The 60,948-nt window shown below is 43.8% G+C and overlaps 1 non-coding gene and 1 pseudogene across 1 annotated transcript; one reads left to right on the top strand and one right to left on the bottom strand.

Moving 5' to 3' along the window:
- Nucleotides 1-696: 696 nt before the first annotated feature.
- On the bottom strand, nt 697-771 carry Trnas-uga. The gene has a single exon. It is a non-coding gene; the product is annotated as a tRNA-Ser (tRNA).
- Nucleotides 772-8,414: 7,643 nt separating this feature from the next.
- On the top strand, nt 8,415-8,532 carry LOC124557413 (annotated as a pseudogene).
- The last annotated feature ends 52,416 nt before the right edge of the window (nt 8,533-60,948 follow it).

The raw sequence follows: 60,948 nt of genomic DNA, 5'->3' as shown, positions 1-60,948 counted from the left end.
ATGTAGAATCTTAATACAGTTCATTTTATGCAAAATCATTTAAGAATTTTCACATGAAAAAATGAGAAGGATAACTTTTCAGGACGTCCTCGTAGATTTAAGAAAGACTGCCTAAGAATCACCACAAAATTTTTATTATGTTTATGATAAAACGTAACTGTAGCCAGGCTTCTTACGGATCAGAATAGCAGCCGAACGCAGGAAGTAGCAGCTAGCGAGCACCTGCTAGTGTAACAGGCGGCTGCAGCAAGCGATCGATAGACGCCACCTCTCCACTGCTCCTGCTGCCCTGGGCGGCAGCGCAGGTGACGTCACACACAAAACGTCGCTTCCAGCGGTCTGAGTGGTCACATTGTATACAGTGAGTGACTGATATGGGGGCTTAACTGTGAGGCCGAAGTACCAGTATACGCTGATGAGCTGAAACATTATGACCACTGTCCACCGCGAGGTTGTACGCTGCCTGGTGGCGCTGAGGCACGTGATAGGGTAGGAGACGTATGTGGGCGGAGCAGAGACGAATGGCGCACATGCGGAAATCCGCCGACTTAAGTAAGCGTCTTTGAAGAGAGCCAGATTGTTATTTCCCAGTACCTTGGAGTGAGCAGCTCTAAAACGCCGAAGCTGGTCGGCTGTTTGCGTGCTACTGTCGTGAGCGTTAATGGAAAGTCAAACTTCCTGCCAGATTAAAACTGTGTGCCGGACCGAGACTCGAACTCGGGACCTTTGCCTTTCACGGGCAAGTGCTCTACCAACTGAGCTACCCAAGCACAACTCACGCCCCATCCTCACAGCTTTACTTCTGCCAGTACCTCGTCTCCTACCTTCCAGACTTAACAGAAGCTCTCCTGCGAACCTGCAGAACTAGCGCTCCTGAAAGAAAGGATATTGCGGAGACATGGCTTAGCCACAGCCTGGGGAATGTTTCCAGAATGAGATTTGCACTGTGCAGCGGAGTGTGCGCTGATATGAAACTTCCTGGCAGATTAAAACTGTGTGCCGGACCGAGAGGCAAAGGTCCCGAGTTCGAGTCTCGATCCGGCACACAGTTTTAATCTGGCAGGAAGTTTCACATCAGCGCACACTCCGCTGCAGAGTGAAAATCTCATTCTGTTAATGGAAAGTGTTTGAAGAATGCTGAAACCACGAATAGGCGACGGAACATAGGGATCCGAGGCTTGCCCGCTCTCTAAAGCAGGATAGGCGTTGATCTGTGGCAGATCTGACGACAGAGTACAGTGCTGGCGCAGGTACAATTGTTTTGGAGTACCCCGTTCAGCGTGAATTGTTGAACATAGTGTTCCGCTGCAGAGAACCCTTACGTGTTCCCATGTTGACCCAATGACATCGTCAATTATGATAACAGAGTTCCTAGATAACAGAACGCAGCATGTCATTCTCAATGGAGAGAAGTCTTCCGAAGTAAGAGTGATTTCAGGTGTGCCCCAGGGGAGTGTCGTGGGACCGTTACTTTCACAATATATATAAATGACCTTGTGGATAACATCGGAAGTTCACTAAGGCATTTTGCGGATGATGCTGTAGTATATCGAGAGGTTGTAACAATGGAAAATTGTACAGAAATGCAGGAGGATCTGCAACGAATTGACGCATGGTGCAGGGAATGGCAATTGAATCTCAATGTAGACAAGTGTAATGTGCTGCGAATACATAGAAAGAAAGATACTTTATCGTTTAGCTACAATATAGCAGGCCAGGAACTGGAAGCAGTTAATTCGATAAATTATCTAGGAGTAAGCATTAGGATTGATTTAAAATGGAATGACCATTTAAAATTAATCGTCGGTAAAGCGGACGCCAGACTGAGATTCATTGGAAGAATCCTGAGGAAATACAACCCGAAAACAAAGGAAGTAGGTTTCAGTACGCTTGTTCGCCCACTGCTTGAATACTGCTCACTGGTGTGGGATCCGTACCAGATAGGGTTGATAGAAGAGATAGAGAAGATCCAACGGAGAGTAGCGCGCTTCGTTACAGGATCATTTAGTAATCGCGAAAGCGTTACGGAGATGATAGATAAACTCCAGTTTAAAACTCTGCAAGAGGGACGCTCAGTTGCTCGGTACGGGCTTTTGTTGAAGTTTCGAGAACATACCTTCACCGAGGAGTCAAGCAGTATATTGCTCCCTCCAACGTATCTCTCGCTAAGAGACCATGAGGATAAAATGAGAGAGATTAGAGCTCACACAGAGGCATACCGACAATCTTTCTTTCCACCAACAATACGAGACTGGAATAGAAGGGAGAACCGATAGAGGTACTCAAAGTACCCTCCGCTACACACCGTCAGGTGGCTTGCGGAGTATAGATGTAGATGTAGATGTAGAACAGTGGGCACTGGATCACCGAGATTGGACCACGGATCAGTGGTATCATGCCGCCTGGTTGGATTAGTCCTGTTTATTTTGTTAAACCAGGTCGATGGTCGTGTCCAGATACGCCGATATCGAGGCGAACGGTTGCTCGAAACATGCAGAGCGCTACGGACGCAGACTGGTGGGAGCAGTATTATGTTATCGGGTAACATTCATCTGGGCTTCCATGGGACCTGCGGTAGTAATGGAAGGCACCATGACAGCTGTGGACTACGCGAACATTAGTAGGGGCTGCATCTAACATCGCATGCTTGATATCTTCCCCAAAAGCTGTGGTATCTTTCAGCAGGTTAACTGTCCGTGTCAGAAGGGCGGAATCATGCTGCAATGGTTTGAGGAGCATGATAGTGAACTCACGTTGATGTTTTGGTCATCAAATTCGGCTTATCTGACTCCGATGAAACCCAACTGGGACACTATCGGGTGCAAACTTCGCGCCCACAAACCAACTGGCCGAAAATTACGGGAAGTGTGTGACCTGTGCGTCGGCATCTGTTGCCACAAACCACTGGAAACGTATCAAGTACTTATCGTACCCATAGTGCTTAGAATCACTGCTGAATTGCGTTCCAGAGGTGGACCAACACGCTTTTAAGTAGGTTGGCATAATCTTCTGGCTCATCAGTGTGTGAATGAGAGAGTACTTCTTTATGTCCGTGAAACACTATACCTGCTACTTTATCAAGACTGTAAAATGTAAGACCGGCCGGTGTGGCCGAGCGGTTCTAGGCGCTTCAGTCCGGAACCGCGCTGCTGCTACGGTTGCAGGTTCGAATTCTGCCTCGGGCATGGATGTGTGTGATGTTCTTAGGTTAGTTAGGTTTAAGTAGTTCTAAGTCTAGGGAACTGATGACCTCAGATGTTAAGTACCATAGTGCTTAGAGCCATTTGAACAATTTTTTTGTAAAATGGAAACAGATTTGCTACGTGCATGAGTGTGATTTTTACGTACGTAGCCCGATGACGTAATTCTTCTGCACAGTATATTTACCTTCCTCGCGAATAAATGGCTCAATAAGTGTTTAATGGCTTGATTCAAATGTTTTTGAAACAATGGATATCATCATATCTTCTCAATTAAATGGAACGCAGACTGTAAAGTTAGGAAATATTCCTTTCTTCTTCACGCACCCCTTTCGGCAATTGCTATGCTCAACTTTGTAGCCACAACTATACATCATTTTAATTAGTTATGTGTTAATTGCACCTGGAGCATTTTCTTACACAGCACTTTATTAATCAGTTTTAAATCATAAAAAGAAGAATTAGTCTATTCAGTATACAATCAAACGAACCCTCTGGGGCTATATGTGCCCTAGTTGTATAAAACTGCTTAAGTTCAACTAATGAAGGTATTACGAATTGGTTTCACTCAGAAGAATGAATGGCTAGATCAGTCACCTAAAACACTAAAGAGTTGTCTTGGTAGAAGAACGAATGAATGCATGGTTCAACCGACAGAAAATCTGCAGATTGATTCCAATTGAAAAGAAATGATGAATAATTCAGTCAGTGTGCAAAACCACAATGGGTTATGCTGACTGTTTTCATTCGGTTGCTCCCACAGGCAGGTTTCACTCAAGTGCCCTGAATTAATTGTTTGCATTCGCATTCGATTGTTCTCATCACTACTTTGATCCTGTGGGGCTTAAAAACTTTCGACACCTTCTGTGCGACCGTTCCGTAATATGGCACCTCAATTTTTTTCTTCACTTTGTTCCTTCCTTCATCTACAATTATTCTCACGTAGAAATTTGTTAATTACGTTTGTATTGTAACCATTATTGACTGCTGTCGTCTCAGTGTCATTCAATTCCGTCTCTTTATCCTGCTTACTCATTTGCACTGTGTCCTTAGCTCTGAAAAGCAGCGTCATTATAAGCCACTGGATGGCATGATTGATTAGGAATGACATCAGTCGTTGTCAGTTTTCTATTATCCATAAATGTATGTTTATTACCCTGCATTTTCATGTTCAAATCGAGAAATTGTAAACTGCCACCAGTTTCATGCTCAACTGGGAGCTCAGTTTTCCCGTGGCAATAGTTAAATCTTTTAGAAGTTTCTTTTATACAATTTTTAGTACAACCAATAAGCAAAAGCGTGTCGTCTACGTTTATAATAAATTATTTTTCTCAATTAGGTGTCGTCAAATTTACAGCTTTCATCTTCTACGTCATTAATAAAAATTAAAACTATAATATAAACAGTCTAGACTGCATAAAATATTTTATCTTAAAAAACGGTAGCCGGTTACGATCACTGTCTGATCATCCTCAGACCGTTACATACTCTGTAAATGGAGTAACATGGAAGTTATTAGAGGACACATAAAGGTAAACACAACAGTAAAAAATTATATAACTGCAGTATAAGAAAAGAAGAGCTACCCTTGCTGACTGCTGGACCGGGTGGCGTGGAGCTCAAACTGCTCTACGCCTGTGTGAGGAGCAACTGCTACAAGGCACGCAGCTGCCGTCGCATAAATAGCGAGCGCTCCACCCACTGTCTCCAGTATTACGTCGATAATAGCGAATGGCTGTCAAATACGAATAAAATCAGTAAAAATACAATTATCCTACGAAATAGGACAACCACAGTCATGTAAATATAAAAATAGGCTTGCATAAAATATAACAAAAGAACATATAAAAGAAGACTGATAAAGAAATAAACCATTAACATGCGAACACGACCCAAAGTGCCCTCTATGGTTATTTGCAGGTGACATATGTTGTACAAAGATTACTTGCAAGGATGACACTAGTAACCATTGTAACGGTATGAACTTCGATATGTTCCGATTTCCAGTCAAAGATACAGTAGCGTGGCTGCCAATTTTGGACTAGGAACGTAATCATAATTATGTGCAAAAGAGGTAGCATCTACATTCGATACCTTCGGAACAGTACCAATGATGTAAAAAATATAACGGAAGTACCAAAAACAATGAAGCAATACACCACTGGCATTAAAATTACACACAAGCTGCCCTCTATGAAGACTTGTTGTGTTCAAATGTGTGTGAAATCTTATGGGACTTAACTGCTAAGATCATCAGTCCCTAAGCTTACACACTACTTAACCTAAATTATCCTAAGGATAAACACACACACACATGCCCGAGGGAGGTCTCGAACCTCCGCCGGGACCGGCCGCACAGTCCATGACTGCAGCGCCCTAAACCGCTCGGCTAATCCCGCGCGGCTATGAAGACTTGCATTTAACATCTGTTGATAAAATACGGCATAAAACCAGGCCACCAGAAACCATAGTAAGAGTATGAAGATCGATGCGTTCCGATTTCAAGTCAAACATTCAAATGCATAGCTTGCAATTCTCGGTTCGGAAAGTAATCATAATTATAAACAGAAGAGGTAATGAGAACATTTAATACAACAGCACTTCATTGGCATTGCTCCTATTTTACTGTTGTGATTATCTGCAGGAGCTGGTAATAGCTAGCTGAAGGCTGTTTATTGAACTGTTAGCGATTGAACACATTCCAGATTAGTGATCGGATCTCGGGATTTTCCCTAAAAGTAGTTAGACTGCTACAGGGCTTTTAGTTGCTGACTTTGGAGAAGTGAGAAGTTTAACCCTGTCCCGCGCCTGGAAGCGATATTGACAACCCGTTTTTTAAATTATTTGAGAATGTAGCAGAACACAGAAATAAATGTTTTCGATTAATTCCGCGGGGCAGTACGTCGTGTGATTTGTCTCGTGTGCGGCACGTTGCCAGGAGTTACGGGGATTCAGGCCGCAGCCGCAACGAGTGTGTTTTCTCGCGACGCCACGGAAGCTCCGAATCAAGGAAGGAAAATTCAGGCACTCATTTATTTTTTCCTAGACTTTTACGTTTACGCATTAAGCTTCACTCTGTGAACGAAGTGCGCTGGGCGTTCAATAAGCAATGTAACGCACTTTTTCTGAAAACAGGTTGTTTCAGTACAACACATTATTCCCCTCTCTTTTGGCTACAAAATATTTTTCAATATGATCTCCGATCATTGTGACGGCATTTCTAGGAAGGCCTTTATTTCCGCAGGTCGACGTCGGAGCCAACGTCTTCTGCATCAGTAACCTTCCCCTCACCCAATTACTGCTTCCCACGCAGTGCATCATTCATTGGGCCAAACAGATGGAAGGTGCGAGATTGGGGCTGTAGGGTGTGTGAGGAAGAACAGTCCAATGAAGTTTTGTGAGTTTCTCTCGGGCACGCAGACTTCAATGAGGCCTTTCGTTGTAATGAAGAAGGAGAAGTTCGTTTACACTTTTATGGCGAGGAACGCGGTGAAGTCTTCGCGGGAGCCACGGCCGTGTTTGGCACGCCGCATTGCGGGAGATCGGACGGGTTTGCGCGACCTTGTTGCAATGATGACAGACTCCTCGCTCAACAGCTCTCCGTGCTTTTTTTCAATGCCATGTCTCCGAAGACGTTCTGCAAGTTCCTATGAATATCTGCTATGCTCTGGTTTTCCGCCAAAAGACACAGAATGACAGCTCTCTGCTTGGAATGCACCTTCGTTATAGACGCCATTTAGAAGATTAAGTATAGTGCCGCCGCCTTTCGAAACTTCATGAAACCATACGGGCTGAAGCGGAAATATGCCACGGTGTTCCACAACAAATTCCGTATTTCTCAACCGAAATAGGCAGAGAAAACATATTTGTTGAATTATTTAAAGAACGTTCTTGGTAAAATGTTGCTTCGTTAGTCTTGGAACGGTACTCATTTGGTATTTTAGTATAAGGGGCGATCAAAACGTTTCCGTTTCAGAGCGTTGCTGCAGACTAAACTCAACGTAGCGCAAATCTGATGTAGGTATATACGCACCGACACACTGACGAGGGATTACAGTGGAGTTTGTGTCTTTCCGACCTGCGGGCGGTAAATGCGGGAATGTGAACTACGGCGACGCTATTACCAAATGGGTCCAAACGGCATTAACGTGTTGATATTCTTTTCTTTGCTACCGAAGGGCAAACAGCAGAGAACGAAGACTGTGTATGGGCCAGCATGTCTGTCGAAAACTACAGTTGTTGAATGATGCATCAAGTTCCGTGCCAGTCGTGATTCGCCACAAGGCGCCGGTCGCTCCGGGAGGCCTGTCGTAGTTACACCAATTGGAGTGGGAGGCCCACGGGCACTCATCCTACAGTCTCGATCTCTCCCCATGCGATTATCACGCCCTCGGTTCCTTAAAACAGGCCTTGAACGGTCGAAGATTCCTATCGGACGAGGATATGCAGCATGCAGTTACGGATTTCTTCGTGCAGCAAGAAGCGATGTTCTACCAAACGTGTATGTTCAACCTGGTGCGTCGGTGGAATGATTGCCCCAATGCTCACGGAGATTTTGGTTGATTGGCATACCAATTCTGGACTGTACGGCATTCGAACGGAAACATTTTTATCGCCCCTTATAGTACGGCTTAATGTAATTTATGTACACTCTCATACGGGCTGAACGAACGAGAGATGAATCACGCAGCTCCTCGTAACTCTCTGTGTCTTCTCCTAATCCAACTTTTTAAGAGTGTAAGGCAGAGTCGGGCGCACGTACGACGTGCATTTAGGTGCAGAGATGCGGTTGACGCGTGTGGGAACGCGAGTTCCCGGGTCCTGGGTGCTGGGCGCTGGCGCAAGCTAATGTGTTTAAACGCCGGCGGCGACGGCTGTCGGCTGGAAAACACACCGTCTCCCCACACCTCACCTCCTACGTTTCCGATGTAACTTTCCTCTCCGACCCGTTGCTGGTCTTCCGACTACACTTTTCAGTTCTCGCTGTCTGCTGACATTGTGGACATTCTTCTCCAATCCATTTCTATTTTATGCCATCTTGTTTTGGTTGCAGAATCTGACCTAAGCGCATATTCGCACTCGGTTGCCGAGTTCGGCAGAAAATACGTCACGTACCACAAAAGTTTCCCTTCTCGTACTCCATTCGAAAACACAGGGGAGGGTGTAACGGCTGTCAGTAAGCTACAGTGTAAACAGAAAGGTCTCTCATTTTGAGGCAACGGCCTTGCCGCAGTGGGTACACCGGTTCCCGTCAGATCACCGAAGTTAAGCACTGTCGGGCGTGGCAGGCACTTGGGTGGGTGACCATCTGAGCCGTCATGCGCTGTTGCCATTTTTCGGGGTGCACTCAGCCTCATGATGCCAATTGAGGAGCTACTCGACCGGATAGTAGCGGCTCCGGTCAAAGAAAATCATCGCAACGACTGGGAGAGAGGTGTGCTGACCTCACGCCCCTCCTACCCGCATCCTCAGCTGAGGTCGGATGGTCCCGATGAGCCACTTGTGGTCTGAAGACGGAGTGCTTTCTCTCATTTCACGGCCATCATATCGTTGAATGTGTACGGCAGAAATTAATACGCTGTGCAGTCATATTAATGTCTGTCGGTAGCCTATATAAGCACTTTTTGCAGCGCGGATCGCTGCGAGACGTGTGGGAAGAGAGTCAGTAACGCACTGGAAGCTACCGACAAGGATGTCGAGTCATGCCGGCACCAGTGCTGTGGTCAGCTGCGCTAGGTTCTCGGCTGAAGATCCACGGCATACATCCCGATCGAGATGGTCCCACAGATTCTGGATTGGGTTTAAATCCTGGGAGTTTGGAGGCCAGGGGAGTACGGCGAACTCATCCTGGTGCTTTTGGAACCACACACGTACACTACGAGGTGTGTGACAAGTTGCATTGTCCTGCTGGTAGATGCCACTGTGCTGAAGAAAAACAAACTGCATGTAAGGGTGGACATGGCACTTGTGTAGGTCCATTGTGCCCTCCAGAACGACGAGATCACTCAGGGAATGTCACAGAAACATTCCCCAGATCAAAACGCTCTTTCCTCCCACCTGAACCCTTCCGACGATTGTTGCAGAGTGTTCGCTTCCAGACGTTTCACACCATATACGCCAATGGCCATCTGTCCGGTGCAGCATAAATCGTGATCCCTATGAAAACGCCACTTGTCTTTATTCAGTGGACGTCCATTTGCCTCATTAGCGTGCAAAATCCAGTCCTCGTCGCCAATAAACAGCAGTCAGCATGGATGCATAAACCAGACACCAGTTGCGGAGGTCCATACACAGCAACGTTCGCTGAACGGTCGTTGAGGAGATACTGTTGGTAGCCCCTTGGTTCATCTGGTCGGTCACTTGCTTTGCAGTTGCACGTCTACTCAACCGTACGTATCTCGGCAGTCCTCGTTCACACCCGTCACAGCCGGCCGCGGTGGTCGAGCGATTCTAGGCGCTTCATTCCGGAAGCGCGCGACTGCTACGGTCGCAGGTTCGAGTCCTGCCTCGGGCATGGATGTGTGTGATGTCCTTAGGTTAGTTAGGTTTAAGTAGTTCTAAGTTATAGGAGATTGATGACCTCAGATGTTAAGTCCCATAGTGCTCAGAGCCATTTGAACCATTTTTCACCCCTGTCACAGATGGTGATTTTGGATAGGGCTGTTTTTCATGCGCGGTGTACTTTAAGCACAGCGACAGGCGAACTGTTTACAAACTCCACCGTTTCGGAAATGCTTCCACCCTACGTCTGAAAACCAATGATTATGCGCTCTCATTATGAAACACTGGATGAATATAGTCAGAGTAATTTGCGCTCTATTTAAAGCAAAAGCCAGTTGTTCAAGTACAATAATATACTTTTGCAGGTACATTCGACGGTATAAGCGGACACTGTCTGAAAACTATGTAGCGAATAGAGTCGTTAATAAAGAAGTAATGAATTAAAACCTCATGTCTAATGCTGAAATTCTATTGCAGATACAAAGTAAGTGTAGGAAGAGTTAACTTTTTTCTTTTCATTATTTCGTGGTAGATGTCAGCGAGAAAATGCGTCGTAAAGGTTTGAAATTATATGTAAAGTTTGTTGGAAGTCGCTAATGCTCTCTTTCGCCAATACTGGATGTAAAAATTCCGGGTATTTGCGCACCGTCGCCTCAAGACAAAAACACAATTTTTAGCTGTAACATTTGTCTCGCTGTGTAAAAATTTTAACATAAGATAATACCTTTTAATCAGTAGGTAAGGACAGCATATTAAATCTTTAAATCGGGACCATTTTAGTTCCCCTGGAAGCCGTTAGGCAGGGAACCTGCAACTGGTATTGGGTTCGGATTCCCGGATAGTCGCTTAGTAATACAGACTGTGTCAGCTTTATTATGTGTTATGGTGTGTCTTCTATGAGCAAATAGGCCCCGAATGAGCTGCACTAGCTTGCACTCAAATCAATAATTTAATCGTATTCTGACATCCACAAAACAACAAGAGACATGACGAGAATGAGTGCACAAAAGGTGCAATAGTGCTACGGGTAGAAGATGCACCGGAAACCGTCCATGGATGTGGCTGGTATTTACTATGCATGATGTTCTTCTTCTGGTGAGATACATATCGTTAACATGGAGTGTAACGCCACAAAATCTCGTCTTACAGGCCGTCTAGAGTATCTTGAGGTAACCCACTGTTTGATAAGCGCTCTGTGGAGGTTGCGGCTGGTGGTGTTGCAGCTGTAACACGCTGCTGTCCATGCAAGTGCAACATCTCAAAGGATAGCAAGTAGCGAAATAATGTTTTTTGTTGGTATAAAGTATAGTAGGAAAAACACATGATTAATTTTGTAGTTTACTTGGGGTAGGGCCTATATACTGGATGAGAAATTTACTACACGGAGCTGTTATTTCCGGTAGCAACAATGACTCTAACCCAGCTGGACATCAGGCCGTATTGGACTTGAATGACTGATACGGGTAAATCATATTTTGCCGCTGCAACGCTATATCGGAGTTCACCAACCGTAGTATGGGAAACGTATTGCCCAGGGAAACTCTCGAACACCCTCTGTAACGAGGTAGGTCAATACAGTACTTGCAACTTCTTGAAGCGTAACGTTACAAAAACCTCAAAGATATGGCGCAGCTACCAACTTTAATATGTCATAAAAGTAACCACTATTGTCCAAATTATTGGCCTTGTGTACCAGGGGTGATCGTGTACTGTACCCAAAGGCCAGGTGTTGGACCTGTATGACGATGATCAATGAAATTTGGTAACGTTCGTCCTCCGCGAAGCCTCTACACATTCCACAGCCGCAGTGTTGCGCACAGAAGCAGGACTCGTCCGAATAGACAACGTGCTGCCACTATTGTGTGTAGTCCTGCACTGTTGTCGGAACAACTCTCTCAGCTGCAGTGTCGAGGGATGCTAAGCAATGATCGTCGTGCTGGCACCCTGTGGTACTCTAGACGTCGTCTCGCTGTCCGTGTGACTACTTATCTTGCTGCAAGGAGACCATTACGTGACTCAACGTACCTGCCGTGGCTGTACGTTCCTTCACGGTCGTGCGAACAGTATAACTGTCTTCTCGTGCACTAATCACGTGGAGCCGATGATAGACTGCACTGTGATGTGTTGATGTGTATGGCTCTCGTAAGTTCAAATGGCTCTGAGCACTATGGGACTTAACATCTGAGGTCATCAGCCCCCTAGAACTCAGAACTACTTAAACCTAACTAACCTAAGGACATCACACACATCCATGCCCGAGGCAGGATTCAATCCTGCGACCGTAGCGGTCGCGCGGTTCCAGACTGAAGCGCCTAGAGCTCTCGTAAGCCCATCGATTTCATTTTCACATGATAGTCTTGGGATCCGGACAACTGTGAACAGCAATAACGCAGAACGATAAATTTCAGTGTCGACAGGCCACGATCTTGCTGCTGTTGTATTCTGAAGCATGCCTAACAGACGTTTCTGGTACTTATATAAGGCATAACACATTCTTCTCACAAACAACTCACACGCAAATAGAATATTGCACAGTCGCGTTGAACTCATATCAAATCGGTCTAGCAGGTCTACTAAATGTTTGCAAAAGGCGGAATGAATAGTAACAGGTTTTTTTGAACCACGGGAGGATGAAATGGAAATACTGAAAAACGTGATCTCGCAAACGCTTGAGGACAGACACCAACTATCCCACGCAAACCTTCATACGAAGTTCCAAGAACCAGTATTAAGTGCTGAATCTAGCAATATATAACAGTCCCCTATATATCGCTCTGCAGGGACCGCGAACACAAACCTAGACTAATTACGGAGCCCAAAGCAGTCATTCTTCTGGAGCCCCATTCCTGTTTCCTTAGATTTCGACGACGCTGGAATCAGATTTTGATCGGGAACGAATCGTCTATTGCCTTGTGTGTCGCACAGTGTATGTAGTAAAACTACAGACGACATCAATCAGGATGCAAAACTCGAGACACAGTCATTCTAATGATGTGATTCTATCTCTACTGCACTGCCAGCTCCGTCGGCTTGCCGGGTTTCCTGTTTCTCATAAGCCACGCGACAATGATCCGTTAGCTGTACGCCTCATAAATTCATTAATAGCTACAGTAGAAACCGAAGAGGTTCTACTGCAGCTCATCGATGTGTGTTGTGCATAAAGCGTTAACATTGCGGTGCTTAATGTGCCAAATCTAATATTCTGTTTAGAGCTCAAACAACCATACCATTCCCTCACTGTACCGGTGACTGTCTGCTACATTTTCTTGGCAACACATAAACCGAGTGTTTCTCCTTCATCGTCAGAGCCTGAAGACACTTTAAAGAGACATGTGGTATAAGATGCCACAAGTTACATTTTCCACCTCGCAGTTTCTTCGAAATCGCCTGAATTCGATGTCACCATTTGCATCGTGATTCGATAATTTCTTGTTTATTCGAACTGAAAAATTGCGTCGCCGCGTATTAAGAACTGGCAACAGCATTTTTCACATTGGTTTGGTATTGTAAGTCGTATTTCGCTAAGCAATTATTCTTTATATCAGCGAAAAGTATTCATCTTCTGCTACATGTATTCAGTGCAAAGAAATGAAAATCCTGCCTCTACTAAAACATCTGCAGAAGACCCACACCTCTCGCAAGCAAATTCCTATTCTCTTCCACATCCTCAGCAACTGTGGAATGTTACCACCACGTTCCAGTAAACGCGCGTTTCGCATCCTGCTCCAAAGATATTTCAATAGACCCCCTCTCAAAGACAACTCCTGCCACGTATACACTATCAGATCAATATCATCTGGACACTGGTGTGTAATGCGCAATGGGCCACCAGATATTACGAGAGGCGGACCTTCCAGTATAAAAGGAGACGGGCCGTATTGTGTCGTCAATAGAGAAGAAGTGACAGGACAGTGCCTGGTTCAGGTGAGCTGAGTGACTTCGAAAGTGGACTAGTCATTGGGTGTCACCTGAGCAACAAAACAATCACGGAAATTTTGGATCGAGGAGGGAGGCGTGGCAGGGTAATCCGTGTAGTTGTCTGAACCACTGTGCCAAGGGGGCTTCGGTCTGCTTTCCGTAGCGCTGCGGCGAGGACGTCCTGTTTACGGTCGCGAGTGTCCGTAGTTGTTTACTACTTCGTCACCGCTAGTTTAGAGTCCATCACTATCGACGTAAGATGGCACACACAAACCACCATCAAGCTTAGTTTTCAACCCGATAATGCACGGCCGCTATCTTTTGAAGTGGAGCGTTTCCTACGTGACGACGTTAAAACTGATCGGCAGGACATAATTGGTATCCGTCTCTCTATCACGAGCAGTGTTGTCTACGTCAAGTTAGTAAGTGACGACGTGTGTAACAGAATCGCGCGTGCACATGCGAACTATCTTAAATTCAAACATTCTGATGACCATATTGGGGCAGTCTCTATCACGCGAGGCTTGGCCTCCGTACGATGTACCACCGGACGTAGTCACCGCGGCTTTCCAGCCTTACGGCAGAGTGGTCAACCACATGGCTGAAAGATGGACCACCTTTACACCGTACCCAGCTGAAGAGATCCACCCACATTCGGATACTGAAACCCACGTCCGTAAACAGCGTTCCCCACGGAAACACAAGAGACGGCGGCGTGCTCTGTCAGACGAATGATTGCAGCCAACGGCTGATATGGTGTACAATCCGACGACGGTACAGGCGGTTCAGAGGCCTCAGTAACATCCCATCCAATAGATTGCCAAGGTGACGGCTTCAGTCCCTCCGATCCCACAGAACAGCAGGATCACATGCAGACAGGCGCTGCCGATTATCAGCCAGTGGCGCCGAAGGAGTCTGCACCGAGTGCCGCAGCAGCCACCAACAGCCAGCCACCAACAGCCGATGGTATTTCATGGCGACTGGGTGAACGACGGTGACGACAACTCCTTACCCATCGTGCCGGACGACAAGCGGGGGAATTCACCCCACCGCTGTTGATCCTTTTCCACCACCTGTGACAGCGATGAGACAGCCTGAAGTCACGTGCACACACCCCTTACACGGGTGTTGATGGCCAACACGCGTCCTATGGATAGACCTCAGACTTATCGTGTTGCGACTATAAACATCAACACTATACGGACGCGCGCTCAGTTGTCCTTGCTTCAGGATGTGTTGAATTCTGCTTCCACCGATATAGCCCTTCTCCAGGAGGTGTACATCGACGCCCTCCAAGGCATGTACAGTTATGACACATGCGTCTCTCCAGCTTCCCCCACAGGCAGCGGCGTCGCTGTACTTCTTCGGGAAGGGATAGTGGCGGACAATATCCTCTTTCTGCTAGGGGCAAGAGGAATGGCACTCACAGTGCTGGGTGTCCGCCTTATCAATATCTACGCACCTTTCGGGACAGACAAACGTCGCGAACGTTCACTATTCTTTGCAGAAGACTTCGCCCCGCTCTTCCAAGGCCGCCACGACCATCTGGTGTTTGCAGGTGACTACGACTGCGTACTGGCACCCAGAGACCAGCTCCCACGACATAATCCGTGCCTGGAACTCGAGACGCTAATTCGAGACCTGCAGATGGTGGACACTTGAGAACATCTTCACGGCCACCGACTGGGATTCACACACTTCACTCTTCCAGTCGCTTCTACAGGATTTATGTCTCATGCTCTCTTGCCACTGGGACACAGGACGCGGAACTGTGGTCTGCAACTTTCTCGGACCACTCAGCTTACATCTGTGCCATCGCCCCACGGCGACAACAAGTGTGGAGAAGCCGCAGCCTATGGAAATTAAACGTCGCTCACCTGTCGTACCCGGTTTGCCGCCAAGCCGTTGAGAATACCTGGCATTCGTGTGAAAATCGCCTCCGCGCGTATCCCACAACGATCCGCTGGTGGTTGGATTGCGCCAAACCGGCACTGAGGCGAACAATGATAACCTATGGTCGCGACCACGCTGCTTGGTGTAGACATACACTCGATTTTTACTTCAGGGTACTGCGAGACTGCGATACTACGGCGTCGCCCCCGGAACGATAAACGGCTGCCCGCCGTCAGAGATCATCGCAAATATGCGACACCACCCAGAGGGGGTGGTCATCCGCTCAAGGACGCAGGATAGGACAGTGCTCGAGCGCCCGTCTATGTTCCACGTACTTCGTGAACGAAAGCGACGCCTAAGAGCGCTGATACTTTTCATCGACAAGGAGGACGGTCGTCGCCTCTCCACGCAACAAGACATACGCACAGCTTTCTACGATCATTATTCCCATCTCCATTCAACTCAGATCCCTAATCCGACAGCACTGGAAGACGTCTGTCAGACGATTTACGGTACCTACACCCCAGCAATGGAAGCGGCCTTGATGGAAGAGGGGGCTGTTTGGGGGAGGAGACCTGACAGCGAGGTCATCGGACTTATCGGATTAGGGAAAGACGGGGAAGGAGGTCTGCCGTGCCCTTTCAAAGGAACCATCCCGGCATTTGCCTGGAGGGATTTAGGGAAATCACGGAAAACCTAAATCAGGATGACCGGACGCGGGATTGAACCGTCGTCCTCCTGAATGCGTTCGGTTTAACGGAAGAAATTACGTAAGAAGTGATCGACGCCATTGCAAAAGGAGCTGTAAACAAGTCTCCGGCTCCTGATGACCTCCCCTTGGAATTTTACCGGTCTGTTCAATATTTATTGGCCACCCGATGGACGGACATCTGTCGCGGACTACTATCCCCAGATATGCCACTCCCTGCGGCCCTTGTAGAAGGGATGATTATTCCTATTCACAAAACGTCCGGTGGCTCAAGGACGCAGGATTACTGGCCACTGACGCTATTGAACTACGACTTTAAGATCTTTCCTCGGCCGGCCGGAGTGGCCGTGCTGTTCTAGGTGCTACAGTCTGGAGCCGAGCGACCGCTACGGTCGCAGGTTCGAATCCTGCCTCGGACATGGATGGCTATGATGTCCTTAGCTTAGTTAGGTTTAATTAGTTCTAAGTTCTAGGCGACTGATGACCTTAGAAGTTAAGTCGCATAGTGCTCAGAGCCATTTGAACCATCTTTCCTCGACTGTTGGTGTCGCTGGTACACCAGACATTACAACACGTCATCTCACCCGATCAAACGTCATTAAGAGACGACAATAGCATTCAAACAGCATTCAGTGAATATCGTGACGATCTCACTGGCAAGGGCATGTCGTCTGAAGGTTGCGCTGGCGGCAATCGATTTCAGTCAAGCTTGCTATAGCGTCGACCACGACTATTTGGAAGCGGTCTCCCAACATATGCGATACTCACAGCCTTTTGTCACTGTCGTCATGAGACATCCAAGGTGATCGTCAACGGCCGACATACACAGCCACTCACCATTACTCGACAGCTACGCCATTGCTGACCTCTGTCCACTTTACTTTACGTTGTGATCACGGAACCATTCCAATGCGGCCTGCGCCAACGACTAGAGGGTATGACATTACGAGGCCACACTTTCCGATGTAAAGCACGACCTGGCGATTGTCCTCCGCAACGGCGACACCACCAGCGCACTGAATTGGATAGCTACATATAGCATGGCCACTGGTAGTCGTATCAATGTCGCAAAATGAGTAGCGATGGACATCGGGGTCGGACTGCCTGAGGACAGCGTCACCCCCTTACAGCTCGAAGATACTTTGAAATGCCTCGGCATTGATTTCACAGACGATATACGACGAGCCGCTGCTCACAATTTTCGTCGACTTTTACGAAATATTCGGACTGGGATAGTCAATAACCGCCTACGAGCACTGGACATCGTCCAACGGACGAAGTATGTCAACACACATTTAGCGTCACGCATTACGCACATCGCCCCGATATTACCTATACCGGTGATGTTAGCTCGCCGTATACTGGCGGCTGTTGGGCCCTTCGTGAGTTCAGGAATGCTTTTCAAGATCAAACATGAGACTCTCACCCTTCCCCCAGATCGGGGAGGGCTTGGCCGTTATCACGTTCATGATAGAGCGGTCACCCTATTTGTGTGCGCATTAGTCAAACTATGGCATCGCCGTCCGGACAGTCTGACGAGTTTGTTATTAGAAGAACTGGCGCCACCCTCCCTCTCGCCACCTGTGCCAATACATCACGTCCCCTCGTCCCTCTTCTACATCAGTGCCTTTTACCTCGAGCTCAGTTACGTTCGATTTACCTTACCAGCGACTCGACTGGCGACGGCACGGACTGTTTATCGTGTCCTGCAGCGTGGACGACCCAATACTATCGTGCAGAAGAAGCACCCGAACGTCAACTGGTGAGTGGTGTGTAGGACGATTCAGCACGTAACACTGGACACTACCGTCATGGCGATGTGGTATATCACTGTCAACAGTAAGCAGATGGCCAGATCAAGGCTACATGCGATACGTATGATGGGCTCACCCATGTGCACGAGCTGTGGCGTTCAAGACAACGATGAACACCGTCTTAGCTGTGGCGAGTCTACGGCAGTGTGGCACTTAGTGCAGCAAATGTCAGCGTACTTCCTTAGAGTGACGTCGAATAATATCGAACCCAAGACTATATTATTCTCGGAGGAGACTATTACCCACACACGATAACTAATGCCTTGATGTGGCTTCGTGGACAAGTAGTACATTATTTGCTTCAAGATGACACTAAGGACACTTTAGACTTTTGGAAGTATTTGCAGGAACGACATTGCAAGATCCTTCGTAACCCAAAGTACCGACAATTATTTCCAATTATTTGTGGAGTGCGTTCCACAACCCTCCACGCAGCTGGATCGTCACGGGTAAGAGAAGCTAAAATTACAAGACGCTGATAGAACACTACATGGTACAACGTGGAATCTACCTTGGTCATTGCGAGAAGTCATATCTGGATGATACAGCAGATGGAGAGTTTCGTTGTGACCCCTCGCACTGTGTAGCAGCCTTTGCCCCCTTTCCTGTTTTTGTCCCCAGTGCGAAAGGTTCTTCGCAGCTTTTTCGTTTCCCATCCGGTACAAGATGTAGTACTGGTTAATGGTGGTACGGATTTCATCCTCAAGTTTTATTTAATGGGTTCCTTAGCCTCACACTTTGCTCGCTTTCTTCTTGCCCTTTGCTGTAACTATCAGTATGTCTTTAGTTATGTGCGTCCTTAAAAAAATGGCTCTGAGCACTATGGGACTTAACATCTGTGGTCATCAGTCCCCTAGAACTTAGAACTACTTAAACTTAACTAACCTAAGGACATCACACACATCCATGCCCGAGGCAGGATTCGAACCTGCGACCGTAGCAGGCGCGCTGTGCGTCCCTAATTCGACGCAACGAGTGTACTTATTAGTTTGTTACTTACTGCTCAAAAAATTAAATAAACAAAATAACAAAAAAACAAGTAACCAAATAAAAATAAATGGAAATAAACATTCACAACAATAAAACCGTTGCATCCCTTGTACCACATCCCCAGGAATGGGTGGGAGGGGACATTGTGGCCAGGCCAAGGTTTTCGTCTCCTGCCCACCATGCCTCCACCACCCCACGACCTGATCCATTTCCCATAAAAGAAATAAAGTGCCTAATGCACCTGCCTAGCAAACAGGAGACCTGGGCTCGATTCTCGGCCTTGGTCTATATCCATAAAATCATATCTGTATAAGATCAATAAAGTCTTTGAAATTGTGTCATTTCGTTTTCAGTACTTCCATAAATCACTGATGGCGAATGCCGGTAAGGCTCCAATACGATTTTGTCTCCGTCTCGAGAGATTTCGTTGTCAACGAGCTGTTAAACGCTAATTGTCCTTCCTTCTTCCTTCTTTCACTTCCTGTGTACAGTGGCATCGTTCCAGCGTGAGCCACAAACACTATGTAGTGAGGCGTGTTACTTGCAAAGTTCCTCATGTGGGTCGAGTGTCTCTGTTCTACAGCGAGAATATTTTTATAGATGATATTATTCTCACATACTGTCATTCAGCATTCCACTGCCAGAAGATACGAAGCACTGCAGCCACTCTATGCGTTGTTGTCGTCCGCCAATGACGTCAACGTCCGCCCCCGGGAGCTGAGTGGTCAGCGCGACAGAATGTCAATCCTAAGGGCCCGGGTTCGATTGCGGGCTGGGTCGGAGATTTTTCTCCGTTAAGGGACTCGAAGTTGTGTTGTCCTAATGATTATCATTTCCTCCCCATCGACGCGCAAGTCGCCGAAGTGGCGTCAACTCGAAAGACTTGCACCCGGCGAACGGTCTACCCTTACCCTACGGGAGGCCCTAGTCACACGACTTTTACATTTTAATGCCGTCAATATAAGCTCACCAGACAACAAATTAGTAGCCGCCAGGAGAGATTACGTTAATACCGTGTAACATCTAGCCTTGATAAGGACCTTATTTCTACAAGCTTCTCCTGGTTTGCCTTATCAAACTAAAGGGAGTCATAGATTATCACATGCCGTATAGCTATCAAATAGCGGGAATGTTGATTGTTATGATTCACCCGCTGTTATAAATAACCCCAGGCATTTTCTATAGGACTAATATGCGGTGATTTATCGCGCGCCGGCCGTTGGTGGCCGAGCGGCTCTAGGCGCTTCAGTCTGGAACCGCGCAACCGCTACGGTCGCAGGTTCGAATCTTGCCTCGGGTATGGATGTGTGTGTGATGTCCTTAGGTTAGTTAGGTTTAAGTAGTTCTAAGTTATAGGGGACTGATGACCTGAGATGTTAAGTCCCATAGTGCTGAGAGGCATTTGAACCACTTATCGCGCCACACGAGGTACGACATGGTGCCTGAGTGTTTGTTAAAAAAAGAACTATGCGTGCAGCGCTCTGAAAATGGGTATTGTTATCTTGGAAGACGGAAGTGTCCATAGCGTATTCTTCAAGATAATGTCGAAGAAAGTGAAATACTTGCACCCCGAGAATACTGAAATAAATATCTTGGCTCAAGTTCACAGTAACCAGAATTAGTGAGTTGAGCCCAAGTCAAGATTCGACGTACACTTCCAAAACATAACAGAACCACCGATCGCCTGAACAACACACTCTACACACTACGAGTTAAACGCTTCATTAGGCTTTCGGAGCACTCGATATCTTGCATCATTCTAAAAGAGGTAAAATTTCGCCTACAGCTAGCTTCTGTCAGGTTTCTGGGTTGTATGGCCTTTCCGGAATTGATGTCTGATAAGGAGGAGATTGAGTCAGTAATTAAATCACTGAAGACTAAGAGCTCTTATGGATATGATGGAGTGCCTAGCAGAACATTAAGGTACTGTGCTGCACATTTTAGCCCTGTACTTAGCCTTATTTGTAATTTTTCATTTAAGAATGGTCAGTTTCCTGAGCGATAAAAGTACTCAGTATTAAACCCGCTTTATAAAAGGGAAAAAGGGATAATGTAGACAATTTTAGACCTATTTCTATGCCATCAATGTTTGCTAAAGTTATTTGAAAGGCTGTGTATGTAAGGATAATTGATCATTTTATTTCACATAATTTGCTATCAAATGTACAGTTCGGTTTTAGAAGTGGTTTAACAACTGAAAGTGCTATATTCCATTTTCTCTGTGAGCTACTGTATGGATTAAACAAAAGGTTTGAACGCTAGGCATCCTTTTTTATTTAAGTAAGGCATTTGATTGTGTTGATCACAAAATATTGCTCCAGAAATTGGACCATTATGGAACACTGGGAGTAGCTCACATTTGGTTCACTTCTTACTTTAATTCACAGTTTTGAGAATGGCTATGATGTAAGGTCTGAGTGCGGCACAGTCAAATGGGGGGGGGGGGGGGGGTGTGTCCTAGGGATCAGTTCTGGGGGCACTCCTATTCCTTATTTATATAAATGATGTGCCCTATAGTATTACGGGTAATTCTAAAATATTTCTGTTTGCTGATGATACTAGCTTGGTAGTAAAGGATGTTTTGCGCAACATTGGTTATGTTTCAAATAGTGGAGTTCTTGACATAAGTTCATGGCTTGTAGGAAAAAAACCTAACGCTAAATCACCGTAAGACCTAGTTCCTATAGTTGCTACCAAACAAGTCAACAAAACCCGACGTTTTAATTTCACAGACTTGGCATATGGTTAGTAATACTGAACAATTCAAATTTCTAGGTGTTCAGATAATAGTGGAAAGCCCACACTCAGGATCATGTTCAGACTTAATGCTGACATTTTTACTACTCGAACGGTATCTGAAGTAAGTGGTAACTCGACACGAAAAGTAGTCTACTTTGCTTATTGTCATTCGCTTATGACGTATAGTATTATGATTTGGGGTAACTCTTCCCATTCAAAAATGGTTCAAATGGCTCTGAGCACTATGGGACTTAACATCTGAGGTCATCAGTCCCCTAGAACTTAGAACTACTTAAACCTAACTAACCTAAGGACATCACACACATCCATGCCCGAGGCAGGATTCGAACCTGCGACCGTAGCAGCAGCACGGTTCCGGACTAAAGCACCTAGAACCGCTCGGCCACAGCGGCCGGCCGCCATTTCATTCCATAACACCCCTACAGCACAGTGACACATTGATGATTTTCTACGCCCCGTCGTTGCCCTTCATGGTAAACCATCCTAGACTTACATTTCAGCACGATAATGTCCGCCCGTACACGGTGAGAGTTTCTACTGCTTCTCTTAGTGCTTGCCAAACCCTACTTTGGCCAACAACGTCGCCGAATCTCTCCCCAATTGAAAACATTTCGAGTATTACGGGCAGACTCCTCCAACCAGCTCGGGAGTTTGACGCTCTAACGCACCAGTTGGACAGAATTTGACACGATATCCCTCAGGAAGATATTCAACAACTCTGTCAGTCAATGCCAAGCCGATTAATTGCTTGCATAAGAGCCAGATGTGGACCAACGCGTTATTCTTCTTCTTCTGTGGAGCTACAGTGCAGGATGAACCTTGGCCTTTCCGACGAGCTTCCGCCATCCATCACGGTCACATGCCACCTTCCTCCAGTTTCTGCATCCGAGCTTCCGTAGGTCTTCTTCCACTCCATCCAGTCATCTTGCTCGAGGTCGATCTCGCCCTCTTTGTCCTCCTGGATTACCAAAGAGATTCTTCATCACCTCAGACTCCTCCATTCTTGCCACATGACCTGCCCATCTTATCCTTCCTGATCGTATGATTTTTGTTCAGGAGCATCGACGTATATGGTGTGCAATTCTGCATTGTACCTTTTCCTCCATTGTTCTCTCTCATACACAGGGTCAATTATTCTCCTCAAAACTTTCCTCTCAAATCCGTCGAGCAGCCTTGCATCGATTTCCGTCAAGGGCCATGTTTCCGAAGCATAAGTGAGAACTGGCCTAACGAGGGTTTTATAAATAGTGAATTTTGTTGGACGGCTGAGGAGTCTTGACCGGAGTAAATTAGTCAAGGCGAAATATGCCTTATTTGCTGATATCAGCCTTATCTTAATTTCAGTTGAGATGACATTAAACCAAGTGACTGTGGAACCAAGATACTTGAAGCTATCAACTCTTTCAAATGTGTATCTATTCACACTGAAAGTTGACGGTATGTTGGGTTGATATGCTTTCCCACAGGCCATGTATTTAGTTTTATCTCCCTTTATAATAAGACCCATCTTCTTACTTACTTGCTTGACTTAAGGCTGTAAAAGCTTCTTCCAGTGCTGGTACTGTCAGTGCTATGATGTCTACGTCATCTTCGTACGCTAAAATCTGCACTGACTTGTGTCCCTGGTCTGTAGGCCTGCTTCCCTAATCACCTTCTCGAGTACTACATTAAATAATAAGCATGCTAATGCATTTTACTTCCAGGGGGTCTGACTAATTTCCTCGACTCGAATGCAGCTTCTTACGTCAGACTGATGTCATGTACTGATAGACCAGTGCCATAAATCTAACCTGTATGTTCGAACCTTTCGTGGCCCTAATGTGGATTCAAATCATTTTTTTTTGTAGATGCCAAGATAAGAGCAAGGATAGCAAATGCTCAGAAAGCAAGACATACTAGGAAAGAACGGTACAATATTGCACCACTGCAATCAACAGAAACTTACGAATCGTACGGTCAGAAAGTTTCTCGGTCCCTGGAACAAGAACAAGAGCAAAGAACAATGCGAGACAGTAATGACATAGAACAAAAATGGCTGACTATAGAAAGAGCTATAGACATTTCAGCTAAGGAAACACTAGCGATGGAGAGAAAATCAATAAGGCCCACGTGGTTTGATGAAGAGTGCAAGAGAGTGACTGATGAAAAGAACACTGCATACCAAAAGACATCACAGGCGAACTGCACGAGAAGCTTGTTGGAGGATTATCGAGAGAAAAGGAGGATCGAAAAGATGACACATCGCCGAAAGAAAATGGAATGTAGTAAGGCTGAAATTGAATGTATGGAATTGTCCAAGAAGAAGAATGAAACAAGGAAGTTCTTTATAAAAGTAAACAATGCTAGAAGACGATTTCCTCCAATAACCAGCTTGATTCGAGATGAAGAAGGAAACATAATAAGTGAGAGTAAACGGACTCTGGAAAGGCTTCATGACCAACGCGTTATTGACTCGCTCAGTTTCTGAAGCTCTTTCTCTTGAATAAATCTCCAATTTTTCTGAGACTATAATCATTTATTTATCTGTAGATGTATATCGTACTTACCAATTTCCGTCCTTTTTTGAGTTTATAAAACATGTGGACAGTTAAGTCATACTTTGTACGTAGTACATCATCTTGTAGCTTGAACCAGAAGATGGTCTTTTTCCGTGGGACTAATAATACTTGCAAATGAACTGAGTTTTTTTAACATCTTGATAGTTTAACCCTTTTTAAAAATGGAAATTTGTATTAGTTTCCAATAGCTTCTGTTTCAAAATATATTTAACTTGTAACTGCTTTTTGATAATACTTCTGCTTAATTTGATTTCACTTATTGATTATTGGTATGTAATAGGATAATAATGTAAGGGGTGGACTATTAAATTATTGTATTTGCGAGATTTTCTCTATTGCAACGGTTATAAATTTCAGTCGAATATTTGTTCCGAAGTACGTTACCACGTTCTATCTTGGAACAGGTTTCAACATTTGGAAAAACCTCAATTTTCTGGAGTAATTTTTGTAATTTAAGAAAAAGACTACAGCACATAAAAAGTGAATGCCATCATTTAAAAATGGAATTATTAAATACATTAAACTTCTATTAAAGGACTAGCTAGAGGCGAAAGTCTGAAAATATACCACAGTACCTTACTCTCTCTCCTTCAGTTTGCACCTTTACTAATTTTCACTTCCGTTGCCTAAGTAGTGTGCGTCGTTTGTTCGCATGGTTTCCATTCGTAGCAGCTAGTACTCTATTCCAATAACAATGAACAACAGAGTGCAGACTGTCAGAGACTAACAATAAAGTCTTCCAGTATTAAAAATAAAATTCATACCTTTCTGCGCTCTTTTGTGGGAACTTCATCGCTTGGAAATATTTATTTTCCCCTCTTGTGTTAAACACGAACAACTTCGTATATTTAATAATTTAAATTGTATTTTCTGTAATACCACTACTGAAAACAAAAGTCCTCGCCCATCAAAAGTGTATCGTAAATATTTCATTTAAGAGCGTTGTGGTAGTTAAGGTTCAACAAAATTGATAGTGACATCTTGGGTTGTCGGGTGTTCTGCCGGATATCAGCGTCGTACTTGCACGATATTTCGGTCACGTACCTCGTGGCCTTCATCAGGTGCGACCTGAGTCTCAGGTCGCACCTGATGAAGGCCACGAGGTACGTGACCGAAATATCGTGCAGGTACGACACTGATATCCGGCAGAACACCCGACAACCCAAGATGTCATTAGATCGCCGGGAAAGCCTGAAGAGTTACAAAATTGATAGTGTCTTTTCCAACATCAAAATGTTACTGTCATCATAATTAAAAGTAAATCTAAAATTTTAGTTCACTGGTAATCATATTTTCGTGAAAATATTTCGTATTTCCGTGGTACTAAGAAAAGAAAACTGATCTCTGAGATCACTAAGCTAATGACGAGGATATGTGTTTGGAGCTGGAAAATAGGGACTCTCGTTATTTTTGGCGAATGGACTTCTAACTTACCACTCACGTCTGGCGAAACAACATTTTGGTCATTGATCGCGAAGCGCTGAACAGGCCCGTGAGAGAAAACGCAGATGAATTTACTGTTGAGTGAAAGCTGTGTTTTCGTAGCTCGCGGCCGCCTTCTTAGACGGAACTAATCGACTCGCTTACTCTAAATGTTTAACGAAGTTACAGATATTTGTGTGTGTGTAGAAAAACTGAGTATTTATAAAGGCTGTGTAATGATTTACGTGGCTGTCTGCAGATGTAACTGAACGTGTTAATGTTGTTTGGGGAACGAGCGCCATGTTATGATTACGGTTGTCAGTGTGTTTATCAACACGGCGCATGTAAAACATTAGCGGGACAGATGCGTCGCTCCTGTGACGAGCATTCTGGCGGCGCGGGCTGCCGCCGGGATAAGTGTCCTTAGGACATCACCGAGCTCCCGCTTACCTGCCCACCACCCAGCTCATCAACGGAAGCTCTTCGGTCCAAAATTTTCTTGACCTGTCTGATCGCTGTCATTATCTTGGAAGAAATATACTTCTCACAAAAATCCAAAGGCCTTGCAGCATTCAGTTTCCAGAAATCTGCAACGTTATGTACCACATGCAGTTTCTTCGCCTTCGCTGTGAAAAAAAAGAGAAACAAAGCAATTTCGATGTAGATAAGTTTCGCCTTATTGTTCTTTTTCAGCAAGTATACTTGCTAGCCTCCCGGGAGAAACGACATGTCGCATGTACTCGAGCAATTGGAAATATAGTATTTATTTCTTATTGTTGTGATCATTTAAAGACGGTGCATCGTAAGCATTGTTCTTGCTATATATGAGAATTGACAGACTGCGTCTTTGGATCTCTCGATTCCTACTTTGTCCTTAATAACTGCCTTTTCCAAGTAACCAACATATCACAATGACCCGGAATATCCCTCTATAGAAAGCTAACATAGATTTCCCTCTCCCTTTCAAACCCCACCCCTCCTCCGATTGCTAAAAAATATTTCTGTCCGACAGACAGCCAACAATGGCTGTTTATGTACACTGATAATCCAAAACATTGTGGCCATTGCCCACGGCGACATCGAATGCCGCCTGGTGGCATTGCGGGCAACTGACGCGGTAACAAAAGTATGTAAGCGGGATGGACATGACGGGGCGCGGTGGTCACCCTAGAGAAAATAGGGGCTGCAAATGAAGAAATCCATTGAGATAAGCGACTCTGCAAAGGGCAGATTATTATTATTGTGAACGAATATCTCGAAAATGGCGAAGATGATCGAATGTGCAAGTGCTACGTCGTGAGCATCTACGGAAAGAGGTAGAAGGACATTGAAACTACCTTTAGGTGCTAAATGGTTGTACTTCCACGACTCTTCACAGATCGTGCATATCGGGGGCTTGTCTGCTCTGTAAAGTAGGATAGATGGTCATATGTGGCATCTCTGCCGAAAGAGCTCAATGCTGGTGCACGCACAAGTGTTTCGGAGCACGCTGTTCATCGTACACTGTTGAACCTGGAGCAACATCCCTACGTATTCATATTTTGGCCCAACGACACTGTCAATCACGATTGCAGTGGGCACGGGACCATCTGTATTCGACCGTCGATCAATGAAAACGTGTCAGTTCTTCGGGTGAATCACGTTTTTCCTACACTAGGTCGATGGTCGTCTCCACAGACGATGGCATCGAGGTGAACGGCGGCTCGAAACGTGCAGCGCGCCACGGACGCAGGCTGGTAGGAGCAGTATTATGCTAAGGGAGACATTCTCCTGTGCTTGCATGGAACCTGTGGTAGTAATCGAAGCCACGCTGACAGCTGCGAACCATCTGCATCGCTTCATGTTTGATGCCTTCCCCGACGGCGATGTCATGTTTCAGCACTATAATTGTCCATGTCTCGGAGCCAGAACTGTTTTACAGTGGTTTGAGGAGCATTATAGCGAAATCGCGTTGATGTCCTGGCGACCAAATTCGCCTGATGTAAATCCTATGGAACCCATCTGGGTCACTATCAGACAGCATCACCGCGTACGCAAATCAGCAGAACGTTATTTACGCGAATTACATGACCTGTGCATAGAAGTCTAATGCCACATACCTCCGCAAACCTACCAACAAACTGTCGGATCCCTGATACGCAGAATCAGTAATGTATCTCGTTCCGACAACGGACAAACAAGCTATTAAGCAAGCGGTCATAACGTTTTGGCTCATCAGTGTAGATATGATATGCTACCAGTCGCTTTTCTAATTTGATATTATTCATTGTACCATTAAACATTATAAGAACATTATTTTGTTTTTTGGATCAGGTGCAGGTAGACATTAGGTTTTACATAAAACGAAGTAAACCAAGTCCACCTAAACACTCTGTGTGTGTGTGTGTGTGTGTGTGTGTGTGTGTGTGTGTGTGTGTGTGTGTGTGTATTTGTGTGTGTGTGTGGGGGGGGGGGGGGGGTGATCTGGCTAAAATGTACGTTATCGAAATGGATTCGTCAGGCAGACCAATATGCAATACAACCACCAAGACCCTAGTGTCTAGCTGCACGTGGTCCAGAAAATAATGTTCCTGTAACACCTCTATCCGATGATGAGCGTGCAGTAGCTCGAAAATTATTAAATGGTACAATAAAATGCATAAAATACAAAGAACGACTGGGTGCATATCGTATCTACATAAACCGTCAATTTAAATCAGAGTTGTATATCGCCAGCCACCACGGATGTAATGAAACACGCAATATACTACTTATATTAAGAGTATCAACCTGCCGATTCTGGAGACTGCGTTCCTCAATCGTTGAGTACATGCATAAGACTTCGGTCCTATTCCTCTTCGCTTAGAGCAATGTCGCCTTGATCTCTGCATCTTCAAACTTCTATCTGTCAGTCACAGTTCTTGCTCTCCACCTCGCTTCTCACAGTCGCTTACAGTTCATCATATGAATTCACCTTATGCACTTCCTCCCCCTGCTTACTCATTTCGTACACTTACTCATAAACTATGCACCTGTAAACTCGGTACCAAAACCCCAGTGTTTCTCTCCTAACTTCTCATCCTGGTATGCTACCGCCACTTTACGAGTACCTCCCTCTACCGCCTTCCCAGTCTTCCACGGTGTCATCGTGTCCCTCTTATCAAATCTGGCATATACCTTCTCTTCGCTCACTCCTCATTTCCCTCTTCCTCTTACCGCATCTCCTTAAGCCACAGTTTTTCACACCATCCAAAAACCTCCGCTTACTCCGTTTTCTGTTACACGACTAGAATTTCATCCAATTTTTTGTCCCCTCATCTCCAGAATCACATGCAACATACCACCATTTTCCGTACCACACACCCTCAGAACCCTGATTTAATTTCTTCACAAGAATACCAACACATTTAACAATACCACCAACACTACCATCTCAGCCTTTGGTACATCATCGTGTAAATCACTTAGTTTTAATAAAAACCATACGTTTCAATTATTCATTCTTACGTTCAAATGTTTGTTATCACACTTAAATTTTTAATTTCTTTTGGCTGAAGAACAGTTAATCCTAGCCATCGAGGACCGTATCTGTATTGAAAACGTATAGGGAGGAAACTAATGGCACCATTCGAAATAATCGATATGAAGACTGTGGAACTCCGTTTTCTTTTGCTAGCCAATGTGAACGAAGACAGAGTGTGTGCGAACATCAACAGTAATGCTACAGAGTCCCACCTTACTACTTCTTTTTCGTGTTATTTTCCTTTCAAGTATTAGGTTTTGTCCAGTGCCTCTGTTGCTCGTAGTTAGTTTTTTTTTTGATCTCTCCATCTTTTCCCTGGTCTGCTTATTGACCGTTTCCATCGTTGAATAATTCATTTCATTTTGAACATTATATTTTTCATTCTTGTAACATGATCTCCCCATTTGTTTCTGTACTCCTTGATCGGTTCATTTATGGTTTTAAGTCCTAATTCTAATTGCAGTACTTATGTCGGGCTGCACTCCGTCTTCAGGCCACAAGTGGCCCATCGGGACCATCCGACCGCCGTGTCATCCTCAGTTGAGGATGCGGATAGGAGGGGCGTGTGGTCAGCACATCGCTCTCCCGATCGTTATGGTGGTTTTCTTTGACAGGAGCCGCTACAATTCGGTCGAGTAGCTCCGTAATTGGCATCACGAGGCTGAGTGCACCCCGAAAAATGGCAACAGCACATGGCGGCCTGGATGGTGACCCATCCAAGTGCCGGCCACGCCCGACAGCGCTTAACTTCGGGTGATCTCACGGGAACCGGTGTATCCACTGCGGCAAGACCGTTGCCCTATCATGCCAGGTAATCTATTGCAAATTACTTTTGTTAAAAACCGTACGTCTGAAATTTGTATTCTTCATTCGTTTCCAACTATTGTCCGATTGTCACTGCCATGAAGTGTAAATGAGATTGCCATCGTTTTGCAGAACTTTATTAAGGTTTCTAGCCTCACCCTTTTGTGTATGGTCCCATTACTGTAGCTCTATCTTTCAGTTTGTTAATCTCTTTTTTGATTGTGAAATGGGTGGTATTTCTCACTATCTCCATTTTATGCTAGTTTATCACAGCTTTGCTTGGGGCAGGGTCTTGACTTTCAAAACGCATGTCTTTTGTTTTGGTGATCGATGTAATTCAGTTATAGCTTTTGACATTTATATGTAATTTGTAAATGGATTTTTGATGGGTGTTCTCGCTGTCAGTTGTAAGAAATTAATCGTCAGCAGAGAGTGTTGTCATTAGAAAATTTCAGTGGTCAAAGCCATAGGTGTAAAACAATACTTCTTTTGAGCAACGTCCCACCATACCGTCAAATAGCTATTAAAAACATGGAAGATAAACTGTGTTTTCGTCATAAGCTTAGATTCCTTATTATTTTAACATTCTGTTTTCCTGCAGTGCTTATTTTGGTGTCTTTGTACATTTGTTGGGTTACCCTTAATGAAAGGAGTGGTATACCTTTCCTGTCTAGCATTTCCCACAACATTGTCCTATCTACATCTTACACCTCAAACAAACAAGTGAGACACTTGGAGATATTGCACAGGAGCCGTGCGTGGTAAAATGAAAGAGCGCAGCCTACAGCTTGGCTAGCATCTGTATTTCTGTTCTAGCACGCATTTCTCACGGTGTTTCATTATTTTTGACCAACCGCTGTAGACCTGCTGTTATGTGTGCTACATACGGTGCATAGCCTAGATTTTAGGTGCTGCCATAGAAATGTGAGGCATTAGTATACGGTCCAGTTCAAGACCGCGCAAATCCCGTGTCACTAATGAACTTTTGGTTCCCTATTCAGAGAGATGCACTCAGATTTTCTTTTTAAATCCGTTATTTTACTTAGATTTAATACGTGAGGATAATGTCTAACAAAATTTTATTTCGTTAATGTAAATACTAACAGACGCCATGCACCTTGATTTTTGAATCTTTTCTGAGTAACATAATCAATATTGCTCTGTACACTAAAACAGTACGTCATAATTGACTCTTAATAACTCCATACGTACAGAAGAAGATACCCATAGTTTAATAATAGCAAGTCTCTTATATTATAAACTTACAAATTTTATTTTCTTGAATTGTGTGGCCATATTGTATGTAGTTGCTTTACAATTCCTGAAGGTATTTTCGTTCCGTCGTTACAACTACAAGAAAATTTGTGTTTTTTTCACCAAACACGCATTTTCTTATAGTTGTGTGACTGAAATAAAATACCTTCAGGAATTATAAATTCTAGACCTCTGGGTAGAACGAAATATCGCGACACACTCTATAAAAATATGGCACACAGCAAACCGTCTGAACACACCTTTTGGGAAAGCTAAACTACCTTTGCGTTTAACGCCGAGAGACGTAAAACTAACGCTGCAACATACGACGGGAAAGGAACACAGAATGAGCACACTGGCGTATTTGAATGTAATAATCATTCAAGAATACATGAAAATGTTACAGAAAAGCGTCGAAATATGGTAGACAAATGTTTATAAAGAAACATTGTGCCTGAGACTTGGTGAAAGGAAAATAAAATAAGTCCGAAAAACTAGCACTAAGTGCGATAGATACTCACTAAGTTTGCCGCGCGGGATTAGCCGAGTGGTCTTCGGCGCTGCAGTCTGGACTGTGCGGCTGGTCCCGGCGAAGGTTCGAGTCCTCCCTTGGGCATGGGTGTGTGTGTTTGTCCTTAGAATAATTTAGGTTTAGTAGTGTGTAAGCTTAGGGACTCATGACCTTAGCAGTTAAGTCCCATAAGATTTCACACACATTTGAACATTTGAACTCACTAAGTTTAATTCAAAGATGTAAATGTCAGTTTTGGTTCAAATGGTTCAGAGCTCTATGGGACTTAACATCTGAGGTCATCAGTCCCCTAGAACTTAGAACTACTTAAACCTAACTAACCTAAGGACATCACACACATCCATGCCCGAGGCAGTATTCGAACCTGCGACCGTAGCGGTCGCGCGGTTCCAGGCTGAAGCGGCTAAAACCGCTCGACCATACCGGCCGGCCTGTCAGATTTCAGAAGTATTCTTGTTATCCAACTGTTCCGATGTACGGCCTAAATCTTTTGGCGAAGAACGCATCAACAGGCGATTTATATACGAGCTTTGTTACAAATAATCTCTGTCGACAATACTCTTCCTCAGACTTTTCAAAATGCTCACAATTTTATATCACCGATCTATTATTTCCAGTGCGTTAAAAATATGCCCTCTATGTCCACATAATCCTAAACAGTGTTATTGTTTTCAGTTCAGAATTTACCTCGAAAAGCTGAGCAGTGCAGTGCCGGCCTAAGTAGTCGGTACGATGTGCTACGTGGATAAACCGCCTCTGATATACAAGAGCGTGTTGAAAAGTAAAGCTTCCGAATTTTTAATTATGTTCTCAATATCGGTTGAGGTACTACACGCCGTGCATATTACTCGCTCAATTTTCCCACTTCGCTGACGTAAGTTGCAATCCCCTGCCACTAGAGGACTCCGAAACGTAGCGTGTAACATGGCGATGTGTAGCGTAACTACGTCGCTGCGTAAGAAAGAGCGTTCTGTAATGGAGTTTGTAACCGAAGAATGCTTCCACACATTGAGCATCCTCTCCTGCAACACGAAAATGCCAGGCCACACACGAGAGCTGCATTTGCAGCAGTCCGACGCCTTGGATTCACTGTCATTATTAATCCTCCATACAGTCCCGACTTACCGAGCGAGGTAACGCAGTGGCTAACACACTGGACTCGCATTCGGGAGGACGACAGTTCAAACCCGCGTCCGGCCATCACGATTTAGGTTTTCCGTGGTTTCCCTAAATCGCTTCGAGCAAGTGCCTGGCTGGTTCTTTGAAAGGGCACGGCCGACTTCCTTCCTCATCCTTGCCTAATCCAATGGGACCAATGACCTTGCTGTTTGGTCCCCTCCCCCAAATCAGCCAACCAACAGTCCCGACTTGGCACCATTCGATTTTCATCTGTTCCCAAAACTTAAAGAACAACTTTGAGGACTTCACTTTGATAGAGATGGAACGGCGCAAGCAGAGGTGAGTTTGTGGCTCCGTCAACAAAATAAAAGCATTTTGCAGTGACAGTATCAAGAACCTCGTCTCTCGTTGGGAGAATTGTGTTCGTCTCCAGGGTGATTATGTTGAAAAATAAATGTGTATACGTGAAGAATAAAGACGCAGAATGTTAATAAAGTTCCTTTTATTTTAAAATCTTTAAGAGTTTTCACATAAAAATTCGGAGGCATTACTTTGCAGCACGCCCTCGTAGGTTCACAGTCAGTTATGTTAAAAACCGTAACCCTGGCGAGGCAGGAAAAACATATCAGGCTGGGACCAGTATTCGACCTAACTACCGAGATACCGCATTGTACTTGGAAAGTATTGTGATACTGAAATGTGTAATGAGAAACACTTGTGGTGCCCTATGGCGCCATACACCAAGCGTACTCTTCCAGACATGGATGCAAGACGAAACACAACTTCCTTCTCATACCACTTTCTAACAAATACGACAAGTGTGCATGTCACAAGTAAATCTGACGATTGGCAAATATTTCAATTCGCGTGATGATGATCTCATTGAAGCACGTACTGGGTTTAAAATCGAGATTATTGAAGCAGTTAACGATTTTTTGTGTGTTCTCTAATCACCAGCAGATCTGGACAAACAGTTTGTTATGCGCAACGTACTTGTTAATAATTACGGGACGCCGTGTCCACCCATCTTCCGACGAAGTACCGCATTGCAATACCCGTTTCCTTTGATCTCTTCCCATCATAGATATGGCAGGTTTTAAATGTAATCAGATGCCATTCCTGACACCAAAACGTCTCTTTAACCTAGCCTTAAGCGGTGGAGTACAATGTACGCCACTAGTCTGTGAATAGTGTAATCTATGTTTCTTCCGTGTTTTATATACTGGGATGCCAAAAGTCACGGGACGGGCTGTCCCACTGTAAGAAGTGTATGATGCTCGAATATTATGACTAGATGTTGAGTACGGCGTGAGTGCACACAGGATATCTGAGCAACCTGTCACAGACACGTGGGTAGTAAATATGGCAGCACATCGCGCGTCAATCGACCTTCAACGTAGGATGATGATCGCTGCAAGACGGCTACGACTATTCATACTATACCAGATCTAGGTACCATATGTTGCATTTGAGCTAAATAGTAGGATGTTGGTGGGCCTTGAAAACACAAATAATAATAGTAACAGAGAAAGTAATTACCTCACAACCATTTCAAGGGCAGTATTTTCCAATAATTAAGCTGATAAAAGAACCTCTTGTCCAAGTTAATATTGCTCCACTACTAGTAATGGTTTACCTATAATAATCAGCAGCCAACGGCCTTGCCGCAGTAGTAACACCGGTCCCCGTCAGATCACCGAAGTTAAGCGCTGTCGGACTGGCTAGCACTTGGACGGGTGACCATCCAGTCTGCCGAGCGCTGTTGGCAAGCATGGTGCACTCAGACCTTGTGAGGTAAATTGAGGAGTTACTTGATTGAGAAGCAGCAGCTCCGGTCTCGTAAACTGACAAAATGTCCGGGAGAGGGATGTGCTGACCACATGCCCCTCCATTTCCGTATCCAGTGACGCCTGTGGCCTGAGGATGACACGGCGGCCGGTCGGTACCATTGGGCCTTCATGGCCTGTTCTGGAGGACTTTAGTTTAGTATAATAATCAGAAACTTTCTGCATAAATATACAGATAGTAAGTGTTATTGAGAGCCAGTATGTGCAAAAACAGTAAATATTCCTTGTGTTGTTCATGCCAAACTACTGTAACCCTGCTTGATGAATTACACTAGTGCTTGGTATCTTATTTGGAAAATATAATTTCTGTATCAAGTAAAGTCACTCTCAATAGTTAACTTTCCTTATAAACCGTGCTGCCGGCCAGAGTGGCCGAGCGGTTCTAGGTGCTTCAGTCTGGAACCGCGCGACCACTACGGTCGCAGGTTTGAATCCCGTCTAGGGCATGGATGTGTATGATATCCTTAGGTTAGTTAGGTGCACGTAGTTTTAAGTTCTAGGGGACTGATGACCTCAGAAGTTAAGTCCCATAGTGCTCAGAGCCATTTGAACCATTTTTATAAACCGTGCTATTACTTGGTACAACTTTGTCTAATTAGGCTAGCGGCCTTTCCCATTTACGTAATTTCAGTTTACCTGATTACTAATAGAACCTTGGTTCGGTTGCCGTTTGTTCTGCTTCTGATTCCTTTCAATAGATATCTTTAGAGAAACGAAGATAGTCCGACCGCACGACTAAGGGCAAATTAAAATACTTTCAAGAGAGTAACAGTATTGGTGCGTTGCCAATTTAGTAATAACCGGTAGTGATATAACTTATTTTCTGCTTATCATGAAGTAGTGCAGTTATCACAGCAGCAGCGTATATGCCATCCAGCATTCCTAACCACAGTATAATTGCACAATATTATTGCCAATATTATTGAGTAATCTACGAGAACGCCGATAATACTGCACAATATTATTGTGCAACGTAATTGCCGTCTAGAGGCCGTTTAAAGGCGAAACCGGTAGGAGGATGCAAGCAGCCAGTCAGATCCCGTTCCAGGTACTTAATGGGGTGCACGCATTATTCAGCCGGCGCCAACTTGGCAGAGCATGCAAAGTCCTTACGAGAGCGGTCGATGGCAGAACATGAGAGACGGCTCGAAGTAAAATGCCAGGATAACGAACCGTAGTTAGAGACTTGGGCCGGCGCAGAATGTTGCGTCTTTTACGAGCTGAGCTATTCAGTCAAGATACACTTCAGCAGAATCTGTTTGTTCGCTGGATGAGTGCTCTTCCCAGAAGGCGATGGCATGAGGGAACAGCCACCAGATAGCGATCTCTGCTTGTATCACAGGAGTGCCGCATTTGTAGTAGAAATTCCTTCCGATGTGGATAAGAGGAGGCGCCGACTTTCAGGCGTCGGACCAAGTGAGGTCTATCATCTCGTCTTTTGAAAATACCGAGAAGGGACGTTATCGGCTGTTACTAAAAAGCAGGAAGGAATGGGAGCTTGGACGCCAACTCCTGAGTATTGCTGATGCGGAAAGACAGGCGATCGTCCGTCTTACTCTATAAAAAAACCTTCATAGGAGGAGAATAGAGGAGTGTGTAACAAGTAATTTTATGGGGGAACTTTAAACAAAATCTTCCGATTGCCAGATGAGAGATTTGCCTGGAGATTGTGGAGAAGAGGCTAGGAGTGAGATTTTGTAGCACTGATTCTTCGAGTTTTGGAGAGAACATTTCGGTCTTTGATCTTGAGAGACATGATCGCGGTACTCACACTCTTTACACTCTGGTGTAAAGATCACACCACCCACAGCTGCCTTCATCTGTGTGATGAACTGAGGTAAGGTTCTGCAACGCAAGCGATTGAGGTATGAGAATTAATATAGAGTTGTAAAACTGCCGTAGACTTCCGTAGGCCGTCATTAGTAATGGTAGACTACGGTAGTTTTCCTGCCTTACCTGTACGTTAGATGTGTTGCATATTCACTGGGCGTTACCCCATTCCAATCGTTTTATTTGCCCATGCGATCGGCGTCTTACTAGAGATCCCTAGAATATAAAAACGAAATGCTGACCCGTCTAGAAAGTGAGTGAGGACATATAAAGGCCTGCGTAACATGCGAAACATTTTTCTTCTAGATAGTTATCCTCCTGTCTGTTACTTAAAAATAAACTAAATTTATAGCAAAATTGAAACTTTCAATGTTTAATTTAGGAGAGATTTTGTAGTAAAAATTTTTAAAAAATGCAAATTTATTGTATAGCGCTAGAAAACGTAATTTTCTCAAAAAAGGTAAAATTAAAAGAAAACGTGGAATAGAAACATATCAACCATCGCTTCAGTGCTTCGCCGAGCTTATATAAAACATGTTTCTATTATACATAAACAGCTTTCGCACTTAACAACACGACACTCTTGCCACCAATCACGACAAAGGGCGTCTACTGAGTACAAAATAACAACAATAATTATATAGAACTTTTTTTATCTTGATGAATGTAAACTCTTTTATTTGCATTAGACGTAATTTCTTTGATTACATAAAAATGCAGAAGCTGCGCCACCAACATTTTTTTTTACTTATAAAATGCAGATTATATTTTGTAACAATAGAAAATACATAATAGACTACCACTGAACGATGTGCTGTTCTGATTATGTGCTAAATAGACAAAAAACAAAAAGAAGTCGTCGGCTCTCAGATTGCCTCTCACACATTTATGTATGTTCCTTTCCCTACTAATGCTACCAACACCAATCCTATCATTTACTGCGTCACTTATGTACATTACCAAAACTACCGAGCCGTAGTGTTGGTAGAGCGCTACTCTAAGTATGTGCATAGGCGTTTTGTTAAGCTGTTAGGACCAGGGCTCAAACGCATCGACTAAGTGATCGAGGGTTCGCCAATGATAGGGAAACTGATGTTACGAGGGTTGACTGAAAAGTAATGCCTCTTCCTTCGTAACTCATCAACAGCTGGCAGCATTGGTATATGGCAGGTACTGGCTTGTTCCGTAGCCTCTTCTCTGCAGCACCAGTTGGCGGGAAGCCTTAGCACTGAACGGTTGTGTTGTTACAGTGTAAAGTATGGAACCCTGCGCAGACGGTCGGTCAATGCGATTTAAACAACGTGCAGTCATTGACTTCTTGACAGCAGAAGGTGTCACCCCAAAGGACATTCATCAGAGAATGAAAGCAGTTTTATGGTGACTGTGTTGATGTGAGTACTGTGCGTCGTTGGGAGAGTAAGTTTAAAGATATTAAGGCGGGAACATCTGACCTGAGTGACAAACAATGAGTTGGACGTCCTGTGACAGCAACCACCGATTTTCACAAGCAAAATGTTGACAGATTGATTCAGGACGTTCGTCGTATCACTCAGAGCGAAACTGCAAGCCCAATCGGAATTTCACAAGAACGTTTGGATCACATTATTGCTTTGCTTGGCTAGCGGGAGACCTGTGCGCGATGGGTACCCCGGATGCTGATTCCTGAAACCGTACGGCATCCTCCATTCAGTCCAGATTTAGCATCGTCTGACTTCCATCTGTTCCCGATAATGAAAGACGATCTGCGAGGACATCATTACGCTTCTGACGAAGACTTTGAGAGAACTGTGTAACTGGGTGTTGTGTGATGCCTTTAGGTTAGTTAGGTTTAAGTAGTTCTAAGTTCTAGGGGACTGATGACCATAGATGTTAAGTCCCATAGTGCTCAGAGCCATTTGAGCCAGAAGTGTGTACTGTGGTTGCGGAAACAGAGCGTCGACTTCTTCCGTGATGGTTTCAGAAAACTTGTTCATCGTTGACAGAAATGTATCCAATTGGCTGGTGGTTATATGGAAAAGTGAATATTGGTAATTAAAGATCACATTCTAAGGATTATTTCTGCGTTTAATTTATTAAAATATTCCCATTCAAATACAGTTAACGAAGGTGGAGGCATTACTTTTCATTCAACCCTCGTATTTCACGTAGGAATACAAAGCCCCTCTGACCATACGAGCAATCAAAGCGCGCCCACCGTTAACAAGAATTTTCATGCATAATTCATGAGACAGTAGTCTTTTTCCCTTTTACCTAAACCTCACCTAGGCTTTCCACGTCAAATGATCATTATTTTAGTTAAGCTCATGCCCCAAGAGTGTTGTTTTTTACTTGCCCTTGCGTTTATTGGTCATGGTATTATCCAATGTTCTCACGTCGTGTTCATGTTATTGCTCATGGAGATCATAATATCAAATGTCAAATTCATTGGAAATTAGGTGATTCTTCATTCTTCACCCCCCACCCACATTCATTTCATTTCCCCACATTCTTTGGAAGTTCAGTTACTATGATGACCTCTACCTGAAAGATGTATAGAGAAGATAGAAACTTTCATTCCCTGACTAGTCGTGTGAAATTTATACTATACCATAAGAAATATCGTAGCTGCAAGTCCATGACATATGGCAAAAAGGTAGGTCTCATAAATGTTACAGGTTTAGAACGCACATGCGACGGAAGCAGATATCGTTTTCTGGATTCCCTAGGAAGAATATTTAAATACCCCACTACGGACCTTTTTACGTTTTCCAACTTGAGTAGGCGTGGAATATATGTGTCCCACTGGTATTTGGATATGGGAACTATAAGTCTCAGTAGTAATGAAGTGAATGGTTATCCCGTATTTTCATTTGTGACTCATACTTTCAGAAAAACACTTGGATTGTGTTTATCATTACAAATATTTGACATTTCGGTGTATTATTCTAAATGACAAGCACTTTATCATTACGTGCAAGTTAGATTGTCTCATCTGATAGTCACACAGATCCTCCTACTTGTGATAAGGTGTGAAACAGTTTTAACACAAATAAATTTTACACATAGTACATAACAATAGCACGTATCAAATTCCCACTGATTCTCTGCAAACCTATCGCGGGGTACTTACACTATCTGATCAAACGTATCCGGACACCCCTGGGTGATGCACAGCTGACCATCAGATGTCAGGAGAGGTGGACACGCGATTATGAAAGGTGACGAGTATTGTGTTATCATCAGAGAAGAAGGAACAGCAAAAAGGATCGAGTAGGAGAGCTCAGTGTCTTCGAACGTGGACTGATCATTGTCACCTGAGTAATAAATCTGTCAGGGACATTTCAACTGCTCTAAAACTGCCCAAGTCGACGTGATTGTGAAGTGGAAACGCAAAAGAACAGCCGCATCCAAACCAAGACCAGGCAGACCTCCTGTACTGATGGATAGGTCCTGTCGAGCGTTGCGGACGGTGGTTTTGAAATTCGCATGATATCAGCGGAAGGAATCACTCATGAGGTCGGAAATGCTGCCAGAATTTCAGCTAGCACAACTGCGTGTACCTCTCTGGGCTTAAGAAGCAAAATTTGTTCTATCCCTGATACTCTGGACCTACACTATGTGACCAAAAGCACCCAGACACCAGCCTGAAAATTACTTAAAAGTTCGTGGCGCCGTCCATCGGTAATGCTGTAATTCAGTGTCGTGTTGGTCTACCCTCAGCCTTGATGACAGCTTCCACTCTCGCAGGCATACTTTCAATCAGGTGCTGGAAGGCTTCTTGGGGAATGGCAGCCCATTTTTCACGGAGTGCTGCGCTCTAAAGAGGTATCGATGTCGTTCGGTGAGGCCTGGCACGAAGTGGGCGTTCCAAAACAACCCAAAGGTGTTCTATAGGATTCAGGTCACGACTCTGTGCTAGCCAGTCCATTACAGAGATATCATCATCGTGTAACCACTCCGCCACAGGCCGTGCGTTATGAACAGGTGCTCTATCGTCTTGAAAGATGCAGTCGCCATCCCCGAAATGCTCTTCAAAACTGGGAAGCAAGAAGGTGCTTAAAACATCAATGTAGGCATGTGATGTGATAGTGCCACGCAAAACAACAAGGAGTGCATGCCCTCTCCATGAAAAATACGACCACACCATAACACCACCGCCTCCGAATTTTACTGTTGGCGCTACACACGCTGGCAAATGACGTTCACCGGGCATTCGCCATACCCACACCCTGCCGTCGGATCGCCACATTGTGTACAGTGATTCATCACTCCACACAACGTTTTTCCACTGTTGAATCGTCCAATGTTTACGCTCCTTCCACCGAGCAAATCGTCGTTTGGCATTTACCGACGTGATGTGTGGCTTATGAGCATCCACTCGACCACGAAATCCATGTTTTCTCGCCTCTCGCCTGTCATAGTACTTGCAATGGATCCTGATGCAGTTTGGAATACCTGTGTGATGGTCTGTATAGATGTCTGCCTATTGCACATTACGACCCTCTTCAACTGTCGGCGGCCTCTGTCAGTCAACAGACGAGGTCGACCTGTATGCTTTTGTGCTTTTACGTGTCCCTTCACGTTTCCACTTCACTATCACATCGGAAACAGTGGACCCAGGGATATAGGACGAGCAAATTCCACCTTAGGCAAGACACCTTTTTTTCTGTTTTGTTTCACCCAGATATGTTTCAGCAGCTTTTGTGCCATCTTCAGTGGAAAGTTTTTTATTGTCTAACTGTAAAATTGATGTTACATATTAACATTTAGCGAAACTATTGGTACATCATATTTACAATTGTGAATGAATAGCCTAGGGATGTTTACGAGTGTGAAAATCTCGCTTACAGACGTATAGCACAAGTGACACACAATCACCTGACCGCGTTCGAAGTCCGTGAGTTCTACATAGCGCCCCATTCTGCTCTGTCACGATGTCTAATGACTACTGAGGTCGCTGATATGGAGTACCTGGCAGTAAGTAGCAACACAATGCACCTAATATGAAAAACGAATGTTTTAGGGGTGTCCGGATACTTTTGATCACATAGTGTAGTGTTGCAGGGAGCCCCCATGAACAGAGCTGCCACGCATGAGGAACATTACTAAATCTCTACTTGACATACAATGAATAATTAAGGAAACGGCGGCAACAACTAAGTTATGGTGTTGGATTCGGCAGCACAATTAAGATGGTCACACTATTTACTAACCTGAAATGAATAATCCAGCAATAGCAATTTATTTTTAAAACCACAACGGAACACGATCACTACAAGCAGTAAACATGGCAGTTCTTACCACACCTGGCGCGATGATTACGCTTGCAGACGACGCTATGCGGCTGCAACCCGCGTCTTCGCTACGTCTGCGAGTAGCATACACAGATACGCTGCTACCCTGGTACGACTTCGCAAGCCACCGATGCTGATGGTCGAAGCCCACTGCGCCATCCAGTGCAGGCTAGAAGACTTTTGTCTCGAATCAAGGTAAGCTACTGCTCACCGAAAACTTCATAGCTCTGATCCTGAGCTACTGCTCTCTACAAACCAGACTGTGCTCTAAGACTTGTCACCACGGATTCACTTGAGCTGTTCTACCTAGCTCGCCAGCTGATCTGGGAGCTGTGCGCCCATTCTGCCCCCACGACCTGTCGCGAAGCAGATGCGAGACACCGCTCCCAATAAAATGAATTGACAATAATATTTAACTCCCACTAGTGTAGTCAGCACAGAAGAGCCAATCGAACGTACTCCCACCTAAAGCAGATGTGTTATCCAAACTCGCCCTCCACCTTATCACGCAGGTGTCGACTTCCTCCCCTACAAGAATGCAAGTCAAAAACCAAACATATTACGTTAAGTGTCCTATGGTTTCACGAGACTCTAGGAAAGATGTTATCTGTCCTTATACACTACGCCGCCCGATTCCGAAGGATCATGTTTCATGGCGAACAATGTATTCTGGCGTCCCTTCGGCTGTCTGGCCTCCACTGAAAGCTCAATTTTGTTTCCCATAGGGTCTCTCTTGCGAGAGTGCAGACCGTGCGCAGAGCTACAGCCCTTACCATTTTCAAAAACAGGTGGGCGCCATAGCACCTCAGCAAGTGACCCTGCCAAACGTCGCCTTCTTCCGTGTCCCACGCTCTCGTCCCAACGTGTTCCCAAACAGGAATACGATTGTATAGTCCTCTCTTTCCACTAGCGCGGACAAACAGAGCTTTTACAGTAAATAAAATGTTCCGGGCTATTATTCCGTGGTCAAATGGATTTCACTTTTAAACCCAGAATTTCGTCCCCATCTGCAGAGGTATTGCAAAGGCTAGTCGGTGTTTTTCCTCGAGATATTGTAGAACTGTTTAAATATTGCCATGGACGACGCGGCTAAGGGAGCCCCTTAAGTTCAGTTTTAGCGAATTTCTTTCTGGAAAAATCGGAGGAGCAGGCACTGGAAACTGCCAACAAGAAACCGAATATTTGCTTCCGCAACGTGGATGATACGTTTGTTTTGTGTAGGCATGGCAGAGAGGAATTAGGTCGTTTTCACAAACATCCGAAGATTCAGTTTACCATGGAGGAGGAGGCGGGAGGAAGATTAAATTTTCTTAATGTACTAGTTTTTAAAAAAGGTGGTGACAGCTTAGGACACACAGTTTACCAAAAACCCACGAACACAGAGAGTTACCTAAACCGGGATTCGAGCCACCACCGGCAACAAAAACGAGGCGTCAAGCTTTAAGACGAACGAGCAGAAATCACAGCAATGCACAAGCGCAGGTGAAATGGAAAGTTTTACTGCCTTTAATGGACGTTACTGACCGCGTAGTAAGGATCTTGAAAAAACGGAACAGCTCGGTAATCCACAAACCCGCCCTGGAAACACAAGATCACCTAAAATTGGCCAAGGATGCTTGCTGACCTCTAGAAAAATCAGAAATCTATAGGAACCCGTGTAATTTTGGGGAGGTGTACATGCGTACTACAAAAATAACGGTCAAAAACAACTAGAGGAGCAAAGGGCAATTGCAGGTGGGATATTGGCAGATCAGCTGTTGCGAAACATGCTTTGCAGCAGGGAGACCATCACATTCATTTTGATAGGACTCAAGTACTGGCAGCCACAGATTCCATGGAAAGCTATACGGAGAGGTCATAGAAATAGTAAAACACCCCAGGTATTTCAATAAAAAGGAGGAGGGCATGAAATTCAATGACATCTGGATTCCGGTGCTGAAGAAGATTTGTAACTGTCTTCCACCATCGGGTGATAGCAACAGCGGACGGTGGCAGTCGACAACGCCCAGTTGCCCTCGGATATTCAAGACATGTAACGTCACACCACTGCACGCGAGGCCCACGAGAAAGACAGGCCGCGGCGCGTACGTCACGCCTGACTAGCTCGCTCGCTCAGCTGAGCAGACAGACTACGCTTCTCTACCTGTTGACCCGTGATTGCGTGTTTATCTACAAATGAGAATTGCATCTTCTACTGTGAATCCGCTATTATAAAGTCTTATTGTTAATTATCCCTACAACGATCGAAAGTTCATATGCCTACTAATAATTTGCTACGGCTGTGGTGGGTATAATAAAATTTTATCGGTTGGATGAGGCACCACACCTTGTATGAAATGAGGACTGTTAAGCAGTAGGGACTAAATGCTTTAAACGAACTGTTATACCATTTAAGCAGAGCATAGATCTTAAATTACAGCTACTACACAGTCGTGTATTTTGTTGTAGTACTAGTAATCTGTAAGACTCTATAAAATCAGATTTCAGTAGAATATGCAATTCTCGTTTGTACGTAAACACTCAGTTACGAGTGAACACGATTTAGAAACGTCTTTCGTCTGCTAAGCTGAGCGAGCGAGCTAGCTCAGGCCTACCCTCGTGACGTACGGGCCGCAGCCAGTCTTTCTCGTAGGCCTCGACTGAGCGGTAGCACGCGTAAAAGGAGTTTTGCTGCAGTCAATAGCGAGCCAGGGTGTGAATCGGACACTGAAAGAAACTACGATCCCCCTTGAAATGTCCTCCGCAGATGGAGACGAAACGTTGAATTTAAATGTGAAATCAGTTCTACCACGGCATAATAGCCCGGAACATTTTATTAACTGTGACTTTTCCAGCCGTGAAAGTTTACATTTTACAGTCAGACAGAGCTTTTGGTGGGAGCTAGCTTGCTGCCTACTGTACCACATGCACTGGCATTATGCTAAATGCAAGACGAAAGTAAACATATGAAATCAACTGAAGAATATACAACATATGGACCTAGTAATCATTAATTACGTTTTTAAATTAAAATGATATCAAATAAGAACAAACGCACTGAAACTCGATTATGATTTAGTGATATATTGAATTAAAAATGAGAGGGGGAGGCCCAGGCAAGGCTTACGCTTTTCACAATCACTGAGCGTAGGGAGTTGAAAATAAGTTAAAGCGCTCGAGAAGTTCTTCATAAGCCACCTTTACCTGTATCAACGTTAGAGGCGATGAAAAGAGTGATACGACTGGATAGTGGATGACTCATCATGTATGGTACTAACAGCGAAGTATGAAGGAGGTGGTGTTATGGTATGGGAGTGTTTTTCGTGGATAGGTTGTGGTTCACCTTAAGAAAACGTTGAATGTGGAAGGATGTGAACACATTTGACAGCACTGTGTAATGCATCAAGCAGAGGAAAATTTCGGAGACGATGGCTGTTTGTACCAGCATGAAAACGCACCCTGTTATAAATCAGCATCTGCGAGGCAAGGGTTTGTAGACGATAACATTCCTGAAATGGAGTGGCTTGCATAGTGTACCGAGCTTAACCCGATGGAACACCTTTTGGATGAGTTAGAACGTCAACTTCGTTCCAGACCACCACGTCCTCTGGTTTCAGCTCTGGAAGAAGAATGGGCTTCCATTCCTCTGCAGACATTCGGGCAACTCGTTGAAAGTGTCCTCAACAGAGTTCAAGACATCACAAAGACTAAAGGTGTACACATCCCAAATTAACGTCCACTAATAACTGTCCAGATACTTTTGATCAGATAACGTACGTCCTAATAATATTGAAAGGGCTAAAAACGGTACTTGCTTCAATATCTCTGTTGATAAAAGAGTTAACAGGATCATTGAAGACCGAAAAAAATTTTGTATACCGCTACCTACTATAATTTACCAGAAACCTCATTCAAACATCTTTAAGAAAAGGAAGAATGAAGATAGAGTTTTAAAAAAACGTATCATTGACAGCGGGGTCATTAGAGACGGAGCGCAAAGTTGGATTATGAAAGGATGTGGAAGGAAATCGGCCTTGCCCTTTTTAAAGGAAGCATCCCGGAATATGCCTGGGGTGATTTAGAAAAATCACGGAAAATCTGAACCAGGATGGCTGGACGCGGAATTTGAACCGTCATCTCCCCAAATGCGAACTGTGTGCTAACCACTGAGCCACCGCACTCGGTAACGACAGCTTGAACCGCTCACGAAACAAAAGGTGTGTTAGCTCTTAAGGCCGGTTCCCACTAGAGCGCGGCAGCGCGGCGTGCGGCAACGGCAGCGGCAAGCGTTTTCCGCGTTGACGCGCCGGCTCGCGGAATTGGCGTTCCCATCTGGAAGCGGCAGACGCTAGCGGTAGCCAATGACGGACAGCCACTGAGGTACGGGGCAGGACCCACTGAAACGCGCGGTGCGTTTGATTAACTATATCTTACACCTACATGAAGGAAAGACGAAGTTGGGTGAAGACATACCAATTTTTCATTTTCTGTACAATGTACTCTTTCACATATTTCATTATTCATGTTTTCTCATTTCACCATAAACAGATTTCATGACTACCGTTCACAATTGTTCACTATCTCCTAACACATTGAAACAATGTACGACAAAAGAGATTATTCAGATAGTTAAGCGAGACAAAAATTTAAAATGTGATACGGTAGCAGGTACACGAAAACAGTAAGAACACAAAGGCTAGGTGGAAGGGATGAAAGTGGAAGCCACCTGATAGAATTTCCCACAGAGCATAATGTAATCATCGCCAGCACCTTGCTTAAGAATCACGAAAGAATAATATATATTTGGAACAGTTTTCGAAACAAGATTTTAAATTGTAAGGCATTTCCTGGTGCAGACGCAAACCTGACTGAAGCCTGTCAATAGCAAGAAAAGCGTTCTGAAAAAGAAAATTTGTTCACGCCGAATATAAATTCTAATGGATGGATACTATTTTAAAAAGGTATTTGTGTGGAGTGCAGCCTTGTATGTAAGTGAAACGTGGAAGATGAACAGTTCTGTCAAGAAGACAATGGACGCTTTCAAAACGTGGTGATTCATAAGAATGCTGAACATTAAATACGAGGATCGTGTGACCAAAGAAGAGGTACGGAATTAAATAGAGGAGGAAGAGGAAATTATTGCACAACTTTGACAACAATAGGGGTTAGTTGACAGGACGTATTATGGGGCGCCAAAGAGTGAGGACAAAGGGGTTGGGTGATACTATTCTGATAATAATCATCTGTTGAAATACTATTCTACTATTTTATCTATTAATGTAAGCAGTGAATTTACTCTTCCATGCACTCCTCCACAAAACATTTAAACCAAAACTGAAATCAGCTGAACACCAAATCTTTCAACCACTGTCTGACAACTACTGGATTCACTTTCAACTTTCTATAACTATCACTGGCTAGCCACATACACATATAGATATAAGGAGAACAAAAGTAAACAAACATTAGTTTTCAGCATATAATTCTGCAGTTTGGCAACATGTAGATAAACAAACCAGACAGGAAGGGACATGAGGTGAACACACTGTAGTTACGACTTCAAATCAGAGTTTTCGGTAAAACGTCTACTGCTAGTGACAGAAGAAAAAAGAGCGAACATGAAAATGTGCTTATGTTCCATAATGTAAGTTTTAATTCAACCTCCAGCATGTGACCAGGCGAGGGGAAACGTATATGTCCGCCAAAAACTTGATTCACTGTAAGTAATCAGTCATTCACGCAAAAAAAAAATGTGAACTGTTTTATAATCTGCAAGTATCACATATCAAAACAAAACTGAATCATTCTAGATTCCACCGAAGATGCCTTAAAGTAAAAGGCGAAAAGCGTCTTGAATCAATAAAGTACACTGGATAAAGAAAGAAAAGTTTGTTACTTACCAAAGGAAATAATCAATAGCTCTAGATATTTAGTAAATTACATCTTATGACATACCAGCAAATTAGTTTCGGTTTAACTTCTCATTCGACATGCTATTAAATGCCGTTTAAAAAAATTCATCTATCCCTTCTGAAAAACTGTAGTTACTTTCATATCTCGGTAGATAAACAGATTTAGGATATTTATCATGCGACGAAATACATGACTTTTCACAAGTTATCGTTTGCAAAAAAACGCGTTTCGATTTCTTGAAACGTTTACGAAATTTGCGGTTGATACAACCATATGGTTTACGACGAGCAGGACGAAGTGTCGGTCGCGTCGCGAGCGACTCGCGCGAGGTTCACGGCACAGCCCGTCCGCCTACATATCATTCAATATCTCGAGAACGGTGATAGCTATCGATCTGCTCTCAGCTTTAAAAACAATTTCGATGTGTTGACTAAATTTCATACGCAATAATGTATTGCCTAAAATGATCTCTACGCAAAGTCCACTCAATGCGTTTTTACCTCTGCACATTCATTAAAATTTCGTGTAAAAGTTTACGTAAATGCGATACATCAAGTAACCACCACGAATAACGAAAAGAAATTCGGTTCTTCATCGAGAGAAGATATCAGGCTGTAACATGCCCAAGAATCAAAATTTTCTACTGTATAGTTTCCTTGGAATCGGATGATAAGTATTTCATAGCTGCCGCCGCGTCCGCGCCAGCGGTTCGGCGAAAGTTCGCGTGGCCCGGGGTTCCGTACCTGACGTCACGCTCAGCGCGTTCTGTGATTGGCGGCGCGCACCTGGAGCGCGGCACGCGGCAGCGGAAGCGGTTCGACATGGTCAAACCGCGACGCAGAGCCCGCCGCACAGTGCCGCTGACGCCGTTTCCATGGCAACCACGCCGCTGACGCGCGGTTTTGACGCGCGGCAGTCCTAGTGGGAACCGGCCTTTACGCGACCACCCTACAGTATAGCGTCGCGGCAACAACGAGATCATAAGGGACAGAGCACAAGATCGGCCTGAACAAGAAAAAGCAGGAAATAGCATTTGTCCACCAAGCGAACCATCTCGCCATTTATCTTAAACGATTAAGGGAAACTATGGAAAAAGCAAATCTGTATGGCCAGATCTTGAACTGAACCACCGTCTTCCCAAATGTGAGCCCAGCGTCTTAGCACTTGGCCGCCTTACTAGGTCTGGCTATCAAGGATGAACGAATAGAATGGTCTTTCCTAGAGACCCTTCCTTGACCGCGAACCACGTGCGGACTCCTTCAGTTTAACATAAGGTGCCACGGCTAATAAGCGAGCTTTGTGACAATTACGCAGAAAAAGGTTTCTGAGAACAAACATATCGTTTTCAGGCAGTTCAAATTGCACAGTTTTCAAATAAACCATAGATTATAAAGGTGTATTATAACCGTGCCTAGACATAAAAACCGTCTGTAGAATCACAGCACACTATTTATAGCTGTACTATGGATGGTATACTGGATGCCACCCGACAACGTATGCCATAAGGTGCCGTGGCCAATAAGCCACCTTTGTGACAAGGGCGTAGGAAAAAATTTAAGAGAACAAAGCATATCCTTTTCAGGCAGTTCAAATGGCATGGTTTTCAAGTAAACCATAGATTATAAAAATGCATTATAACTGTGCCTTGGCATGAAAACGGTCTGTAGAATCTTGCACTATTTTTATCTATGCCATAAATGGTATACTGGACGCCACCCGACAATGTGTGTGTAGGTGGTTTATTCGGTCATTGTTTCTACCAACACTCTTGAGCGTGTCTTAAATACGAGAGTTGGAACATAAACTGTGGCAACTATTTATTCACAACCGATACAAAAGAGTTACATTTTTCCACCTGTTACTGTCCTTCAAAGTAGTCACCAGCGTTGCATAGAACCCGTTGCCAGCGATGTGGAAGGCGTAGTATACCGTTAGCAGAACCTGTTCTATTGATGGTGCGAATGGAGCGGTCTACTACCTGTCGAATCTCTGGAACAGTTCTGAAGTAGTATTAATGTTCGTTTTTGGAGCATCACCTGCGACCAGCTTTGCGAAAGAAGCGGCGATACTTTCTGCACAACCCACCCATCATTTTGCACGACAACGCGCGGGTGCATACAGCGCATTCTGTGGCTGCTCTGTTCGGTCGATGGGACTGGGAAGTAATGTACCATCCATCATACTCCCCGGACTTAAGTCTTTGTGACTTTGATTTGATTCCGAAGATGAAGTAACCACTTCGTGTCATTCGCTTCAGAGCTGTGCCAGAGATACGACAGACAGTAGACCGCTCCATTCGCACCATCAACAGAACAGGTTCTGCTAACGGTATACTACGCCTTCCACATCGCTGGCAACGGGTTCTACACAACGCTGGTGACTACTTTGAAGGACAGTAACAGGTGAAAACATGTATCGATTGTGAATAAATAGTTGCCACTATTTAAGTTCCAACCCTCGTAATTTAATTCAAGCCCGTAGCTTTTAACCAAAGCATGTGCAGTTACGATAATATTTAAAAATAAAATACTACATTTTTTCCACAGATTGTTTCAATGAATGTTAAAAGCATCTTAGAGAAATAAAATTGCAGATTACTCGCAAATAGTGATAAAGTTTCGAAGCTTCGTAAATGTATCTGCAATAAGTTAAAAATGAAGGAAAAATCGTATTTTTCGTGTGGCACACAGTTATTATTTTATCGGTAACAAGGGCCTGCCTGCGAAACCGATGTCGCTACGGCGCGTTACAGAGGTAGGTGATTAGAAATCTCGTGATGGAAGAAGGAACGTTTGGTGACGTACACATGCGTCGCTGTCTTATGTTGGATTCGAAACCTCTCCACAGTGTCTCGTGAAGGGAGGCCAGGTGAAAATGTTGTAGGAGGTTCATCAGTCGAATGAGACTGTTAATCTCCGCTACCCCCAGGTGCTACTCAAGATAAGTATTTTGTATTTGATGTACATCCATCATCTGACGGGTATTGGGACAGCAGCTGCTATGTTTACGCGCAATAATAGCAATACATACAGCAGAGGGTATTATCAGTATTTCATGTAAGAATTGTGTATGACGGCACCGGGCTTTAGTCTCTCCCTCCCTTTTCCGTAATCATCCATAAAAAAACTAACCTACCAGTGTCCACAGCCACCCAGTGGGCACAGATACACACTATGATGAGGAAGGAAAGAAGGTCCCCACTTTAACATTTCACTATATCCCACGATCACCCCATGGTAATGAGTCACAATGGCTACATTCGAGGTAATGAATAGAACATGGTCGTATTAAGACATATATTATCAGTTCACTGCTTCCGAAATGAGCTTTTTTTAATTAAAATAATTAGTATCAGAACACATCGTATGTGATAAAATCGCTTGCGATTCATTTCCGTACTCATGGAGAAAACAATTAATATAAATTTAATTCAGAGTCAAATTAAGAGAAAACAAAACTAATTTATTGAATGTCGATTCGTCGTAAAGACAAAAATATCTATCTCTGAAAGTGTATTAACATTAATTAATTAGTGTTTTAGCTCAGTTTTTCTAGGTCGAGAATTTATACTTCAAACGGGGGACGATGACTGTTCGTGTCCGTGACATACCATAAGTCTCACGTGTCCTCTGGGTGGTGCTAAAGAACTGTCACTTCGAGGCGAATATCTAAAGTCAAGAAGCAGAGGCAGCCAGATAATCTGAAAGATCTCCTGGCTAAAATGGATTTGTCACAAGACATGGACTCACACGGTTCTTCTCAGCACCCTCCAGCTATAACCTTTGGACCGGCCATTAAAATATGTCAGATCATCATTGAAGGAGTAAGTTAATCAAAATGCCAAGTCTTACAGAAAATTTTATCAAAATGTAGCATCTATGTTGTTGTTCAAAAAACTCATGCTGAAAATGAAGAGCAAATGAATCAGAGTGGAAAACCACTGAGCTTACGGAGTGGCAATATAAGTACGATCGTCAGTCAAGAATGCACATCTATGCTCTGTATCTGATCTCACTGTCAGTGACATCCACGTAGTTACAGTACAAGTAGGAGAACTGACAGTAATTAATGTATACAAACCCCGAGCTATCTCTTGACCTCCACAGGTCATCCCAATACCACAACACCCCGCCATATACCACGGAGATTTTAACACCCATCATACTCAATGGAAATATAAAAAAAGCCATTGTAAATTGGGTAGAAGACAATAGCTTACATTTGGTGTTTGATGCAAAAAATAAAGGAACGTTCGTATCAGCAGCTTGGAGACAGGAGTATAATCCCGATCTATGCTTTGTAACAACTAATGAAAATGAATACCTTTCCAGAGTTCTCGTTATGTATTACAAGACTTCCCACACAACCAACACCGTCCAGTCTTAATTGAAATAGGGACAAATATCCCACTCTTTTTATCCTATCCACAACCAAGATGGAGCTTCAGAAAAGCAAAGTGTGATGTATTTGCTAAAAATCTGGACAAATGTCTTGGTTGATTTCCCCTTAAAGCAGGAAACTAGGAGAGGCTTGTTGACGCTATGATAAGTGCAGCAAAGAAGGCAATCCCTAGGGGCTACCGGAAGAAGTATATTCCAGGCTGGAATGAAACTACTGAGAACGAGTATGATGAATTTCTAAAAAGCGCGGATAACCTACTTCATAAGCTCAATACAGCCAGACGAATTAGGTGGACAGAAACTGCTGAGTCACTCGATTTTCAATTATCGAGTAGAGAAGCAAGGCCATTACAAAGTTAAAGTAAGGAATAATACTTATATATCAGCTAATAGGATTGCATCACATCTACTATCCACATAAAGAGCGTGCAAGGGGGGGGGGGGGGCGGGGGGGGGGACGGTTCAAACCCTCCTCCGGCCATCCTGACTTCGTGATTTTCCTAAATCACTTTAGGCTAATGCCGGGATGGTTTCCCTAATCCAATGGGACAGATGACGTCGCTATTTGGTCACCTCCGCCAGATCAGTCAACCAACCAACTCTGACGGCACAATAGTACGTCGCAGACATCCTGCGACGTTTGTATTACCTTTCATGCTACAGTATCGGGGTGCCAATTTTCAACATGGAAATGCTCGCCCACACATGGAACGTGTCTCTGTGAATTGTCTGCGTGATGTTGAAGTACCCATGTGACCAGCGAGATCCCTGTATCTGTCCCCGATAGTACACGTGTGGGACCAGTTCGGACATCAACTGCGTACCAGCGCCGTGTCCAGGATATCGATAGCCATTTATAATAGTTGTGAGCCAGCTTGCCTCGGGAGAGGGCACAACGACTTTGTGACACCCTTCTCAACCGAATCAGTGCATCCATCCAGGGCAGACGAAGTGGAACGTCATACCGATAAGTGGACTCATCCTGTTAAGTTCTTTATAAATTTTCAAGTTTCATTTCGTTTCCTCCTCCTCTTCTTGGTGTTGCATTTTTGTCAGGTTGTGTATTTTTTTACAGAAAGCTTGTAACTTTCTTCACTGGCTCTACGCTACCTTTCACAGACTCATTCTTCCTTCTACGTTATTCTACGTTATTTCGGTTAGAGACCATATGTCGAAAATTGTTTTGAGATTTAAAACTGCTAAATTTCCTGGTTTCATTATTGCAGCAGGCAGAATCGACGGAATATAGCTTTATAACAGTCCAGCTCTCAGAAACATCGGAATCAACAGCTACATCTACAACTGTACTCTGCAAACCACGATATGGTGTTTGTCGGAGGTTACATAGTGAACCTGTATCGGGTTCACTCTTTGCTCCTATAGTCGCGAGTGGTAATCTGGAAAAAAATATTGTCGGTACCCTTCTTGGAGTGCAAATTTCTCTAATTTAGCGTCATGGTCACTAGTAGAGATACATCTCCCAGGAATTAAAATGTTTCTTGAGTCGTTTTGGGATATGGGCTGTTGGATTATGTGAATAAGGATCTCCGTGACGCGTTACTTCTTTCTTGTAACGTCTCCCACTTTAGTTCGTTGAACATTTATGTGACACTTCCACGCTGACTAAACAATTCTATGACGAATCGTGCACCTCTTTTCTTGACCTTTTCTATCTCTTCTGTTAATCCGCGTTGGTAAGGGCACGTGAGCGACGAACAGTAGTCAAGAATTGGCCGAATAATAGTTTTATAAGGGACCACTTTCTTGTGTGAGCCGCATTTACTCAAGATTTCCACCATAAACCTGAATGTGAAACCTGCTTTCCTCCGTGGTTAAATTTATGTGGTCACTCCACCTTAAATCCTTTCGGAGAGAAGCTCCTGAATTCCAGTGATTGATCATTGGGCGTGTCGTCAAACAATGCCCGATTTGTTCTCCTGTTACACGTTTTACATAACAATTATTAATGTTTGGGGCCAGCTGGCAATCTCTTCACTAGCCTCTGATCATTAGTGAGTCTCTCTGTATTTTAGGACAAGTTTCTACAGATGTCACTTCCTTGTACTCAAATACATCGTCTACGAACAGCCTCAAAGTACTACTGACTTTATCTGTCAGGTTACTTACATACCAGGCGCGTTTTAAAGTAAGTACCGTTTTGAAATATAGCCGTTAGAGCTTTGCGATCTCCGTATAGTACTTGCTTGCAAAGTACTATTCAACTGTTGACTATCCATAAACGCTATTACGGCAGCTTTCGTTTGCAATAGCATTGATTTATATATGTTTAAAATGGCCCAGACGATTGAAAACGCCGCCAATTGTGAAATGCGTGTTGTTATTCTTTTCTTAAATGCAAGAGACATGAAAGATGCCGAAATTCATCGGCGGAAGTACTGAAGTGTGTAGAGAAAACTCGTGAACGTTGGAACGGTAAAAAATGGTGTAGAGCATTTAAGGATGGTCCACAAATGTGCACGATGAGAAACGAAGTGGGCGATCATCTGCCATTGCTAATGACCTAGTAAAGAAAGTCGACGAAAAAATTCTATAAGACACAAGCTATGCGATTTCATCATTATCTCATGCCTTTAGCCACATTCAAGAAGTTATGACAGAAATTTACTGTATCTGACTAGGTTCCATAAATGCTGACCGTGTTGCACCAAACCGGTCGTTTCACCAGTGCAGTGACATTCCTCCAGAGGTGCTGTGTTGCTGGGAATAAGTTTTCGAGCCAAATTGCCACTGGAGACGGAATATGAATTGCTCACATCACACCAGAGTCAGAACAGTCCTGGGACTGGAGGCATTCAGCATCCCCCAAGAAACTGAAGCTCCAACAAACAATTTCAGCCTGAAAAATCATTTGCACTGCGTTTTGGGATAGACAGGGTAGTTTGTTTGTTGACTTCTTGCCTCGGGGCTACAAAATCAATGCAATCGGTTATTGTGAGATCTTTCCAAAACTGCGCCGTATAACGATAATAAAAAAAGCGTGGCACGCCCAGTAGTTGGATCGTTAAGCTCCTCAACAATGCCTGTCTCTATGTGGCTCATCGCCCTCATGGTTTCATCGCCGTCGTATTGTTGAGAACAATTTTATCATCCTCCGTATGTACTTAAACTAGCACCTTGCGGGTCAGCGCTACCAGGAAGATGGTCAGTACAGGTCTGCTTTAAAATTCAGGTGATAGATTTCTATGAAGCTGGATTTCAGAAACTGGTCATCGATAGGATCAGTGCTTTACTATAGGTGAGAATTATGTTCAAAGGTAGGTTAAGGTTTAGGCTTTCATGTTCAAATAAAATTTTTGTAATTATTTTTGTTTTTTTTAATTTTAAAACGGTACTTGCTTTAAAAACGCACCTCCTATATCATGAACAGTAGTGGCCCTATCACACTACCCTGTAGTACATCAGATGCTACCTTCAGTTCTGACAATGCCTTTCTATTAAGAACGGCATGCTGATTTCTGTTCGTAAGGAAGTCTGCAGCAGAATCATAAATGTGTTCGGATATATTTAATTTACTCCAGGACGTTGCAGAACTATATTGAAGGCTTTCTAATAATGAAGAAACACGGAATTAGACTGAAATTTCGTAGCTACCGCTTTGTGGAACTCACGAATAAACAGAATAAATTGAGTTTCGCACGATCAGTGCTTGCGGAAACCATGTTGATCCTACTGTACAGAGGAGTGGTTTAGTCTTCGTAGAAGCGATCATACGCGAGCACAGTATGTGCCTCATACTTCTATGAGGAACTGACGTCAGAAGATCGATTTATAGTTCCGCGCATCTGTACTGTGGTGTTTCTTATAGACGAGAATTATCAGCGCTTGTTTCCAGTCATAAGGTACACTATTTTAGGCTTCTTTTGAGAACTCAGGAGCGAAATTATCAAGTTTATCAAAAGAAGGATATCATAAACCGTTGGGAAGTGAAACGGAGATTTCAACTTCAGTAAGACTTGGGATCAGGTTTTTTTTATCAGTCTTCTGACTGATTTTACGCAGCCTCTCCTGTTCCAACCTCTTCATATCAGCGTTGCACTCGCACACAACGCCCTGGGTTATTTGTTGAATGTATTCTAATCCTTGTCTTCGCCTACAGTGTTTGCCCTCTACAGCCCCCTCAAGTCTTATTTCCTCTCCTTTCCTCTTTTCAATGTTTCCACATATTGCTCTCCTCGCTGCTTGTGCAGAGAGCCTCCTGATATCTTGTTAGTCCACCTAATTCTAAACATCTTTCTACAGCACTCTATCTCATACGCTTCGATTCTCTTCCTTTCCGCCGGCCGCTGTGGCCAAGAGGTTCTAGGCGCTTCGGTCCGGAACCGCCCTGCTGCTACGGTCGCAGGTTCGAATCCTGCCTCGCCCATAGATGTGTGTGATGTCCTTAGGTTAGTTAGGTTTAAGTAGTTGTAAGTCTAGGGGACTGATGACCTCAGATGTCAAGTCCCATAGTGCTCAGAGCCATTTGAACCATTTTTTCTTCCTTTCCGGTTTTCTTCCAGTCCATTATTCACTTCCATAAAACGCTGGGCTCCAAACGCACTATGATGCTCAAAAGCATCCGAACGACTTGAACTGAGTTTCGCCATTTGCATACAGCCCACGTAACGTAACTGCCTTGTAGGTTCTCTAATCTCGTCTCGGTACAGTCGCTTGACTATAGAAAATGGTTACCACAAGTGACCACTAGAAAACGCTGCCCTGTATGACAATTACCTCCAGTTGTAAATTATACAAATATCAAAGAACACCTAAGACTGTCCTTAACGTTTTTAAACTAACAATTTATTATAATAATTGACATTTCTAAACTATTACTAGTCTCATTAGTATCTGACACAAATAATGCCGCCTGCCGGCCAGAGTGGCCGAGCGGTTCTAGGCGCTACAGTCTGGAACCGCGCGACTGCTACGGCCGCAGGTTCGAATCCTGCCTCGGGCATGGATGTGTGTGATGTCCTTAGGTTAGTTAGGTTTAAGTAGTTCTAAGTTCTAGGGGACTGATGACCTTAGAAGTTAAGTCCCATAGTGCTCAGAGCCATTTGAACCATTCGAACAAATAATGCCCGCAACTATAACACATCAATTATTCCGAAATCCTTACTCAAAAGTATATTTCGTTGCGAATAAGAGATTTTCACGAATATCTGAATTCCCAAATCCCTATGATTGTCCGAAGTATTCTTGCCCTCTAAAAGGTTTTCCAGGCACATATTATCAGTCGTTCACTAAGCGAATGCTTTTGCATAAACTGAAAAATGAACGAAGTAGTCAAAAAAATCACCTTCACTACCAACAACGTATTCACTAGTAATTTCACTATCTTCATGATGGCACGTTGGTCAACATGTAGTTCGATAACCACGCATCGCACTTGTTATCCAACAAAAAGTGACATTAAAAATGAATTATTAATGAGAAGGTAACTGTGCATATGTTTGAACTTAAAATGGCATAACGAATTGCTTTATTCCGGATATGGGCTGAGACCCAATGCTCACTAAGCAAAATTTCGTGCCTAACCGACATTCGACCACAGAACGTAACGTCATTGCTGACTAGTTTTAAAGAGACGTGATATAATACATTTTTTTGCCAGTATTAGTTAGTAAAGCTGAACATTAAATTATATGATGAAAATTTTTGTAGTGGATCGGACAATACCCAGAAACTGTTGTCCCTGTTAACTAACCACTAAAGATGTTAAATACGGTTTCATTCCCAAGTAACGGACTTGAAATGACATAATCTATGTGTTGGATGGAGATTAGAACCAAACACCTAACCCTATTCTTATGTAAGTGCAGTCAAATTCCAGATACCGAATTTTCTCAGCAGTAGCGAGGTATTTGGAGCTGGAGTTTTGACATCTGTGCGATGGGACGTTAACGTCATCGTATCTTCAGCCATTGTTTTGAGACGCCACCAATCATTCAAAGTACTGGTCAGTAAAATTTACAGAAGTGGAAAATATTTGCAATGAACTGGTAGCTCGTTCAAGTAACTAATGGTCAGTAAAATACAGAACAGCGTAACCAATTGCAATAAACTGATTATTAACTTGTCCTAATAAATAGAACCTGAACAGTGACTCTTATTCCACTAGACAGCAGACGATACCATTTGTTTTCGGAATATCTAGATATTTCAAATTGTCATCTTCAGATCATGTAATAGAAAGCGGTGTCTACGGCGACTACTGACGCAAGACACTTTGTCACAATCATGTTTACAACTTCAAAGTCAAAAACTGAAGTTTTGAATTTTCGAGTTTATAACTGTAAATATGGTTGTGACAAAGCGTCATATTTGAGCAGTCGATGTAGACACTGCTTTCTATTAAGTAATGTGAAGATTTAACATACTTACCACAAAAATGAATCTGTAGTAATTTTAATCGCATTTACAGCACAAGAATTGAGACTTACGTTATCTAAGTCAGATTACTCAATTTGATGCTATCTTTAAGATACAGCCTTGGAAGTTCACCTTTTGTGGTATTTTGCAAACAACTGTAATGGACTTATACCCAGTGTGAGCAATATTTAATTGTGTCATTCATTATGCAAAATTATTATTTATAACATAAAGGGCGTAAATAAATAACCATTTATGTGAAAAACCATACTCGTGAGGTAAAGGTTGTCTCTGTTCAGGTCTTGTTGAATAGTACAATTTACAGCACAGTACTTATCTTAATTTAAACTGAACAACAACTAAGATCTATCTGTATATACTAAAGTGTTGGAAGTTTGGAACAATAACGGGAAGCACCTGGATAGTCTCCTGACACTACAGGGACCACATATACACCACGAATTCGTCAACGCTCGCGACCTCGACCACAAACTTGCAGAGTAAGTCTCCAAAAGAGACCAAGGGGCTGTGAGGACATTAGATGGAATGTGTATTTATCGTTCTAATTTTTCTCTATTAGTGCGAGCCCAGTTCTTTAATTTAAAATGATGTGACCAATAATATCTGCAGACTTTTTTTACTCGTTTTGGACATTTGTAACACTTTAGGGGTTGAGATCAAACAATTTTCTTCATCCGCCAGTGACAAGCCTTCATTACAACATCTCTTCACCAAAGCTAGAACGGGGAAATATATTCACATAACAGAACATTAATTTGCGTTCAGAATCGTAATTTACGAGAAATCCACAGTCTAAATGCGGAGAGGAGTAGTGGGGGTGCACGGTAATGTTATAACCTGTCACTTATAACCTCCACAACAAAGTTGCAATCTGCTGTGGAAGATATTAAATCGTCTACAGAAAGGTGTAAGCATTCGACATTCTGCTGTGATGAACAAGTTTGAGGACCGGTTGCGACATAAAGTCTCGCAGGAACACTGCAACAAGCAAGTATTTACTAAAAATTACCTTATCACCACGTTATTCGCTACGCCTTTCGGGTATAGTCCCCATCAGAACGTCATGTAAAAGGATTTAATACACAGTGCCGTGCCACACGATTTCAGTCTTAACATTGGTGCTCAATTAAGATTGAAATGACGTGACATGAATCTATGATTTGTGATTAAAACATGTTTAGATCGTTTTATACGAGGGACATTCAATAATTAATGAGACATACTGGTGTAGGAAAAAAAAACGTTGCTTCTTTTTGCGGTGTGAGACTTTTATTGCTTCTCTACATTAACTCCGCCAATATTAATACACTGCCGGCCGAAGTGGCCGTGCGGTTCTAGGCGCTGCAGTCTGGAACCGCGAGACCGCTACGGTCGCAGGTTCGAATCCTGCCTCGGGCATGGATGTGTGTGATGTCCTTAGGTTAGTTAGGTTTAGCTAGTTCTAAGTTCTAGGGGACTAATGACCTCAGAAGGTGAGTCCCATAGTGCTCACAGCCATTTGAACCATTTTTATTAATACACTTCTCCCAACTGTGAACTTTTTTCTTAATACCTGATGCAAAGAAGTCTTTTTCTTGTTTGAGCCACTTTCCCACAAGTCATTGTTCCATGCTTTGTCTTTTGGAATCTGGTTGAAAATGGTGAATCGAAGTTTCATCACACGCTAAAATCTTGTTTAGAAACGGGTTACATTCCCTTCCATAGCGTTCTTTTAAATCTGTACACTTCGAGTCTTGATTCCTTGTATTGTTGCGTTAACTCTTTCGGGGCCCGTCTTGCACTTCTTTTGCTGTATTTGAGCTTGTTGCTGATAACGTTATGAGCTATGCCAACACCTACTGGAATTTTTTTGAAAAAAGATGGATCACTGAACGTTGTTCAACTAATGTGAAAAGTTTAAGCGTCAGCGCCATCGTTAAATGCAATATTGAACTATAAACAAAAGTTTTTATCCGTTAGCTGTTCTCAGTTCATTACAGTGATGAAAATCGGAAGCCATGAAAGTACACACTCCCTGCAAAATTTTTCTTTTCTACATTAATTTTTCTCTTTAATTCAAATGGTTCAAATGGCTCTGAGCACTATGGGACTTAACTTCTTTGGTCATCAGTCCCCTAGAACTTAGAACTACTTAAACCTAACTAACCTACGACATCACACACATCCATGACCGAGGCAGGATTCGAACCTGCGACCGTAGCGGTCGCGCGGTTCCAGACTGTAGCGCCTAGAACCGCTCGGCCACTTCGGCCGGCTCTCTTTAATTATTGGATGTCCCTCGTATATATCATCTTCTCTTTTTGGCTACTACCATCACAAAAAAACGACGTATGA

This window comes from Schistocerca americana, chromosome X (genome assembly GCF_021461395.2).
Source record: "Schistocerca americana isolate TAMUIC-IGC-003095 chromosome X, iqSchAmer2.1, whole genome shotgun sequence".
In the NCBI taxonomy this organism is placed as follows: Eukaryota; Metazoa; Arthropoda; class Insecta; order Orthoptera; family Acrididae; genus Schistocerca; species Schistocerca americana.
This window is presented reverse-complemented; position numbering and strand designations above follow the sequence as displayed.